Source organism: Pundamilia nyererei, unplaced genomic scaffold (assembly GCF_000239375.1).
Source record: "Pundamilia nyererei isolate P.nyererei 1_Seehausen unplaced genomic scaffold, PunNye1.0 scaffold00038, whole genome shotgun sequence".
NCBI classification, from domain to species: Eukaryota; Metazoa; Chordata; class Actinopteri; order Cichliformes; family Cichlidae; genus Pundamilia; species Pundamilia nyererei.
In genome coordinates this window covers 1614913-1676847 of record NW_005187439.1, presented here as the reverse complement: position 1 = coordinate 1676847, position 61935 = coordinate 1614913, and the positions used below count along the sequence as shown (strand labels likewise).

At 41.1% G+C, this 61935-nt stretch overlaps 3 protein-coding genes across 4 annotated transcripts in view; 2 read left to right on the top strand and 1 right to left on the bottom strand.

Moving 5' to 3' along the window:
- The window catches only part of cfap299 (cilia and flagella associated protein 299), an 80047-nt gene extending 68362 nt beyond the window's left edge, over positions 1–11685 (top strand). The window contains exons 5-6 of the mRNA XM_013910222.1: positions 8627–8756; positions 10980–11685. Of these exons, the coding sequence (XP_013765676.1) occupies positions 8627–8756; positions 10980–11072 (223 nt within the window). The 3' untranslated portion in view covers positions 11073–11685. The remainder of the gene's footprint in view (positions 1–8626; positions 8757–10979) is intronic.
- Positions 11686–15641: 3956 nt separating this feature from the next.
- On the top strand, positions 15642–24415 carry bmp3 (bone morphogenetic protein 3). Its single transcript, XM_005730554.1, has 3 exons — positions 15642–16290; positions 17580–18502; positions 21449–24415. The coding sequence occupies exons 1-3, from the start codon at positions 16014–16016 to the stop codon at positions 21638–21640; spliced, it is 1392 nt and encodes a 463-aa protein (XP_005730611.1). The 5' UTR covers positions 15642–16013; the 3' UTR covers positions 21641–24415.
- Positions 24416–26890: 2475 nt separating this feature from the next.
- On the bottom strand, positions 26891–60149 carry prkg2 (protein kinase cGMP-dependent 2). Of its 2 annotated transcripts, XM_005730555.2 has the most exons (19): positions 60038–60149; positions 58718–59222; positions 51697–51863; positions 48346–48459; positions 45834–45939; positions 44803–44866; positions 40375–40452; positions 37253–37347; positions 36180–36248; positions 35799–35897; positions 34930–35080; positions 34233–34369; positions 32219–32308; positions 31993–32134; positions 30733–30896; positions 30458–30580; positions 30153–30215; positions 29578–29644; positions 26891–28599 (listed from the first exon to the last, which is right to left on the bottom strand). In XM_005730555.2, the coding sequence occupies exons 2-19, from the start codon at positions 59212–59214 to the stop codon at positions 28504–28506; spliced, it is 2322 nt and encodes a 773-aa protein (XP_005730612.1). In that variant the 5' UTR covers positions 59215–59222; positions 60038–60149; the 3' UTR covers positions 26891–28503. The 2 variants fall into 2 exon arrangements, with proteins under 2 accessions (XP_005730612.1, XP_005730613.1); XM_005730556.1 differs by lacking the exons at positions 51697–51863; positions 58718–59222; positions 60038–60149 and adding an exon at positions 49068–49129 and having other exon boundaries at positions 27884–28599.
- Positions 60150–61935: the final 1786 nt, after the last annotated feature.

The window sequence follows — 61935 nt, the reverse complement described above, 5'->3', positions numbered from 1 at the left end:
TTTAGTCTCTAGATGTGCAAAGCTGGTAGAGACATACCCTAAAAGACTGGCAGCTGTAATTGCAGCAAAAGGTGGTTCTACAAAGTATTGACTCAGGGGCGGAATAATTACGCACACCCCACTTTTCAGTTATTTATTTGTAAAAAATGTTTGGAATCATGTATGATTTTCGTTCCACTTCTCACGTGTGCACCACTTTGTGTTGGTCTTTCACGTGGAATTCCAATAAAATTGATTCATGTTTGTGGCTGTAATGTGAGAAAATGTGGAAAAGTTCAAGGGGGCCAAATACTTTTGCAAGCCACTGTATATACAAAACCCTTTTGTAAAAACCATAGACTGTATGTAAAAGATGAACTGGACCACATTTTGTGGACATGAAGTGCCATTACTGCATTTTTTTTCTAATGGTCTTAAGTGGGCAACTCCTCGCATTGCAGAAAAAACTTCAATTATGTAGAAGTCCATCAGAAAATGGCCATACTGCTCACTTGATGCGTGGCCTCAGTGAACATTTCTCTAATGAATTTATGGTCTAAATGATTTTTAATCATCAATTTTGATGTTCATTTTGTAAATTGTGTTCCCATTTAGATAAAAAAGATAATGATGGTAGCATGGTACGCTATCATTTAGCACAGTCAGATCCATGTGTTGGGTTTCAAAAAAACAAAATCCAAAAGGTTTAAGTCAAGGCTTTAAAACAATATATACAAAGCAGTGTTGATGTCATGGACACCAAGTTAACCTTTTCTGTACAGTCAGTGGTAAACGCTTTTTAGTCAAACTGATACACCAGAAGTGTGTTTTTACAGCTCGTCTTCTAATAAAAAAACAAACAAACACCAGAACAACACGATGTTCACCTGAGTACTCAATTCTAACAGCACATTATACAGCTATGTTTTATAATTTAATATAAACATAATAAATTCTTAGATGAAACCAAAAATAATGATCGAGTGTGTAGGCGGACAGTTAGTTATGTGTCTGCTAAAAGAGCTGTCAGCTGGACATGGTCATAGACATGATTTGCTGTTGAACTAGGCCCGTGACACTCCCAATAGGTTTAACAGTAATTTCGGCACATTACACTACTCCTTTCAACATTGAAAAGGCCTTTGTGATTTACACTGGAAACATTAACTTCTGAAACACTTGCTAGACTATTTATTCTGCAGCCGCTAAAGAAAAGAATAGCTGAACGAATACACATGCTGAGTACTTGCACTTTATGATATATATCATCCAGCTCCTCTGAGCCCTGTAATGAGACTGTTGACATTACACTGGAAAATGACTGCCTGGAGATAACAATAGAGCTAAGCAGGGTAACTATGGAAAGTGAAAGGACACACTGCACGTGTCAAACAGCCATTGTAAATGCATAGGCAACCAGGAACCGGTGCTGAGAGCAGCGTCATTGTTTCCACCAAATCCAGGTTCTCACACTTTTACTGGTCCATGTGTCTGGGTGTGGTGCCATCCAGCAGCTGGAGCTTTGTGACCAAATGTGCACCGACCATGCAGTTAGTTGCCCTAGTGAGAGTTCATATAGGACAGCGAGGGAGGTGGGTCCAATAAACGTATGAACAAAATTCTCGGCATTGCTTCAAAAAATTTTTCTTTTACTCTTTCCGTCTTTTTCTTGTTTAGTGTTAAAATATCTCACATCTGTCCCAGTAAGCGGTTCACCATGGAATAAAAGTGGTTGACCAAAAAATGTTAATTGTTGTATGGCATTTTGGTATAAATAGTCACTGAAACACTGTCAGGCCCAATTTACAAAGAGAAGAAGGATGCATGTGCCTGAAAGCAAATCTTGGACAATGTAATTTTCTTCTGAGTCTTAAAGGAAAAACCTCAATTTGTATTTCATAATTGGGTCGTTGCAGCAATCTATTCTGAACATGCTTTATTCAGCTCTGTTGGCAACTTGGAAAAAAATGCCAGACCTCTCATACCTTATAATTTTATGCATCAGTGTATTTCCCCACGCAGTTTGGACTGTTCGGAGGCGTCCAGATTATGTGTTTTCTGGAGAGGGAGATTACTTTGACAGCTGGTAGGGAATGGCTGACAGATAGCTAAAACATCAGATGCTGTTCAGTGTCACATTTTCTGACATCTATTCTGTAATAGTAGTACCAAAATATAGCAATGTGTAGCTCTTTATATTGTTAATTTCTAACAAAATAAATAAAGAAAATCTTTTTTTCCTGCTACATTATCATTAAAAATGGTAAATGGCCTGTATTTGTATAGCGCTTTTACTAGTCCCTAAGGGGGACTGGTTACATATCCAGTCATCCACCCATTCATTCACACACTGGTGATGGCAGCTACATTGTAGCCACAGCCGCCCTGGGGCGCACTGACAGAGGCGAGGCTGCCGGACACTGGCGCCACCGGGCCCTCTGACCACCACCAGTAGGCAACGGGTGAAGTGTCTCGCCCAAGGACACAACGACCAAGCAACCTTCCAATTACAAGGCGAACTCCCAACTCTTGAGCCACAATCGCCCCCCATCATTAGAAGTCTTAACCTATTAAGGTCACTGACCCCGACACTAACACTATCTAACCCTAGGCAATCACAATATGTCATTTTTGTTTTGGTAAAAGTCTCTCCCAAGTCTTGGCAGTCAGGTAACCAATAAAATAATCATTTTACCTGAGACCGAGATGTTAAGCCACAGTAACACAAAATTAGGACTGGGATTTGGGTTATCGCCTATAAAAACTTAGACCTCAGAGTGTTGTCTGTTTTGGTTCTTAGTCATCCAGGTCATGGTAGTTTTAAGCACTTGAGTTGAAGGCAGCTGGGCTTCCTTTTCGGGTTTTTGAAAACATTTCACCTCACTCCAAAAGCTTCTTCAGCACTAAAAGGTGATGGGGCATCTCAGGTATTTAACCTCTAGTGGGGCTGGTATCTTGAAAGTGGTCTGAGCATCACTGATCCATCCTGTCTTCATGTGAGTTGTTAAAGTTAACATGAATCATGACTCCAAAGTAAAAGCCCTAAAAACAAGTCCACTTGTCTTCCTCCAAAGATCTCAGAGGGTTAATTCAAAGTTAAATTAATAAACTATTCTGACCATCTGCACATCTGCATATGCAATTTAACCAATAGCTTCAAGTGTAGGCTGAGAGAAAACATCAACTTCTGTGTAAAACTCTAATTTGTGTCAAGGATCATCACCATTAATGAGTTTTGCACAGTGACTTTATCCCCCAAGAGGGAGTTCTACCCATGAAGGGCCTGAGGACATTCATCATGAACCACCTGTAGTACACCACCTGTCTTCACACACCTGCTCATGTCGCACTGAGAAGGCAGAAATTTTCAGTGTAGATTTTTGCTTTTTATAGGAAGATTTGCAGAACTATTCAATCATACCTCGTGTAGGTCAATGACCAATCATCATAGTGAATCTTTTACCAATGTTTCAAGCATTTTATCTGTTATTTAAACTATGTTTTATTTTTATTGTTTATGTCACATTTCTTTTTAATTTAACAGAATCATCTTAACCATCCGTGTGTATCGTACGCCCTTTGTTTTCTGTCTTGGTCTAAAGGCAGAAGCTTTCCTCGGGAGCGGGAGCAGGGTCTTTATCACAATGCTAAATACTAGACCAAGCCTCCAGGGTCTGACATTGGAGATCAACTGTCTGTTGGAATATGACAAATATCCAATCCAGGAAAATATGTTACCAGGATACGAGCAGTAAAGTCACTTTTGTTGTTGGCTGGAATACCTGGTCCTTTTCATAGCTATTCAGAAACTGACCATTCTGCAGAAATATGTATTTACATTTCCCAAAATTGCATAGTGGGGGTCTGTGGGTTTTGTAAAAACCACATGGTTGGATTTTATATTGCTTGTACTATATGTTTGCTTGTAATTTGTAGCAAGCATGCTTTATATGTTGCAGGGAGAAAATATTTTTATGGCTCAAATGCAAATAGTTTTTTGTGAGCAGTTTTATGTTCCACTAGAGATTAGCTCTTAAACAGGTTCTGGAGAAAACATCCTCACGTCAGCCAAACTGCCAGGATATTTCAAAGATCATAGGGGGGCCTACAGTGTAAATGCAAACATTTTGAGATGTATTTTACCTAATGTGGGTGATTAATACTTTATATCTACTGTTAATCATGCACTGCTCTAGTAATGCATCACAGCCGGAGAAATATAGCGTGCAGAATGCTGGCAGTCCTTCATTATGTTGCTATCCCATGTTAACAGCTTGCTGCTGCAATATCAGCCTGTTCAACTCCCCATCATAATATAACTCCTCTCAGATTTATACTCAGACTTCTCCCTGAGCTCCATCTTTGTAGTTGGACCACAATCTGCTGTTGGGGACCAGCCAAGGCTCAGTAAAGCAAGCTTTGGGTACTCGGTGTGACATGGAGTTGTGTTGCTAATTATGCCAATTGTTAATGATAAAAACCACTAAAAACTAGTGCTGTTTGAAGATTTTGAAAACTTGTTGATGCAGTTGTGTTTTCTGGGATTCTGGGATTATTTGCTTGTTTAGAATTTTTAATTTTTTTTTAAAAATGTGCTGGGTCATTTTTGTAAGCAAGCTAGCTAATAGCCAGATGAAGGCAAGCTAAGGATTGGCTTTGATCCCTGAAGCCAACCAAACATTTCTTCATCTATCTAGTGCCCCATTCACATTCAGTAGAAAAATCTGTCGTTTTTCTGCATGATGTTAACTAATGTTAGTTTACCTGCTAACACCAGAATAAATTTGACAAGCTTGAGTCGAGTATATTCATAACACCATAATTTTTTTTCTTTCAACATTGGGTGTAATGAGTGAGGGATAGATTTCACTGAGAAACTGCACACCCACAGGCTAGCAACTTGTGAATCACACAGAAAAGCAAACTTGGTTTTATTCTCTTTCAAGGGGGCCCCATTACAATTGGGACCATAATTTACTAAATGAAAATTATATTTTGTATAAGATATTGAGACGATCTTTTACGGAGGTCACAGACAAAGACACTGAAAGAATGGAGGTTTACAGTACTTTCAGACCTACACATTTTACATATAACACAGACTAATTGTGAGATACCCCAAAGGCATGCATGGCCGTCTTGCCAAGGCAACTTTTTTCAAACTCATGTGGAGTTTGTGTTGGAATCTGTGGGTACTGGGAGACACTGTGTCCAGTATATGTGCATTTTTTAAACACCAACATGGTATTTTTACAACAGCAAACCCTGTTTTTGGATTCTTGAACTGGTTAATGTTCTTAGCATGCATTCTGGTTTTATCCAGAACATTCACCAATTTTCTTATGCAAAAATATTTGAAGGCCGATAGTTATTGTTAAGGCCTCAGACTTGGAGAATAGTCAGAGACCTGGTTGCTAGGGTCACTTGGTGTATTGCCCAACCACTTAGCAAGTGGTTGCTCGCTGTCATTGAGTGAAATCTGTTGCTAAGAGGGTTCTGATACAAAGCCTGCATGGAAGAAGCTGATTTGTCTCGCTGATTAACCATCTAGGGGTTGTATAACTTGAAAAAGCACCAGTTGCTACGCATTCTTCACAGCTTCACTATTACTTAGCGATAGGTTGGCAAGTGTTTGCAGTCAACAGTGTCTTCCATATCATAGTCACTGCTAACAACCATTCACAACCAGATGGGAATACTCATTTTTCCCTGCTGACCAGTGCTTGACAAATGGTTGCCAGCTGGTCTTATGAATGTGTGACTAAAGCCTAACATCACTGGATGTGGGTCATTGTGTGGTTAACATTTCTGGTCCATTGTTGAAATTTTTTTGTTTGTTAGCAAGTAAATAAGCTGAGCCAACATGGCTAATGTTGCTCATTGTTGGTGCTGTAGTGTCACAGATGAGAGGTAGAGCGAAGTGAGCATACTTTTTTTTACATTATATATATATATGTGTGTACTTACGTGACATGCATTAACACTTAAAAAATGTACCTTTGAGCTTCTCAAAGTAATATCACATTTCAGAGCAATCAAATACCAATTACAGTTTGTGCGATACAAAGAATACATGTTTTAATACACAAATATGTTGTAAATTAAACATGTATTAAATCCAGACCGGGCATTGTAGCTCAGTCTGGCATCATTTAAGGTTAGTTTAGCTTTTTTTTTCTTTCTTTCTCAAAAAAAAAAAGTTTAACTAATTTTGAAATTTGTGCCTTTGTTTTACGTATTTCCATGCCTGGCTCGTCTCGACTGAAAGGCTGAGCTGAAACCAAATCCAACATGGGAACAATGCAGGACTCAACTCTATCATAATGAGATGTTTTCAACTCACAACCTCTCATATTTCATGTTAACAAAGGGTAATGATCTTCCAATTTTATGGCTAAAGGATGTTAACTTGATGTTTTATTCTTTTTTTTTAATCAGAAAGCACTTTGCTTCTAAGACACTGCTTGAGAAGTGTTTCTTTGATCAATCATCTGAGAGGGTTAAATGCTACCTAAATGCATATTATGTAAAAATACTAATAAATCACAGCCTAAATTTTATGCACATGCTTATCAAATTATCCTCACCTGCAAGTCCAAACATTTTGGTTCCTTTTGCTCCATCAAAACGTTGCATAGTCTTGTTCTGCTGTATCAGAAATAGCAGAAAACTTAAAAGCAGATCAGGATCCAGTCGGATGCTGTAAATTAATCAGTCATTTATTTTGGAATTCAGACCTGTCTTTGGTTTCACTTGCTTATTAGTCCCAGCTTTACTCTAATGCCTGGCTTGGCGAACCCACAAACAGCATCCCAGAGATCAAATTGGAAACAGACTTCTCGCTATTATAAAAGTTGCATTACTCTGCAGGTTGCTTTTCTTTCTTTTCTGTAAAACAGAGTTCTTTTATAACCTGTTGTTGAATAATAATATGATAATGGTGGCTGTGAAATGCTCTGAAATCCATCAATCTTTTTTATTCCTCATGGTAAGTCATGACCTCAAAGTGGTCCTTTTTCTTTATTTTAAGGCCTCCTGCTGCGTGAGCCTATAAAGAGAAATGTTCCACAAAAAAAGCAGAGGGTCGAGTAGCACGCACCACTAGGACTACGCAGCAGTCGTTTCCTCCTAATAAAGTCTTAGAAAGTCATGCAAAAAATGTTCTACTCTCATACTTTTCTTTTTTCTTTATAACATATGAAGTCATTATTTGACAATTTAAGATAAAACGTATTACAGTGTTCTTGTCATGCAGAGATCACGCTCTGTGACTTTCCAATGCTGCTTTCAACTTTTGACTGTTTGATTCGATGATTATTTCTAGTAATTCTGCAAATATGCTGCCTAACCAATCTAAAAAAAATGCCCAAATTAAAAAATTATTTACAGAGTTAGAGGAAAGATGTCATGCAGAAGAAATGGTCATGATGATTTTTTTCTGTTTGTTGTTGTTGTTTTTCATTTTAGTTCAGACCTGCATATTAGTTTTATTTTCCAAAAGAAAAGTCACGGCACTCCCCACCAAGTGCTATAAATTACCTCCTACATGCTTTAAAACTGTGTTTTACTCACACAGGCTTAGAGACCAGTTGATGACCGCTTGACAAACGTCTTGGTCAATACGGAAAAATTAGTATTCCCCAACTATTTGTGAGTGGTTTCTGGAGTTTTCTTGCTGTTGCTAGGTGAAATTGGTCACAAAGCAGTATATGATGCTGCATCTGAATGCTTGCTGCATTTGCTTAGGTCATTAACAGATTTTCCCATTTGTGTGTAGCTTGTACTGACCATGCCACAGTGTCTGCAACTACTTGCAAACTACGTACTAAGTGTTTGCAGACATGCTGAAGAGGACAACATGGAGAGCGTTTGTCTTCAAAGTCAAAGTTAGTAGTAGTTAGTGAGAGTTTGAAGACAAGTCATTTTCCTCTATATAGACTACAGGCAACCACGGCATTCTGCTAAAGACCAAAGCAGTCGCCACAAGTTTTTAGGTGCAGTACCCTCTTTGTGACCTTTTTCACCTAGTGACACCCAGCAGATTCAGTCAACTACTCACAAGCAATCAGGAAATGCACCTTTCTTGCCTATCAATTGAGGGTTTCCAGGATGTCTCCAGGCATTTCTATGCACAGGTCTCTAGGCCTATGTGAATGAGATCTTAAGCACTATGCTTGTGCAGCTTCAAAGCAAAAACAGAAGCCCAAAAGGACAGTGAGTAGAATGGAAAACACTGGTTCATAAGTTACATTCCCACACTTTGTCACTTCAAAAAGTGCCAGATGTTCTTCTGCCTTTCCAAAAAAAAATACTTCCTGAGATACCTTTGCTCCCAAAAATGATCATCACTAAAGTGGATTCAGGTGGTTTGGTGGGTAATGCCAGCCCTTTTGGTTTTCTTTAAGACACTTAAACATGATGGTAGCTGTGCCATCATGTTTAAGTTGGAGTCATCTTCCACTGTCCGCACAGGCATCGGCTGCTGCCAAGATTGCAACATTTTCCAGCTGGCCTCAGGGAAAACCAGTGGTATATCAGTGCAGCAGTAACCCCATGTGATTATATAAAATCCTTATATAAAGGATATTCAAGCTTTAAATAAAATGACCCCAATCATCTTACATTTATTGTTGCCTCTTTTTTACAGCTACTACAATTGGAAGACACAAGTGTCCACTTCCAACTCGAGCCCAAACTTTGAGGTGATTTATGACGACCCTAACGGCCTTCTCTTTAAGAACAAGAGGGACAAAAAGATTCTGAATTTGGACCCTTTGGTAGGTTTTTGTGTTGCTGTTGTTATTGTCCTGCTTTGGTTTTAAACCTAGGGAGACAAATGGTGCTGCTAATTAGACCGGGTCACCTGTTCCATCGCAGTAAAAATGTCTCAGGGGAGCAAAAAGGGGCTTTAGGGCAAAGACTCTTTTCTAAATCCTTTTTGCTGCACAACTGACTGCTTCTGAAAACAGATTTTGTTGTCCTTTTGGCTCAGATGACTGTGATGCACCTCCAATATCCTGATCATTTCCTCTCTTGTTACCTTTAACACCTTTTACTTTGTTGCGCCATTTTAACGAACTGCAAATGTTCCAAAGAAAATCGCTTATTTTTTAACTAGTCACAAGTTACTTCAGAGACTGCACTCTAAGAGAAGAGGTTGGGGAGACAGAGAGAGATAAAGAAATCAGTGGGAGGGAAAGATATTTGTGTTCCACCTGCACAAAGAAGGGAGGATCAAGTGGTCGAGACAGGTGCTTCCTCTACACTCAAAAGCTGACAGGGGCCCTGGAAGAATAACGACTCCCTAATGTTTTTTTCTCTCCAGTTTCCTTCTTTGCTGGGGGGTAGGGAAGTAGTTGGTGGGGCTGAACTATTTTGAAATTGCAGACAGAGCTGTGGGGACTGCGTTTTTGAGGCCAAGCGCCAAAATGGCAGCACAGTGTTCTAGCTGTGGTCGAGCACCGCCCCAACCAGGCTGTCTATTAAAAACACAAGCGAAGGCATTGGGAGCCAGACACAGCAAACCACCCGTGTGCCCAGAACCCAGCTCAGCTCAGCCCAGATTGGCTCGACACGGAGCAGCACAGAACCATCCGGCCTTTAACCCGCCATGAGCTCACTAGCTGCTCATGTGGCCTTAGAGCCACCGGAGAACCTTCCAAAATCAAAGCTCACATCAACTCATTTGGGGTGGCTTGTTTGTTTTTCTGCCTTTGTCATTCCATGACCGCTTTTCTATCCCTGCCAGAAAGTGGGTTGGGGTGGAGGGGTTGTCATTTTTCAGTTATGACAATGGCTTGATTGGCTTGGCAAAGTAAAAGTTAGAGAGAAAAAAACCCCTTGGTGCTCAAATTTGAAGAACAGGGTAAGCTGACATGAATTTAAATGTGAGTGTTAATGACACTGTTTGGTTTCTATAACATTTGAAAAAAAAAATGCTTGGCCTTAAGCAGCATTTCCCACTATCTCTCACTGTGTCTGTGACATCAGGTTTATTGGCTTATTTTTATTGATGCTCTTTTAAACTTGCAGAGGAAGACTGTCTCAGTTATTAGGACACCCACAAGTGTGGCTTAGGTAAAAGTGTAAATTGAGTGTAATGGTTCGCTATGGTTCCGTTCCCTCCAGAAGCTTTTGACACACTTAGCCTGAAATAAATGTTCCCAGCTGGTAGTGGCTTCACATCTTAGTGGTGGGGCTGTGTCAGCTTTGACAGCCAAAGTAACACAAAACATCTTGGAAAATGAACAGTTACAGTCACTGTCAAATTATGCAGCACTTGGCCTCCCCTTTAATATACCTGCTATTATAAAGAGGTGTGCTCTAGAGATGTGCGGTTTTGTTTAATTGCTAACATACTCTCTCTGTGGCAGCTGTCACATTTTCAGTATGGAGTAAGAGATATTTTTAATTTAACACTGAAACTAATATTTCCATGCACTGGAAAGCTATCTTTGGTATTTCTAAAACCACCGATAATAGCAACTCTGTATTTATTTGAAGATTTTAGCTTCTTTCAGCTCACAGTTTTGGTTCTAAATGATGCAGGTTTGATGCAGAAAAAAGTAATAAAGATTATGTTTAAAAAGTCTCATGAATTCACCTTTTTTGTTCTAAAAAAACAGAAAACTTTCATAAATACAGATCATAAATTTGTACAGAAAGTCCTTAATAATGTCATAAATCAAGTGACAGGTAGGGGCCTTTTCTTATAGACTTCTATAGAATCTGACTCCTTGTCTAATGCCCCCTGCTGGCCATTAGAGAGAGTGCAGATTTTAGAGTTGTCCACATTGGCTTCACTTTTACAGACGGAAGCTACATCCATCTTTTCTTATACAGCTTCTGAAAACATGTCTTGAGATCTTGAAAATTCACGAGACCAGTCGAAAACATCACAAATGTTTAGTTCTTTGCTTTGCGTTTGAATGCACGATTGTAGGCTGTAGACAGCACTACCCCCAAACAAGCACCACTAACTTCTCTGTGCTGTGTTTCAGTCTGGTCCTGGCGAGGACTCCAACAGGACATTCCTGCAGTCGGACATCTACATCCATGTTGTCATCTACGACCACAACGTCAGGACAGTCTAAGCTTCACAGGCCGTCGCCAACACTTGCATACATATGGCACGTATTGGAGAGCACTGGAAGCCTCTAATTTGACTGAGTTGCTGTAGTTGGACTATCATTTACACTGTTCCCCTCATATCATGCATGCCATCTGGGTGGAGGTGTTGTAGTGGAGAAAAAAAGGCTTTAAACTGAGGAATCCCAGAGGATGAAGTTGATGGACTCGTGTGACAACTTGGAAGTTTCTTTGCAAATACTCTGGGGTTTTATGTCTAACTTTGGCCTTAAATTGTTGCATCCAGGTTTGGATTGACTGTGCTTTTGGCACTTACCCAAGCAAGCAGAGTTAGTTAGGGGCAAGAACCTGCTCAGAGACCCCAGGCTAGTATCATCATTTGGTCTGGCATGTTTTGGGCTGTTTGTCTAAACAAATTAAAGGCGTAAGAGCTTTGAAAGATGATGGGGGTTGCTTTCATGTCCTCCCCCAGGCTGCGGTAGCTCCAATTGGACTGGAAGAGTGGGTAATGGGCTTAAAGCATTCCGTATGTTTCCAGATGCAAGGCACACGTTACGGGACATCAAAGTGCCCTATCATTTACATATTAGTCATTCACTATGACATTTTTAAATTATTTTCTCAGAGGGCTTTTGGTAACTTAAATCCCTTTAATTTCAGGATTATTATTTGTTGTTTTTTGTAACAGTATCTAAATCTAGAAGTTGAGTCTTTATTAGTTCATAAATTTGCTTTCTGTACATTCTGCTGACTCAATGTCTCTGCATGTAGAAAATTTGGGGGGATAGCAGTAATGCTGCTTCTCAGACTTATCTACCTCTGTTTATTGTGTTTAGTCCTTTTTTGGACTAAACATGTTCACTGGGCGAGATTTAGGGTGCACCCTGGACAGGTCATCAGTCCGTCACAGGCCTAACAGAGGGACAGTCAACCACACACTCTCACATCCACACCTACAGCCAATTTGGAGTCACCAATTAACCTAACTAGCAAGTCTGAGGGTAGAAGACTACCCAGAGGACACCCGTGTAGGCACAGTGATATGCAAACTCCACACAGAGAGGCCTCAGCCAGCCAGGAGATTCAAATCAAGAACCTACCAAAGGTAAGTAACAAATAATGAACACATTAAATCTTGGTTAATTAATCCAGACATGCACGCATAAATAAATAAATGGCTAAGGGTTAGGATTGGGGTTTTATGAGTGGCTGTTCTGAACCTGTATCTGAACATTTATCTGCTGCACAGACGTGCAAGTGATATCAATCTTTTCATCTAAATCAAATAAGCTTATTTCCTTAACTGCTGAGCCTTTAAGCTCACACTGTCACCTCCACATTTTATCTCGCCTTTATATTAATTTTCTCATTACTAATCTATCACCTGTTTTTCCCCTGAAAGTCACAAGCTTCAAACAAATTAGTTCATTCTAATACAAACGTCTAATGTTTCTCATCTGGCTTGATACCAGAGAAGCCTTCCACTTGCTGCATCTGTTTGTTTTCACCGAATTGGACCCTGTTGTCCTCATTGAAATAATATGTGTGGTGACAAGGCTATTTGGGCTGTGGTTCTGTAAAAACTGGGGTTAGGGAAATGACGGTCTGGTTTGGGGTTGTTAATCATTACTGTTCTTTTGTTTTTCCTTCCCTTTTTTAAAGACGATAGGAGTTCTGGGCCTGTTTTTGTGGTTATCGTGAGCAAAGCTGGTGAAAAGTCTGATGGAGTTATAAAAGTGACACAGATGGGAATGTAGGATGTGCCTATTTTCAGTCTTTAACATGTTTTCGTGCAGTTTTATGTATTTTTTTTATCATCTATTTGTGGTTGCTGGTGTGTAAACTGATCTTAAACTGTTTTTTTGTTTCTTGCTGTAACTACAACCTAAGTAGCAGAAGTATATTCAGACCTGGTTTCTCTGTTGACTGCCTTGTTGAACAGCATATTTAACCTGAGTGCAGGGCGTGTTGTAATTGAGAAACCTTCCACCTGCCTGTCTCACTACTTGCTTATTTGTTGTTGTTTTTTCAGTTTTCAGTTTGGAGATTTTTTGTAATTGTGTTTGGAAATGAGAAGTCAGGCAGCAAATGAACACTTCACCCTCATCTACAGCTGTTTAGGTTTACAGGCCACGGCTCATTTATGTGGCCAGGTAATGGCGATGGAACTGGCTGCTTTATTCTCTCTCCCACCCTGAAAGTTGCATCAGTCATTCCAAATACCTTCCAATGAAAACAGCAGATGTGCACAAGACGGGAAAAAGGCCATCTAAAACAAACAGGCAAACAAGTGCACTGCATCTGAAATGCATTGGTTGTTCTTTGAATGCCTTACCTCTGTAGAAGACAGCATTTAAAACGATTACTGGAATCCACCCAGATCATGTGTCTGCAAACAGGGATGATTTCACAATAAAGTCCAGGTTAAACAGTAATATTCCCCTTCATTTCCTTTATTGGGCTTTTAAGCTGTTGGGGTTTTAACTGAAGCGTTAAAACCCCTAATGTTAAAACATTAGTTAGAGGTCTGACTTGCCCCTAATATGCACAACTTGAGTCAAAGAGGTGGATTCAGACTGCAGCAGAGGCACGATTCAGTCTTTTCTATGAAACAAGCTCATAGAAAACCTCAGTTTGATGTCTTTTTGTGTAGTTTTCACTCATAGATTATTGTGTTTGACATCTCATTACCTACAACCTTATGATTAATAGATTAATATTGGCATGCAGATATTACAATAACCTTGTGAATCTAGTGATAGCTGCTGACATGCAAAAATAAATTCCAAATTAAATCCTAAGCTAAATTACAGCGCTTTCACTTTCAAACACACAACCACTTTTTACCCCTCAGCCAAAAAGGCTGATGGGTTATTGTTGTCACCCGTTGGATGGGCGAGTGGGCAGCGTAGACACCCAAGTTTTTGAATGCGCTAACTTGAGAAGGATGTCACCTGTCCAAAAATACAAACCCAATAAAAATGTCTAATTAGCAGAGGTGTGGCCTAGCAGACTTCTGCTGATTGGAGCCGCCTGTGTTGTACCTAAAAGCCTTCCTGTACAATTGTTAACGAAGGGTGAAACTATCGAGACCAAAACCAGGTTCAAAAATCCTGTTTTAATGCTATAGATTTGGGAATGTTATACAAATATACGAGATTGACTCACTTTTGGGGCCAGTCTCAAGTGGCCACAACTGGAACTGCAGTTTCTGACACTTCATGTTGGCTTTATTTTCAGAACTGCACGTGTTAACATAAAAAAAAATAGTAGATTTAAACTAAATATTATAGCTGAAGTGTTGTTGGAACATTTGTTTCAATCTATAAAGTCATGGTTTTGCAAAGTTTTTTCTATCTAGAACATCAGCTTTGATGTACCAAGTATACTCTATCATTTGAAGTGTCTTTCAGCACAGGAGTCAATTAATTGGTTTTTCATTGGATAGTTAAATACCACGGGCACCGTTGTTAAAACTCACCAGTTCAACAGTCACGGACATACATGTTGAATTTGACCATTTGTAAGTTCCTTTACTTGAATACGTTTTCTTTTCCTTTGACAACTGTTTTATTATTGAGGGCAGTAATACTCTTAATCACTGTCCACTTTAGGGACTGGTTTTAACTCTGGCTCACAGTTAAATCCAGAGTTCTCCAACATCCAACTTACAAAGTGCTAAATGATCAGGCCCCGTCATATCTTAAAGACCTCATATTATCTCATATCCCAATAGAGCACTTTGCTCTCTGAGTGCAGGCCTGCTTGTGGTTCCTAGAGTTTCCAAAAGTAGAATGGAAGGCAGAGCCTTCACGCTCCTCTCCTGATGCTTCTTGCTTATCTGGTAGCAGCTGAAGACGTTAAAGTCATTCAGCCTGTTGACTGCTATGAAAGACATGGCATGCTAATATTATTGCCATCAGATGTCCAAGGGCGGGGAAATGCCCTAATCATTTCCTCCCGAGTGCCCCTGAAAGAGGACCAGTGGTGGGGGGGACTGCAGGCCGACTGGGTGGGGTGTTCAAACCCCGCCTGATGGGCTGTTTGGGGGGAAGGCGGGGAACAGTATGCATCCGGATCGGACTGTGATGGTACAGGATGTGTGTGCTTAACTCCATTGAACTAAACTAAGTAGGGAAGAAAGCCTTTAATGCCGACAATAAGCCGCTTCATTCAGCAGCGCGGCCCGGACGCGCAGCTCTGCGGAGTAGAAATTGCGCACGGAGGGGCTGTTCTCTGGCAGCAGTTTAGGTGTTGAAATCAGTTCAATAAACCTCTGGAATGTCGTTTAGTAAAATATTTTCACGCTCTCCGTCTCGAGTCAACCGACAAAACACGCCCCCTTCGGCTCTTGATAACGAGATAATTCGAGATAATTTGTCCCCAGGCTGAATGTGCGTAGAAGTATTTTGAACAGGAAACTCTCTCTCTCTCTCCCCCTCTCTCTCTGAGGGTGAGCATGTGTACGTGTGTGTGCGCAGTGTGTGTGTGTGAGAGAAAGGAGAGAGGAATACCCAGCTGGTCCCACAAGCCCTATAATACCAAGCACAACATGCTTTACCTTCAATGAAAGCTGAGACTGAGGGACGGTTGACTGCTGGACCTGAAATCAGCTTAGAGTCGGAGAGGCGCAGTTTTTCTCCTTCTGCTTTCTCACACCTCATCCTGCGCGCCGGAACCTTTTTATCATTATTATTTTTATCTTTTTACTGACTTCATTCACTGACTCAAACACATTTAGACCTGCAACTTATCAAAAGTAGAGACAACTTGGATAACGCATCTTCCTCTCTTGTTGTGACCGGTGTCAAAGGTGATGGTGTCATTTTCTTGCAGAGGACTCAGGTGATGGTATGTGTTTCTGGAGATAGGGGCCACTTTCGGAAACGTGTTAGTTTTTCCACAGCTGTTATTTTTTCGTTTGCTACGTTTCGTTTGCCTCGAACATGGCACTCTACTCTCGATTTGTGATCGTGCTGCTTTACGGATGGAGTTATTTGTGCGTTGGATTGTGCGCGATGCTGAAAACGGACAATATCCCCGAGAGACGAAAGGTGGATTTTACGCATTCGGTGGATAAAAAATACGCGACAAAAGAAGACCGGGATGCGCTTTTACAGGATACGATGACGGAGCACATGCAGATGCTTTACGCGAAGTACAACAGCGCTGGATTTCCCTTCAAGGACGGCAACACTGTTCGTAGTTTCAAAGCGCATTGGGGTATGTATCAAATGTTTTATGTATATTAAGAACACCGACTTCTACCAGCATAGAAGTCAGTGACCGGCATGCCTTTTTGATGTTATATGTTTCCATTTTGCCTCAATCAGCTTGAATCACCTGCATAGTAAAAATGCAAATCGGCACATTTTTTCCATCTTTAGATGAAAAACTTAAAGTAGAAAGAACATCTATAATATTGAGTAAGTCTTATTTTATAGAGAATAATGTAAAATTCGTTATTAAGACCGATGCCGTTCATGTGTGCGGAGCTGAAAAAGAAATACACCTGTTGATCCAGTAATGGAAATGTGAACAACCTGTTACGCATTCCTTTTGCCAGTAAGAGTAAAAGATTCGCATCAGATGGTGGCATGCAATTTAACATAGCTTGGCCGCACAACTGTTCACACCTTCAGATTTTACTGTCAGATAGTCTTGATAAATTTTCTCTCGAGCCAACATCTGGCAGCTGCCCAGACTGCCTGAGCTGTAGCAGAGTTTGAGTTTCCACTGCAGCGAGCGCTAATGTCCTTTCAGTGGGAGCTTTTTTCCTCTCTTCTTCAGGTTCATTTATAGTAACTTTAATCCAATAAACCCTCAAGTGTTTACACTTCGCTGTGTTATTATCACTCGGACCATGGGGCGACCAGTTGCCACTTAGGGTTAAACTTTGTTAGATTACACTGCCTCCTGTCGCCCGGCTGCTGTATGGTATAGCATTAAAGGGCAGGTTCACCCAAATCACAAACATATTTCACGATTGATCCTCAGAAGAATTTGGCCATGCAGGAGTTTTTGGTTTTTGCTTGAAATTTCTGCTTTTATCCCAAAGCAGTGAGTGGGAGTTTCTGCTATGTTGTTGCAAGCAATGACATGTTTAAAATGTTAAAGAAACCTTCTAAAGTACTGGTCTGTTCTTTCTTTACAGTGACAATTTTCTTTTTTATTGAAGCAATCCTCAAAATGAAAGCCTGTTAAAGCTGTTCCATGGAATTGTCCTGTGTCCTGCCGATCTTTAAAAATATTTTGTAATTAATGATTTTTCAATACGTTTTTTTAAAATCCCAAAATAATTCTATTGCATTAGGGTGAACAACTGTTTCATGACCTGAGCAAAAAAAGTGCACAACATAAGCCCGATGATGAAAACGCTGGACTAAAAAGAGGAAATACAAACATATAAATTATTATTACTAGCAGTAAAGTTTAGGAAAAGCCATGGTCAGTTTTGAAATGATGTGAACCGTGTTGCACTCTGTTCATGATATTACTCATTATATGCACAGGTACTATAAACAAGAAACAGCTGCAGATTTTCAACCTCACCTCCCTCACCAAATCAGAAGACATCCTGTCAGCTACTCTTCATTATTACATTGGAGACCTTCAGAACAGCACCCAGGGCTGCTCCAGGTCCAAAAGCTGCGCTCGCCATGGTCCCAGGAGGCACAGCCACATCCACATGGTCATCTGGAGCTTTGCATCTGTGGATAACAAGATGAGGACTCTTGGACATTTTCGGATCAATGTGTCCACCCTCTACAGGGACTTCATATCTTGGCAGTGGAAGGACATAACTCGTGTGGTCAACCAGGCCAAACACCACGACGAGCTGCTTATTGGGATTGAAGTGGCTTCACAAGGTTCCCAGGCGTGGAAGAAGCTCCTGTCAGACCGCTCACCCTACATCCTGGTCTATGCCAATGACTCTGCCATTTCAGAGCCTGAAAGTGTGGTAGCTAATCTCCAGAGGCCCCACTCAGTGAGAGGTGAGGGCTCCATTTCACACGGCTTCCATAAACTGGGACTACAAGAGCAAAACGACACCGAAGGACAGCCGCAGCCCAGACACAGGCGCTCAGTGAATGTTCTCCTACCTTTGCAAAACAATGAACTTCCTGGTCCCGAGTACCCATATGAGACGACCGGCTGGGACGAGACAACTCCCTACGAACCATTTGAAAACAAACAGGCACGCCGGCCGCGTAAAAAGACACGCAAGAATCAGCGGCATAAGATGCCCTTGCTACAGTTTGATGAGCAGACGATTAAAAAGGCGCGAAAGAAGCAGTGGAACGAGCCCAGGAACTGCGCTCGGAGATACCTGAAAGTTGACTTTGCCGACATTGGATGGAGCGAATGGATTATATCGCCCAAGTCGTTTGATGCCTATTATTGCTCAGGGTCCTGCCAGTTCCCCATGCCAAAGGTGAGATTCAAAGCCCGGTAGCACCACACTATAGTGCTTTTAGACAGTACTAAAGGTGCCAAAGCAAAAAATTAGTGGGTTAGAGAAGGTAAAGCTCAGTACGGTGGCAATTATAGTATTTCTACCAATTAGCTATATGAAGAGGGAAAGCTGATCTTTGGTAGACTTCGTCATTATAGATGGGTCACTTGTGAGAGCTGGTTAAAGATGGAATTTTTTCTTTTTAAAGTGATCACAGCCTAAAATGGTAGCACTAATTCAATACTCTCTAGACAATACATCTGGGAACCTGTTTTTGTTTTTTCACAACTGAAGATTATAAATAAACCAAAAACCAATGTTTTTTTTTGTTAAATTTAGTTTTTGTTCGGTTTTTATATTAATAGTGCAGATAAAAGTTTTATGAAAGCAGTTTAGGCAACTTACAGGTGATCTGCAGGAGCAGAACTCTTTATATCCTCTACATGGGCAAAGAACCAAAGGGTGGTCCGAGGCAATAAAGTCTGGCTATTAAAGATGGTGAATAATCCGCTAGCTGATTAAATTGGAGAAAACAAATCAGACAAACTGCTACGTAAGTACAAAAAACAGCGATAGCACATTTATTTCTGTCTGTAATGGAAAATTGTGATAGCTTAGCAAAGCAACATAGTTCTGCAGTATATAGATATTTAAAAAATTTGTAGTTATACATTTTGTGTCAGAGTCACTGACACGTAACCATGGAAGCCGTGTGTCATTCAGTATCGGCCAATGCTAGGCTGCACTGCTAGCCAGACTGCTAATTAACTGAACTTCCTGTCTCTACAGTTCACAGATTTAAAATCTATTTTCATTATGAAAAGAATGGGATTAACAAATGTCTCTTTAACATAGCTACAATAAATATGTGGCTAATGCTTAACCTCATCCGTTATACTGTCTCAGTTTTGAATGTTTGTAAGTGTTGGTCACCTGGGCTATTTTTCTCTCATTTAAACAACTGGCAATTTTCTAATATTTAAGAGCCACTAGAAACCACTCTCACTGCAATCTTATCATATTTTAAATACTGCAGAAATATGCGTGGTATTTTGCCCTAGATTGATGTGCTGTGTGAGGTTAACGTTAGCAATGCTAGCACCAGCAGTCCATCTTTGCAACTTTATCATTTGCAAGTCTCATAGTGAATTTACTAATGGTTCTGAAAGGATGATGTCTATTTAGTTGCTATAATGAAAAGCAAATAATTTGTCTATCCAAGCAGAATTTGTGTTGCTGGTTGGCAAAGGAAAGAACATTTAACCATCTCCGTACTTGCAGAAATCCTTATGGCCTCCGCTCTGGCTGCCTGACAATAGTGAAGCCCATTAGGTGGTCGTCCCCATACTTTTAAGCTAAAGTTAAATCCAGTAGCTTCTGTTTTTCCAGAGTAACTTTTTTGAAAACCATTTCTTTACATGGTGATTATTAATGATTCCTTATGACGCAGTCCTAAATGACAGTCACGCCTCCATAAGGAAATGATAAGAATAGTTGAAAGTTAGAGCCATCAGTTTCTGTACCAGCAGTGTACATTATTGGCTTGGCTTGGCGACCCCTTTAAGAATTGTTTGGCTCTGTAACTAAAGACAGCAGACATAAGTCTTTAACTTTTTTTTTTTTGCAGTATGGTATACATTATGTAAATAGGACGGGCTACATTCAGATAGCAGTCTCTTTACTGCTTTGCATTAACTTAACATGGGTAAAATCAACCTCAGGGGTCCCTGCTATCTTTCTGTTTTATATAACAGGCAACAGTGGCAAGCCTTATGTCATTGGCTTTGATCTTCAACAGCAGGGTTAAAGTAGTTACAGTAGTTGTGCAGATAGTTCTTCATGCTTTTATCTTCAGATTGTATCTTTGTCTTTAAAGATGCACATCAGATGTAAATCTAGATTTAGCCCAAGCAGTCCTACTATATTAAACCTGCAGTAATAGTGAAGCTACAGATGTCATCTAATATGCTTAGTAAGAAAACCGGCGTCCTCATAAACAGCTGGTTGACCTCCTCATCAAAATTCAATAAAAACGTTATTACCTAAAACAAACCAACAAGTATCTTGAATGAAGTATCTACAGAGGATAACGTTAAGCCTTTACACAGAAGATGGAAATAAGTGAGAGACACAAAAAAACATCTGCCTGATGTTAAACATCAACTTCCCTTTTAGCTCGTGGCACCGGTGATAAGATAACCACGCAGGTATTTTAAACATGGCCGGAATGCACGAGCTACATCCACTTAATTCATTAAGTCGGAGTCACAGGTCTTTGTAGTCGGAGGTAATTAGTCCCAGAAGTAGAGCCTAGGGCTTTTAAGGCAGCCGCCTCCCTCTCCTGCAGCTTTTCTGCTCAGCCTGTGCAGAAAACGTTGTCTCGTTTGTCAGGTTGAAGTTTTAGAAGCTTCTAAATAGCCATGATTAAAAGGGTGCACTTTTTTTTCCTGTGGAGTGGTGTGGGAAGACTTCTATCGCTTACTAGTTCCTGTTGAGAATGAAGCAGCTGTGCAGGTGAACTGCTGGGCGTGTAGAACTTAAATTCAGACCCACAGACCCTTCGGCCAATGCTGCATGCTAGTTGCACTGAATAATATTGCTATGCCCTTGACAAATAAGATTATATATGATCTTAAATGGCAAATAGGAAAACTACATGTGCAGAACTTCAGCAACAAGTAAAGTTTGATATTGTTGAATTGGTTATAAATTTGGGGACGTTTTGAATGTCTTTTTTCTGCTTTCAAATATGTTCGGTAGAAGGAAAAAAAAAATGTACGTGTGAATATTTGCTATCACTCTGGGTTTCTGTGACTCTGGAAAACAAGGCCCAGCTTGTTAGAAACATGTCCTGTTGGCTCATCAAAAGTTCATAACTGTTTAACTTTTACTTTAAAATGACATTTATTTGCTCTTTTTTTTAAGGCTCTGAAGCCATCTAACCACGCCACCATCCAGAGCATAGTGCGGGCGGTGGGCGTCGTCCCAGGCATCCCCGAGCCGTGCTGTGTCCCCGAGAAAATGTCTTCCCTCAGCATCCTTTTCTTTGACGAGGACAAGAATGTGGTGCTGAAAGTCTACCCCAACATGACAGTAGATTCCTGCGCCTGTAGATAGTTTCTTTTTCCTCCCAGGCCTCATCGCACACACCTCGTGTCATAAAGAGAAGTAAAAAACAAACAAAAAACCCCACATACAGCCATAAAGACGGTCTCTTCTCCTGTTTCTACAGTCATACACTCACTCAGATACAAATAACAAGTGAATACAACTTCCCTTTTGCACTGGAGGAGAGCACCGCCTGTTGTTCCAGGTGACGATGTGACTGTCAGTGGGAAGAAATGGATCACGTGAGTTATCCTAGTAAAAGTTGTATTTTAAACGTATTTATCATCGCTGCTCAGTTATCAGTTGGGCGACGGCAAGGTGGATGCGATCATAAACCCACTATCAAGGCATACAAACACCAGCTGAGGCATAAAAGAGACAAAAACTGAAGGAAAATATTCACTTTTCAGGAAAAACCAAAAAGATCTTCATTTCAGCTGGTGCCCGTGGGAGGGCGAGGTGGTTGTACTCATCTTTCTCTCCTTCACAGCTTGAAGTTGTCACCTCCAGGTCACCTCTGCTCGCATTTGCATGGTTTTTGTTACTATGTGTAAGTATTTATGTCTGTACTATCACTGTGTTATTCACCATACGAGAATTTATTGTATCATTTTTTGGCTTGGCTGCTATAAAGGATTATATTAGATTCCAAAGCCAGAATTGTGACGTAGACTTTTAGGTTGCTTTACATATTTATGTTTAACTCTGTTGTTGTACAGAACCAACATTCTTTTTTTTTAGAGTTTATTATAGGTGGAAGAGTAAGCTACATTCATATGGTCTCCTCATTAACAGGGACATTCTGAGGCATGTTTTGCTTCTCCAAGAAAATGAAAAAGCTTCATGAGTAAACCTCGTAGGTGAGGCCAGATTAACTTGTTAGCATGAGGCCAGAACTGCAAAAATTAATGCTCAGTGAGAGGCAGCTGAAGGAGAAATATGTTTTTGACGTACTCTTCTGTTAGAAACTGATGGAAAGTGTTGCGTGAGGTCTCGGAGGTGGATAACATTTCTGAAAAAGTAACTTGGCTGCCTTTAAAACCCAGCAGAAGATGGATTTTTGCAGGGGTGCAACTTCTGCTGGGACGTTTTTCTTCTCTGCGAAGCTCCGCTTCAAACTCAGTTACGTTCTGATCCGTTTCATGAAAACACCAGTATTACTGAGGACCAGAAACTTGTGGGGCTGCGCTGTAGGCATTTGGGGGGAAGAGCTTTAGGACGGGCTGACAGCTTTAAGCCATTCATTCGTACAAATTGGTAGATGGCTTAAAATAAATGAACACTCCAACTATCAGGTCAAAATGAACTTTTTTCAGTGTTAAATTGAGCACAATTTGCAGTAAACTGCCTGCTACCAAACTTAGCAAATTAATTTTTTTATGATTCATTTAAATACTCTCCTCCCAAAATTTTATTCTCACAGGAAAAAATACATATGCAAGTTTTTCTTTTTTACCTGTTTTTCCCCAAAAAAACTTCTTGAAGGTATAGGATGTTGAAAGGTACCACTACTCTGACTTTTACTTGGATTTCAGTTTCACCTCTGTGCTGTTTTTCAGCTTCAAGAAAAACAGAAAAGTGGTACTTGGTGCAAGCTACTAGCATCAGCTGGGTACAGTGGTGGCAGTAGAAAAAATGAGATGAAGCAAAAACAAGCTGTGCATTATTATGTCCTTTCTGTTATTCACGTTTTGAGCAATATGACCGTCATTATTATTACTGTGTATTATTCTACAGAGTGGGTTTTACATAAATCATTAGAGGGTGTGTTATTCGAGTCAGATCAGCTACAAACAACAGGCACACCTGGAGGAGCAGTTAACGTGTCGTAACCTTGCCTTGAGTTGTGCGTTATTGTCACAGTTCATAGAACCAAATATTTATTCAGAGCAAATAGACGTAATTATAGCAGCGTTTTTTATCTATACACTTGTACATTGCCTTTGTATATAGCTCACTCTACTACAATGATGCGTCTTTGAGATAGAAGTGCCTTTTTGAATGGGTGGATTTCTGCTTCACAAAAAGTTCGAGTTGATTCATCGTGAAGCTCAAGTCAAAGCAAGCAGCTATTTTCTTATGGTACAAAATAGGCTCCAGAGTGAACATAGCGCGTATTCTTTTGTGGAATTTATTCTCAAATGTATTTCAAACAATTTTGATAATCCAGAGACATTTATTTTGTGTCAATACCCGAGGGCAGATTGTGTAACTTTCTATATTTTGTACTGACACGTTTTACAGTTTGTGCTTCCTCGTTTTGTGCCGACACGATTTTTAGAAATGCATGTTATAGAATGAAGTGGCTTCCTCCGTTGGTGCCAGTACAACTTTGCAGATGTGACGACTGCTGACGCGTCACTTTTTGGATCCTTGCTTTTTCTGCATTTGTGACTCAACTTTCCGAGTATGAATCGGCGCAGTCATCTACAGCGCAGCGCATCGACCTTTACTTCACTGTTTCATCTTCTCGTGTAAATGTTGTGCTGTAGGTTAAACAAAGAAATGCCTGTACAATAAGCTTCATAAAATATATTTGTATATGGAAAAGGCCTTTAACATGCATCTATTTATTTTCTCTATGTTGCATATCTTGTAAAGGTGTGGTCTGGGAAAGGGGGGGCCGAAGCTCAGAAATGTCGATGGTCTTTATATCTGCGATGGACATTTGTCACTACTGACTAAAAGTGTGGTGAACTGTTTAAAGGTCTCCCTCCTCTGAGCTCGGACCCTCCTTCCAAAGCATTCAAAGAAATGAATAAAAGTATGCAAGAACAAAATCTATCAAGACTTTTATTGTATTTATTTTTTGTCAACCTTTGGTTATGAAATGTTGTATCCCATTTTAAAACAAAACAAAAAAATACTTAAAGTTCATGTATTTTCTCCCTCTGTACCTCCTGAAAATAACACAAAATCTGTTTCTGAGGTACAAGGTACAAGTACCAAAATTCAAAGGTATATCTGTATGTACAGGGATGTTTGTCCCTTTATTAGATTATTTACTTTTTGTTCATATACAGTGTATATATATATATTTTCAGGATTGCGTCAGACAAAGGCAGGTATAGATACAGTGTAGCACATTATGTGTGCTGATTAGCAGTCCAGTTAAGTTCAATCACTTTGTCTTCAACCACTTTAAAGTGTTAAAGTCCAGCTATTTAGCTGCCTCCCCACATATCTGTTATTACACTATAACATTTGATTAAGAACTTTCAAACATATTCATAATATTTAAAAGCTTTGCCTGATTTATATTTGGCCAATCGCATAAGGTCATCTTCTCAGTCATCTTCCAGCGTGGCTGCTATTTTTAGATCCCTCCCCGGATGTCCAGTTCTGACAAATTTCACTGTCCGTGCTGCGATTTCTCACCAACCTCAGACTTCTGCTTCCAGCTGACCCAGATTTTGTATCTCGCACTGTCACGGCTGATGAGAGCTGGGTCTGCAGGTAGAGCTTAGCAGGTTTTTAGCTGTCCAGTTTGAGTGCAAAGTACACTCGACAGATTTGCTTTTCTGAAAGGTTGAAGCACACCCACTGAAAGGTTGAGGAATCACCATTTTGACGCGGTGGAATAAATCCAGCACATACCAGAGGTACAAGTACATAATGGGACTTCCTCTGAGAGAATAGCAGCCACGCTGAAAATGGTCCAAAGTTGCACAACAAGGTGAGAATGGATCAAACTTTTATTGATCCGTTCTCATAACTTTATGATCACACCCCGTGGGCTTGCTGGCCTAAACTGTACGAAGGTAAACATGTAGCAACGTGCGAGAGCTTGTAGATGTAACACAAGAGTGTGAAACATTTTTAAAAGTGAAAACAAAACTTAAAATGTTTTCTACATCTATCTTATCTTACAGGCCCGCGAATTTTGCATCATATTTACCTTCATAAAACTGCACTTTCACTCATGATACATTTCCATTTTTTGTGATGAGAATCTTCTGATTACAATGCAAGACGTGAGTCATTTAAATAAACAAACAACTTCCACTCTCACACACAGACCACTAGCTTCATTTGTCAGAGAGAGCTCCGCTGACTGCCATTAACCAAAATGCCTCTGCTTTTACCATCAGATCTGCCTCTGCAGTAATGACAGTAGAATTTGTGAATTCAACGTCTAAATCCACCTCCGGTTTTCCATTGCAGCAACAAGTGGGCCACTGTAGGACGGCCCACATCTTTGAGTGTGATCCAACCACAGGTAAGACCTCTTTTAGGGCTGTTGAAAGGAAAAGGAAATATCTGCTGTGGACTAGAACCTCCAGATCAGCCCAAAGGAAATTGGAGTTAATGCCACTTTACTAATAAAATGAAAAAGTTCAAATGTTAAACCGATCTGTTTGAAGGGATTGTGTAAATGCAGTTAAAAAACTCTGTCCTGAAACAGCACTGCTCCTCCAAACTCACACATACATTCACCAATCAGAGGACACATTTACAATATACATGATATTTACAAATTCACTCACCCGTTTTTTTAAGGTTTATATAAAGGAGCAAGTAGGTTAGATTGTATAAACTGTGTATTTCGGATGCTTGTGCTTTATATTATTGAGTATATACACAGAGACGTGGTACCTCAAATGTTTAAAATGGAAAACACACCAATTTAAACCCCAGGTTCCTCAGAATCACCTCACAGTAAACCCTAAACATATTCTGCTCACTTCGGCCTCTGCTGTTCCTCCTCACATCATCAACGGCTCAAACGTGTCTCCGGCTCAGGAAGCCCACCGCGAGACGCTCACACTTTATGATTCAAGTGGAGAGAAGGTGTTCCTGTCTTTGTTTGTCATCTGTGACAAAAGTGAAGAGGCTGTGAGGATAACACAGTTGGCACAAGGAGCTACAGATGCTTCATGGATGTTTCTGTTGGGGTACATATCCAGCGTGTGTTGGTTTTCAACGCAGTGTCATCTCCTCAAATTCCCTTTAGCTGTTAGAAATAAAGGCCGCATCGATGTTTCTGAAGTAAAAGAGCAATTAGGGAATTGAAAATAAGAATAGTATGATGTATAACAAAGAATGCTGAGCTGAATAAACTCTTGGTCCCTCCAAAGCAATCGGTTATGAAGCTCGATGACACCATCCGAGTGTTTCTGGACCATCCATAAAATGTACTGTGCCTGAGGGCAAACTTAAAAAAGCTTGAGCTGTACCCAATAACTTCAGGAAATCTAAAACTACAAACACGGCAGTGAATCATTTCTGTCATTTCTGCATGTCTGTAGTTACTCTAATGTGATGTTAGCACAATAAATTTAGTTTTTACTGTTTTTTGTGGGTATTACCAACTGGAAAGCTACCCTGAAATGTCCACATTAGCACTGGGAGATGTTTTTAAGAAAACAGTGCACGTTCAGGATTGGTTAAAGTACAGGTTCGCTTTCACCAGCTCTAAAATAACTCACAGGGTTACTGTGCTTTACAGAGGGGCTCAAACTTCCACAAGGGGACAGTTACATGGAGGAGTTTATCCCCAGTCACAGTGCTGGCTGTTATCACTTCCCATGTGTTTATATCGCCCTATTGCATGGGATCAACTCTCCTGTAGTTTTGGTTAGTTTCTTGCCCCTCCCTGAGGCTGGTTCTGCTTCTCTACCTCATGTGATCTTTGAGGTTCTCTCCGTAATACTGTAGGGTCTTTAGCTTATAATGTAATGAGTCTTGAGATGACAACTGTTGTGAACCGGGCCCATATAAATAAAAATAAACATTTTAATTGAATATGGGGTGGAGGTGTTTATCCAGCACACCACCCTGGTGCAGCACATATCAGCAGCAGATTATAGAGAAGCTCATTAATGTTTATAATAGTGTTATTATTTACTCCTAGTGTATCCCAATACCCGGTTCCAGGCTGACGGCTTCATAACGAGCTGTTTAACTCTGCAGTGAGCCGATTAGGCCGTCTGTGTGGCATTTTTGTTACTGAGTGTCTGCGGCTGCACGAGGTGTTGAACTGATAATATGGCTTGTGACTCCCAGTTGCTGATGAGTGTACGTCATATAGAAGGTATAGAAAGAATTTTTATCCTACTGTGATGCTAACCTTACTTATTCTAACTATGAGAACCTGTTATATTCCACAGTAATACCACAAATTGAGCTAGTTGATTCTGTGCAGCCACAGTAGCCCTGAGTGTCCTCTTAGCCCACTAACATTAGCCAGCTGAGGAGTGTTAACTTACCTGACTTAATGTGATTCAACACAAATATTAGAAATCGTTCTTTTTTTTGTTGCATAACGGGGCTACATCTGAAGTTTTGTCTGGGTTAACGATTAATACATTAATCCTGTATGTCAAGCTAGGCAGCTTCATGCTAATTAATGTGACACTGAGCACCATTAACCAGAACCTTCTGTTTTGTTGGCATTAATAAAATCCTTTCTGGTAATGTTCTTAATCTGCTTCTGGCAAATGTCTTGGTGGTGGCCCGACTCCTCTGAGGTAAAAGCTTGTGCATTTCACATCCAGTTTTGTTCGAATGTTGAACACTGACGCGGCTGTTGGAGCAGCTTAAAACTGTTCTGAATCGCTTCGATTTTTCTCGACATCTTTGTCAAAAATAGTGTGAAACAGAGAGTAAAAGAAAAGTCAAGCAGTAAACCTTTACACCTTTGAAGGCTTCCATTCAAATGTGCACATATTGTATGGAGATACAGGAGCAATACGGGTTTACCTTTTGGTAATATCCCATTTTCAATTATCTGTCAATCTGTGACAATCATAAAGCTGCTAAACCATGGCTGAGGTGATGTAAAGTCACCTGTAAGTCCACTTTTGCTGTTAGATTTTAGTTGTTAATGTGTGCAGTGGAAGGAAAATGTTGGAAAGATGGAGGAGAAGTCCTCAGAAGTCCATGTCCCAACCAGACAGCTCATCAGGAGGACTGTCATCATCTGGAGGGTAGCTGTCGAAGTAACTGTGATCTGTTGGTCCTGTAAGCTATGGAGCGAAGGAAGGAAGAGGAGAGAGAGAGATGGTTAGCAAAGCATTGAGTTGGTCTGAAATCAAATAGTAACAACTGATGGGGCAACAAAATTCAACATGGCATTTTTAAGGTTAATACAAATTCCCTTTGGGGTTGTGTCAGAAAGGGCAGCTGGAATAAAACTTAAATCAAATGTGGAACTACTTGCTGTGGTGACCCCTCGTGATAAATCACTACACATGAGCGGGGGACACTGGTTTCCTTTTCCAATGTGGAACAGTATAAAGTGTGCAGGAGGCAGAAAGCATGATGGCCACGTCTTGCTGGGAATTCACATGACAGTTACCTCCTTTATCCTTATTAAGCCCATTTTTCCACAACAGGAGCTATAAGACATTGGGTGTGCGTTCATAATACACACGTAAGGGTAAGAAGGAAGAAATGCCTGCTGTGGGACAGGTATTTCTGTGCTGGAAGAAACCTCCTCGGGCTCTACACTGACTGGCTAAAGTCAGATAAGCAACTACAGTAAGATCTTTGGGAAAATCAAGCAATCAGCACATGCTAGATTAAGAAAAGCAGAACAAATGGAAACTGGATGAAAAATAAAACTCCATCAAAGTTCCTGAGAGATTTTACAGAGACAGGAGGAGGCTGGAAGAAAGAGCTAGAAGTGAACTAAAGATTGGCAGCGGTGCTGGTGTAAATGAAGTGGTGAATCTGACAAATTGCTCTGGGAGCTGCTTTTATCTTTTGTCCCGGCCTTCACACTGAAGTGCAGCTCAGACAACAAAAGGAGAGACGGAGACAGCCGAAGTGACGTCGGGACGCTTGACTTTTAAAAAGTCCCGCGATCATTGTTTCAGCCGGCTAATCTGCCTACAGGTCTCCTGCACACTTTAAACAGCAAACAGATATTTTGTTCTGAAAGTTTAATCACGCTTCAGTCATGACGTGGAACTACAAGTTTTACAAGTTTGATCACAGCTTACTTCTCTTTTCAGTGGCGATGGTAACGTCCTTGCCTTCAGCCCCTCCCAGTTGAAGCCATTAAACCACCTTCAGATACATTAGAGAAAACACACATCTGTAAGTGTATTTATCTTCTCACATTTACATATATGAGTTTGACTCTGTCAGAACAAACGCAAAGTAGGAAACATCCCAATTTAAAGTTGTTAAATGTCACTTGATCTGGATCAAGAACTCTTTCTGTACATTTTACTTGGACTTTGACTTCTATTCCTGGCTCAGTATGGAAAATGAGAACTAGGTCAGCATCACGTTTAAGAACAACATATTAATCCCTGCATTATGAGTATATATTGTTTCCTGTAATGCGGTAGCCTCATGCTGTCTTTGTAAAGGAAAAAGGCAAGTGGCAATTTCAATCATTTGATAAGCCTTGACGATGTTTGCATCCGACTGCTCTTGCACACTGTTCAGTGATTATCTAATTGTAAAGGCTATAAACCACGAGCCTTCATCCATAATGTTCAATCACTGCTAATTTGTGGAACTAATCTTCCCGCTGAGATCCACAACAAATGAGTCCGTTCCTACTTACCTGTGCTTCTTAATATCAGTTATTCCATTTTTGAGATTGCCCAGTCGCTCTGAGGGGTTCCGCCTATAAAACAGATCAAAGTCAGGAAATTAACTCTTCACCAAATTACTGTGCTAGTTCCAAGATGGTTGGGTTATGTTTTCCTGCTCTGTTGTTCAGAGCTTGAAGAAAACTGTTTAATGTAGCTGGGTGTCAGGTATACTCAGCACATCAGCCATCATCAGACTCTGTCCTGAAAATCTGAATCGAGGATTTTGTGTCTACTTAAGCTTTAGGTATGTCGGCCTGCGCATGTGAGTGTGTACCTGCATAGCTTGCGTATGAGGTCCTCCGGTCTCTTTGTTATCTTCTTCGGGAAGTCCATCTTCTCAATGCCTCTCAAGATGAAAGTGTACGTCATCATCTGGTCAATTCCTGAGAACGGAGGACTGTGGAGTGAAGAAAGAATCGGCAGATATTCAGCAAGCTTTTAGCAGTACTTTGTGTAAAAATGACTGCAGGTCAGTGGGCAGAGTGAAGTGGATGAGTGAAAGGATGATCTTGCTGCACATTGGAATCACAGAAGAACGTGTGCTCTAACCTGCCGGTAAGAAGCTCAAACACCAGGATGCCCAAAGACCAAAAGTCCACACTGAAGTTGTGGCCTTTGTTGAGGATGATCTCTGGTGCCACATACTCTGGAGTGCCACAGAAGGTCCAAGTCTTCTGGCCACATCTGATCTTCTTGGCAAAGCCAAAGTCGACCTGGAAAAGGAGAGTTTAGTCTTTAAAGAGATGTTTACTGTCAGCCTGTCAGCATACAAGTATACAGTAATGTTGAAACTTTTAAAAGTCCTCTGGGGAGCCTTTAAGGCTTTTCCACAAAAATACCTGCCTACATTAAAAGCCTTACTCTTTAAGAAACCACTGTGCTGCTTATGTCTGCTTAGATGTCATAAAACATCCTGACGTCGAAGCAGTTTTATCAGACACATGAAAAAGAAACCAATCAAAAATAAATGTTTTATGTGACATGAATTTCTCCCTAATTCATTGTTTTCTTATCCATTCTACTCACTGTATCCATAACTAGCTTGTCATAGCATTTGTTCACTGCCCTGCTGGGTCAGCAGACGTGGTGTTCATGTGTAATGAAGCAATAATGTTGTGACGCTGTCAAAGTTTGACTTGCTTTCAGTAAATGTGCCAGTAACCACTAAAACTGTAGTTACAGTGCTCCCCCCTTCTTTTAGTTGCCCTTTTAATTGCTTATTACCAAACTATTTAAACTATGCACTGGTGCACGTTATTAAGACAGCGGCCAGAAGTCGAACCCAGGACCTTCTTGCTAACCCTTGTGCTACCATGCTCCCATTCTTATATTAGTGAATAATTCACCATATGTCACTAATACATGACGTACTCGGCAGAACACTAAACTTGTGACTCAAGCCACAAAACCTAAAGGCACCTGTGAGTCACAGATCAGGGCACGGTAGAGCTCACAGCACCCGCAGAGCAGAGGAATTAGCTGCATCAATTTGCACAGCATTTAGATGGATGACACAGAACGTGGGTGGAGAAAAAAACAAAGCAAAACGCTCACAGACCTGCCAAATGTCAGGCGCACACACAGGTGTGACCAAAGGAAATGTTTAGTTGTGCCTGACAGACTTTTTTGGTCGCAATTAAGACCAAAACGGTTGCATCCTGGAGTCTGGAAACACACATTTTGATTAAGCCTGATGACTCCAAACTATAAGAAATGCACTGGTCATCAAAGCGGGAGGAACATGCTGACAAGTGTTGTTCTTTCATGGTTCTGAGACAAAATGCGTTTACTTTCTGGAACTAATCTCACCAGTTTGATGTATCCTTCAGAATCCAGAATGAGGTTCTCAGGCTTCAGGTCTCTGTAGAGCACACCTTTCCGGTGGAGGTACTCGAAAGCCTCCGTGACACAGCCCACGCAGAATTTAGCAGCAGATTCATCAAAGCTGCCCCTGAAGACCAAAACCCAAACATCCTATTAAAACCTTTTGCAGCTTTTGGGACAGTGGCTCCAGACAATGGTTGGCATCTCCTACCTGTCCCTGAGCAGACTCCAGACCTCTCCACCCAGACAGGCCTCCAGCAGCATGTACACATATTTGTTATCCTTGAATGTGCGATACAGTCTGGAGAAAACAAAACACAAACAAGTTTAGCTTTAAATACAACAAATGCCATTTTATCATCATTTGAGATCAGCATTAGTCTTTTTATTCCTTTGATTTATTTATGTGGTTGACGCAGTTTCATAAAGAACCCGACAATATTTGAGACTGAAGACAACCAGACGTGCAGCTGGTGAAAGAACCATCAGGGGCAGACAACTGCTAAGACTCTCAGGTCTAAAAGATTTGCACATATTTAACCAAATCACTTTCTGAGTTATAATTCGATACCATCTGGAAAATCTAGTATTTATTCTATTTTGACTCCACTGATATTTTGGTTTTTAAACATGTCATATTTGCTCAATCAGCCATGAAAGTTGAATGAAAATGGCAACAATTTTATATTAAAAAGTATTCTTTATGCTATATTTACAACAGTATTGTTAAATTGAAATATCACATTCAAAATAATCAGTAGTTGTCATTTACAATGTGAATTTTCTTTTGTTTGTTTTAGTGTGTGGTCAACAGTGCTCTTCTCCAAGAAAGTAACAAAAAGAAAAAAGTAATCCCTTTACTAATTACTTATTTTCAAAAGTAATTAGTTACTTTATTACTTAGTTACTTTTTGAAAACATGATACACAACCCGGATAAGTAATGAAGCAATAGACCTTTCAGCCAAATTCTGTTTTTCTGCATAATCCATCATGTAAAATTGAATCAAATGAAAAAGTCTCTTTTGAAAACTTGTTTTATTAGTTTTAACTTTATGCAAAAATACGTTTTCTTCCCACACAGAGTGAACAGCGGACGCTAATGTTTTTGTCACTTTTTACGGAATCAAAGTAATGTCAGTACTTCCAAGCTTTAAACTCTGCATGGTCGCACGCGCTTAACGTCATTGTCACGAGACACTCTCACAAACAAAATCACGATTTAGTAACGCAGTAATGCAGCGTGCTTACGGGAAAGTAACGGTAATCTAATTTTTTTTGCAATACTAATCCCTTACTTTACTCATTACTTGAAAAAAGTATTAAAGTATTACAGTAACGCATCTCTGGTCCTCAAATGTTGGACTTTGCAGGAGTGCTGGACTTTTCTTGATACTGCCTTGATTTCAACGTGGGGAAAATCAGGTGGGTCAACGGCCCGTTTTTCAAAAAATTATATCTTGAAAACTGTTTGATAAATGATGCTAAAACTGCACAAAAATCATTGTATATGTTTAGACTGTAACATAAAATTGACGGTCTAGCAGAAGGCTGCTAGATTACCCATGAAAAGCAACAAAAATACAAAAAAATATAAACGGGAAGCAGGGCACCTAAATTATTAAATTTCGCCTGAGCTGTAATTATCACATAAATGAATAAATTCTTGCTTAATATATGAAGTAATGTTTTCAGATTTTAGTGTAAATAGGAGCCTAGATCGACATCCGTGATTCAACATTAAGCTTTAAAGGCTCTTAAAACTGCAGCATGGGTGTCAACCACTCCACCACAATGCCACCGTACGTAGCCTTAAGTCTTACATCACCCGACGTCGGTCTTGAAAACAGATTAGGAATAAAATAGGTACACAGAGTGTATGAAGAGGAGGTTAGCTGGATGAGCGTTACAGAAGGTGAAGAATGGCTTTAATATCAGAGTCTGTTCCACTGCATACGGTGAAATCGGATCATCGTAATCTCACAAAAGACAAAGAAAAGCTCCTGTTGCAATATTTCATAAGAAATAACCACATTTTCTTAGCAGACATCTCAATATCCCCTGCTATTCTACCCCACTGAGAAGATGTAATCTGCTCAGGTCCCCGACGGTGATCTCATCAAAAACTAATAAGCGCAGCATTGTGTTCCCAGACTAATGGAGCAGAGATTCATCATGTAGGATAAAAAATGGAAATGAGTTCCAAGGCTGGGCAAGAGGACGCACTTGACTACGAAAGGCGAGCGAGCCTCTGCGAGGATCCTCCTCTCCGAGTGGATGTGTTCTTCCTGCCTGTTGTCCACCACGTGCTTCTTTTTGATGACCTTGAGTGCAAAGGTGACATCCTCAGTCTTCACCTTCACCTGCAGATGGACATGACAGGGTGGGTGTGACTCAGCACAGACCTCAAACAGCAGGCATGGTTCCCATGTAAACATTAAGTTTACTCCTACCCATGAATACACCGTCCTAATGAACTTTCAGTAGAGTAAATTGATGCACTATCAAAATAATAATTTCTATATGAAGGTCAGATTAGAGTTTGCCAGAAAACATCTAAAAGAACCTGCACAATTCTGAAAAAAAGATTCTTTGCAACGATGAAACCAAGATTAACATGATGGGAAGAGAAAAGGATGGAGAAGAGCATCAACCATCGAACACGGTGGAGGTTACTAGTGTTTATTGATGGTGTTACTGCTGATACAACCAGCAGGATGAAGAGTGTGCAGGACTACACTCTCTGCAAAGATTCAACCAAATGCTGCAAAACCGGTTGCGCAGCGCTCATGGATAATAACCCCAAAAAGAAATAGGATATTCTTCAGTAGGCATTCTCAATCCAACAGATTGCATTTTTTCAGTTACTGCAGCCAAACTGAATGCTGGAAGATTCTCAAACTCACCAAAGGTCAGCTCTTACCAGTTCTACTCGTCCAAACCCGCCGACCCCAAGGGTAGCAATGACCTCCAGGTGATCAAAGGGCCTGGATGAAGAGAATTCGGAAACCAGTTCCTTCAGCTGGATGACTTCAGGAGACAGAGGCTGACTTTGGTGGCGTGACACAGACCTCCTGGATGGAAGACACAGACAAAAACAGAGTGTCTACCTTAACCTAAACATTTAGCAGGAGAAGCAGTAGATCATAACTACTGTACATCTGTGAGTGGAGTTTTCACGTCTGTAATTTTCAAATCATAATTTATTACAATTTAAGTGAATATCTGAGCATTTCCTCTGCTGACAAGTGAGCCAATGAAAACTTTAACAGAGAAAAAACAACTAACAGACGAGTGCCTCAGATGGCGAACACCAGCTTATGTTTTCATCAGGATTTTGAGCGAGTCTTCTCCTCGCTGTATTATCCGTAAAGCACAAGATGAGTGTGTTTGAAAAGGGATGAATGTGTAAAGCTCACAGAGTCGTTGATAGAAGTGGAAAAGTTCAATATGGATGCAGTAAGAACAGAAGCTTTTCAGTACTCGTTAAATACCCCGGATAGGAAGGATGGTGTGTCACGTTTCTACTTTAACTTGGTAAAAACAGCTGAACTGAAACAAGAGGTAAAAAATCTAAGCATGAAAAAACTATAACGTGAATCTCCTTTGCAACACGAAAACTTAACAAACTGCAGACATTGTATCAACCCAGAAGCTGAGAACAATTACACATTGCAGTGATGTGCAGTTTGTTTTGCAATAAGTAGTCATTTCTCTGTAATGCAACCCATTTCTTTTTCCATGCTCAGAACATTTTTGTTCACTGTCCTGAACATCGGGTACTGCACCTACTTGGCATGTCTCTTCTTGTCGTCGCGATCGAGTGTTGCCACGTACCCTTGGAGGTACTTCTGCAGCTCATTGAAGGTGCCCACCGTCTGATCAAATGTCCTAGAAAAAAGACATCGGCACATTAGCAAACGAACCACTGGAATGTTGGCTGATTCCAAATCTGAACTCAGATCACTGATAGTGATCGAACACGGTGAGATAACGAATGAATTTTTGTGGGAAAACGTCTGGAAAAAGAAAATGTTGACACCGGCTGAAATGTATCAGAGTACAGCTTTGTTCTTCATCACAGACTGGCGTCTTTGTTCAGAGTCATTATCGGGTGAACAAAAGCATGTCTTTTACAACCTGTTAGGCATTATTTTAAATCTCAATACTCACTCTCTGTCGATGACGAGGCACTCCACCCCGTTCTCATCAGCAATGATATTGGCAGACCTGACGTCGTCACTGAAAGAGATGTGAATCACATGCACACAAAAACTAAGACAACTGTACATTTTACAACTGTTTTCATTGTGAATTTGGCATTATGAAGCTATTTCTACCTCTGCCCACATTATGCTTTTGTGTGTTTTTTCTGTGAATACAAAACTTGAAACATTTTTAAATCATTCTGATAAACAATTCACTAAAATTTAGTGAATAAAAAGTTATTCATGGTTACAGATTTATTGGTGGAAAGTTGACAAAAAGCCTTTAAAGTTTAAAGATTTAAAATATCATGTCAGACTTTTAAGGTCAGTAGATTGATCTGAGGGTGCTATAAAGCCACTTAAAACTATGTTTCTTATTGCCATTGTTTGTATTGACAACATATCGGGAATGATGTCTGGGATCTGAAATATCACGTTACTTTGGACCTCTGATCTCATCTACAAGGTCAAATAAGGTCAAACTTTCATAGAATACTTTTTAAAATGGTTTTCAAAACATGTTTTTAATTTCTACTATCTTTGTTTCTTGCTGCAACATTTAGGAAATGATACTGGCATAAGGAGATTCTAAACATCACATAGTTTGCATCCAAATATCATGTCACATTTCTTTTTCTTTCTTTTTTATGTGTTATGGCTTTAAAGACAAAAGAATGAGCTGCCTAATTAGTTCTTACATATAAAAGAAAACAAAAACAAAACCCTTCCCTTAAAAACACCGAGAGAGTGAGCTGGTTCTTGTTTGTTTATGATGCGTCGAAGAGCGCTCCACATGATTTCCAAAGCTGTGGTTGGTTCATTTTTCAGATTTTGTCTATATTCACTAATTAATTGTTTTGCACTATGTTATCCTAGCATTGGTCTCGGTATTGAAGCAGGTGCTGCGTTGTGTTACCTCCCAATCCTTACCTTTAATATTCATCTATATAGCACCAGTCCACAACCATCCCCTGACGCTGTTTGAATATGAATATTTCAGTCTTTTGTTGACATGACCTGACTGTTGCTGTATTTTACCTTATAAGTGCTTTTTCTCCAAAGTAGTCTCCCTTCTGCAGCGTGTTGATGATCTGTGGCAGCTTGTGGGCCTCGGTGGTCTGGGTCACTTTCACCTGCACAAGACAGTTTGCTGGATGTTCATCTCTTCACCTCCTACAGACGCTTTTAATTTTCTCTAATTTTTTTTAAAGCATTATAAAAACATAAAATGCTAAAGAACTGAAACAACCTTCCAAATGTTTGAGTTTAGTTTAAAGTCTTCTCTAATAGTACATAATCTGAAATGTCGTAGATAACAGTTACTGATTAACATTTTGTATAATCAGGCATGATTTTTAAAGCGACGTCGACGTGGACCCGTTTTTAAAATCCTCTCTCCTCCCCTCTAGGTTTGTTAAACGGGCAGAGACTTTTAACAAACCTGTTTTCTTCAAAAAAATTAAATAGTCTGAAACTCAACATTTTTTCTGTAGAAGACATGGATACAGTCTGCAGTACTCTCTTCATAAATCCACACAGTCAGGCCTCCGTGGCCTTTAATGAAGCTTCCAGATGAGAACCTGTCTGTCTGTCAGACGATGATGTATCGCTGTTCTTTTTCTCTTGCTACTTCGGTTCAATCTAGTTTGTCCAGTTTGCAGGACAGATTAGATGTCTTTGCTAGCCTGAGAAGGCCTTGGTGTCCCTCCACTTCTGGCAGAGCTGGATGGGGAGCTGGTAGCTACGTAGCTTTAACACTTTAAAACAGTTCTTCGAAATTGTTTTGGATTTCCCCTCATCTCACCTAGACGACTGTGTGACACATGGCCTGGTTTTTCTCCTATTTTTTTTACACAGAAGTGATGTTTGGTGAAAGCAGGCCCTCAAACTGAACGAATTATAATGAAGATTACATTAACTATTAATTTAATGTTACAGTGCGTACACAAATGTGCTTTTAAGGAGTAGTGTACTTAACATGGAACATGATGGGCCCAGTGTGATGTGGTGGTGTTGAAGTACTTTATGCTTTCCTGACTTGCTGTTTGAATAGAAGTATTATTTGCATAACAGACGTCTCTGATTTTCCTCTTCAAACTGTTGCCTGCTCGAGCTGCAGGCTTCCACCATTCCACGCCTGCAGCCTGAGAGTTGTCAAACCTTTCAGTAATTTGTGAAGCACTGAAAACCAGCGGCCCACCCTGGCCGAGGTCAAGCGTCCCACTGGTGGCATCGTGGTGCCGACAAAATGCCACAATTACATCACAGCCGTTATGGTCAAAGTGTGCTTTAGCTAAGTGTCCCATTTGACCCCACTGACCTTTACTTCCCTGTTTTTCCTGATGGCAGGCACTCTCAGATGTTATTTCTACCCTCGTTTGGGGGGGGGGGGCATTTCCTGTATTAGCCCCCTTCTTTCCAAACAACATGTGTCTCTCTTTGGTTTGGTTTGGTTTGGTTAGCTTAGCGCTGAAGAGCTGCAGTCTCGGATCAGCTCATAATGGCATTTTGAGAGTCCCCGTGGACAGCTCTGGTGTCGGGTTCCCGACTTATCAGACAGACTGGCGGGTGAGTCATAGCCCTACAACTCCCCAGACTCACGTACAGTTTGGTCAACATACTGGTCGACATATTGGACTGTTACTGAGGGAAGACACTTATTCTGTGTGTGTTTAATCTTGTCTTTTGGACATTTTCTCTCTTAATGATTAAATGTTAAACGTGATATGAGGCAGGTATATTACCAAGATGCTCCTCTTTCTTTTGTTGGAGATGTGCTTACTATAAAACACTGCTGTATGCAGCGTCGTTTTCATTTGTGGAAACCAGATTGAAGCAACGTCCTGCAAAGCTTTGAGAGTCGAGCGGTGCTCGAGCAGCTGTTTGGCACTCAGGCTGAGTAACAAGAGCTTTTGCTGCAAATACGGGAGCAGCATCCGGATCCGTGCAATGGAGACATCATGTAGTATTATCTCACCAAAGGACTTGAGGATTTATTCTATTGTTGGAAGACAGGATTATGGCTTGTGTCCCTAATGAGTGCCATTGTTGCAGAAAATGTCTCAGAAATCTCTGCAGTGCAGCTCATGTGTTTTATATTTTTATAACTGACAATAGCAAAAACTATGAATGACAAGTTAGACTGACTGGCAACATAGAAAGCATTTACTATTTTTGATTAATAATTCTTAAAGTAAAAGTAGTAATGCACTGATGCTATTCATAAAAATGATCTAGTTTGGTTTTGGTGATTAGTTTATTCCAAAACTGCAACAACAGCAGCATCCTGCTCAGTTATGAAGCAAATATCCACAGAAATGACTGCTGAGGGCGAGGATGTACGGCTTGTTTCTTTTTGAGAACGATGGGTTATTATTAGCATCAACATATCCCAGTTTACAGCTTATGAATGACAGGTTAGCCAAGCCCCAAAGCCCCCCATTTGTTTATTGACTCTTTGACTGTATTTGTAATCATAATTTGCAAAAGGAGGATCAGGCTGTAATAAATAAGACTTACAACCAGTAACTGAGACCACGAACTCAACAAGAAAATGTTTACTAAGGTCGTGAATCAAGTGAGAAGTTGGATCGTTTTCTCAAATACTTCTAATAATAATGATAATAATGGATTGCATTTATATAGCGCTTTTCAGGGCCCTCAAAGCGCTTTACAATTCCATTATTCATTCACTCTCACATTCACACACTGGTGGAAGCAGCTACAGTTGTAGCCACAGCTGCCCTGGGGCAGACTGACAGAGGCGAGGCTGCCATATCGCGCCATCGGCCCCTCTGGCCATCACCAGTAGGCGGTAGGTGAAGTGTCTTGCCCAAGGACACAACGACCGAGACTGTCCGAGCCGGGGCTCGAACCGGCAACCTTCCGATTACCAGACGAACTACCAACTCTTGAGCCACGATCGCTGTCAATAAGACACCCCCAAAGAATCTCCCCCTGCTGGCCAGTAGAAAGAATGCAGGTTTAAAGCACTTCTGAACTGGCTTCACTTCACAAAGGCTAAATCTTTTCTTAATATATAGTGTATCGGTGTCAGAAGCAAGTTTAGGTTTAGCATAACCCTAAATTAAAAGAGTTGCTCTTTGAATCATGTGGCTTTGTGTTCGTGCAGCTTGTTCAACAAACGACAGACACGTTACCTTTCCTTGTGCGATGATGTAAAAGGTGCTGCCCTCCTCTCCCTCTCGGATGACGTACTCGCCTTTGTCATAGTATTCCTAAAGGGAAGGAAGGGTGTGAGATCGGGGGAGGACAACCGTCAGAACTGAGACGTTGCATTGATTTAATCACTGGAGCAGCCGGTCTGATTCCTGGTAGCCGGGCCCTGCGGGCTGAGAGCAGCTGTCAGTGACGCTCAGTCATTCAGAGCCTCTCAGCCTGCTGTTCAGCAGAGATTTTTAGGGCTCATGGGGAAAATGAAAATTAAGTCAATAGAAAAATATTAATTATGATGTTTTTAATGTCTGTTAATGGGGGCTTGAGTTAGGATGAATTTGTCAGCCAATTTGTGTTTGACACGTGTTTTAAATGAACACTGAATGAACCTCAAATGAATGCTTGAAATGAGGTACGAATATTTTCCGCAGAGAGGGCTGAAATTAACTTTTCAAAATGCCACAGATTTAAAAATTGCACTGAGGTTTATGATTACACAGAGACCACAGAAATGTTTTCCAATTAAACTGGTTTAAAGTGATCATTTAGATATAATATGACGTGTATATAATTATTATATTATATGATGTGAATAGCTCTATATTGGATGGAGCTTTAAGATAATAAACTGACTATACAATGCACACAGTAAAAAAGGTCCAGCTGACACATAAAGTCAATATTCCAATTAATTCCAATTAATTTCAAATACAAATCAGTCACTGACTAATCATTTGTTACATAACTGAATCTACAAAACAGGCCCTCTAAACTCGGTGGCCGACAGGTGGACACACACCTGCGCTCTCTGTGATCTAATACTATGTTTCTACCACTTCGCCAGTTAATTAACAAGATTTGGAATTGGTGATGCAATATTGGCCCATGATGGATCGTGAGATGATCGATGGGTAGTGTCAGATGACTAGTGTAGACTCACAAGTCCCACATGGACATTTGTTTTGCCACTTGGCATCCACAGGGGGAAATCATCTGCACTGGTGGACACACAGAGCCTGCTTAGAGTTCTATTGTGATACATTGTTGCTCTGTAGTGCAGATCGTGTCCCGCATCAGTGTGTTATCATAATACTACAAACATTACTCACAGGTGAAAAGACAATTAGTCAGCCAATCAGAAACATCATATAATAAAAAGCTGTTATGTAGTTCAGTCATCATGACACGCTCCAGCGACTTAAAATCACGCTAGACTTGTTTCAGAGTTTAACTTTAGGAGCGTCATAAAACCGAGCGACACTCTGAAATTCTCGAGTCAAACACTGAGGTGCAGCACGTTCTGCCAGCTCTCTTCCAGAAACAGATTCCTCCGCTTCATCCTGTCAGTCGCTGTTTCTCTGAAACCAACATCTCAAGCATCCCAACCGCAGCATTAAAACCAGACCGCTGAATCAGCGAGCTGGCAGATCGCCTTCCATTTTAAAGCTTTTAGGTGAAGAAAGGGAAGCACGGCGAATGAAGGTGACCAGGATGAAATGTTGCCTGGGACAGAGGCCAAGTTCCTGCAGCTGAGACAACCGTCCGCGGCTATAATCCATTTGACTATAGAGGACCAGAAGTGAACAAACAAATCAGAGCAACCACGCGTAAACATTCCCGGGTGTTTACTGTCAAAACTCTTGACACAAGTGGCATTTTCCTTGAGCGTCCGAGACTGTTTACGCCCCGTTTACGCTTCAGGAGAGCCTAGTTTAACACCAGTCAGTGACAGCGGAGACAACATGCCAGGGCTTTGTTTATAAAGACTGTCTGGATGAAGCTGTAGAGGTGCAGATGAGCGACGGCGTTTGACTTGTGTCTCAGGTTTGTTATACCAGACAACTAAGCTTGTCAAATTTAAACGCACGCCTCTTTATGAAAAGTCCTCTAACCTCCAACAATTAAATGCCCTTCTGTCCTACTTTACACTAACTTCTGGTTTGGTCAGTGGCAGACAGCCACTTGTGCTCAGCTGTGTTTGAGTTAAGTTCGAGTGCAGTCGTTCTGTTTGTTTCCAGTCAGTCAATGAGGAACAGCAGACACTAAAAATGCATGTTTCTCCATGCTTGAAGTTGCAGATGCACTGTGGCGGGGATCACTCTAGTCTTTAGCAGCCCCCACGTGGACAGGCTTCCCAGTGCAGCCCCCTGAGCGCATCGTGCTGATTTCAAAGAACTGTTGAAACAGTGATGATATGCACACTCGTGCATGATTTATAAAGTGTTCACGACAGTGACGGAAGGAGATTTTTTTGGTCTTTCCCACAGACTGACACTGTATTTGTGGGACATGACAGAAGGGGCACCCATGCCTTTTGAAATAAATTATTAAATAACACCATATATACTTAAGTTAAATAATAAATGAGGATTTTGCTGCCTCTCCACTATTCCAGACTGCAGTCAGTGCTATAGATGGCGGCCTACCCCATGCACTCCAAGCAGGGGGTAGGCAAAAGGTAACCAAAATCATTTTGTTTCCATGGTGAACATAATTAAATCATACATGATCTGCAAAATTCAACAACTTGACACTTGTTAAATTTATTCTTGTCGAGATGAAGTGATGCAATCTTCCAAGAGTGGTTAACTGTCTGGACTTGTGATATCACAAGATCACGCAAGATTTCAAACCACAGGAAAATCACTGGAGTTATAAGAGGCAGAAAAGCATACGCACATCACGTGTTTGTGGTTTAACCTGTCAAGGACAAAAACTTAGAAAATTCTGCATCAAGCCTTGTAATCATAGCTTTCCTACTTTTTTACTGTCTGGCGTGACAGCTCGGCAGTGGCGTTTCACCAGTGCTAACAGCAAGAATCCACCAACTGGCCATGGGACCATGGGTTCTCTCTGGGTACGCCACAGTCCAAAGACATGCAGGTAGTGGGGTTAAGTTAACTGGTGATTCTAAATTGCCCAGAGATGTGAATTGAGTGCAAATGTTGTCTGTCTCTGTGTGTTAGCCCTGCGATACACTGGCGACCCTGATAACAATAAGCGAAAGAGACTGGATGGATGGAGTGACGGATATACCAAAGCTGTTATAAATCCATTAAAGTTTCATGTTAACACTCCAAAGAATAACTCTTTAAATGAACTTAAAACAATCATGGATTTCCACAATAATAAATGGCTTTCTATTAGCATTAAGTACTTTTGTTGGACTAATGTCATTTACATGGGTTGAATCAACTTACTTAAATTAACTTGGACTCAACTGCAGTAAATAAATTGATTCATCATTGATTAATTAAGCTGATCCAACTCAGCTACATTAAGTTGAAATAACAGAATTGTGTAATGCTAAAATTAAAGCACTTTAATCACTTGGAAATCCTTGTCATGATTTTTTTCGAGTGCGTTTTCATCTGCTCTGCATCCTTGGTGAGCTGAGTGTCGGGCCACCTGCTGTGGGATCTGGTTAGTTTGTCCCTTCAGCTCACACTGGAGCTTAAATTTTAAGCATCTGAATCTGAGCTTGTTAGCCGAGCTGGGCTTCAGCATTCAGGCTCCGACTCCAGGCTGCAACTTTCAGGGTTGGCTTGTCAATCCACGTGATGACATGACAAGATGTTGCACGCCAGGCGCACAAGTGAATGAAAGGATACATTCTTTTCGTTGCTGTTTTATGTTTTTACTTTCAACAGACCCACTTTTTTTGGTCACTGAATCTTTCCAGTTCAAATTCCAACCAGCTGATCATACTGAAAATCATCAGAGAGACCTAAAAACAACTACTCCCTTCACACACTCACATGCAAAACACACCAAATTCCATTACCCACTGTTTGACAAGACGCTTCAATACTATCTGGCGGATTCTCACTGAACATCTGCACCGCTATTAGGTTACAGCTGCCCCCCTGAGAGGCAACAGAATCAGCTCCATTAGAAATGACTGAATAAGGAGATTCTCGTAGCAGGACGAGCGACGACCGCAAAGATCGTCCTTGAAGTTTCCATTGTGAAAAGAAATGCATTGCTTACGGAGAAAAAACGGACTATGCACGGGTCTCCTGCATGCTTCGGCTTACACAGTTACACACACTTCATGGTCTCACACCAAAAGCCTGTCACTCGCACATCTTTAAGAAATCACTCGTCCCCCATTTGAATAAACAGTTTCTGGGGCCTTAGTCAAATAATTATGGTAACAATATACAGCACCCAGCGATGACAGCAATAATATCGGCTCTGTTCATCAACAAGGTAATTTGTGAGGTCTTGCAACTGGCGGCAGAACGAATATGCTGACATGCAGTAATGGTATATGGCCAAATGGTAATGATATTTTGACAGCAGCTATCTGCAAAGCTGGGGCTCCCACGAGCTGCCAGAAGGTTGTGCAATACTGAGGCAATACAATGAAAAGTCAGGAGAAATAAAGATAATTTGACAGAATAACTTACCACCTCCAGGCAGTCCACTATTTTGCTTAGCTTGTCGTCTGGTAGATTAGCCAAAAGTGAAACACTGACGCAAAAGAAAAAGAAAAAACAGGCATTACATTGTTAAAACAAATCACTACATGTTATTATGCAGAACCTGGTTTCCTGTGTCACAGGACACCACAGTTTCAGACAGTGCAACAAATCGATCATTTGTTTAATGTCTCGTGGTATTGACTTAGATCCTGTGACCCAGTTTTGATGATAAAATACACTTGCGTAGCATTTTATCATGACCTGAAGCAAACCTTCCTCACTGACCCACAAACCGTCTTTGGTGTTGTCTTGACAACACTGGACCCCAAAGGCAAAGAGAGAAAATGTCTGCACAAGGAGGCAAGACGGGTGGCGGTGGCACAAATCACAGGATGTTTCTTATAGTTTTGGCCCTCGGCGAGAGGTGTTTTACCTAATGTGGTCACGTCAGGTACACACCCCACCCTCCCGCTGTTAAAGTCTTTATTTTGGGAGGGGCAACCAATCAGAAGAAAGCCAAGATAAGAAAGCTAAGCTTCCTAAAGAAAGATGAGAAGGAAGCAGAAACAGTTTGTTGTTGTTGTTGATCTAAAGGGCTGCATCGAGCACCAGTATTACATAAAAGGATTATTTTGAACTGTGAATCATGCACAGCTATTCTAGTAGACTCCAAGAATAAAAACACTGAGCTGGGAATGAGCAAAATAGGTCCCAGTTTGGACATAGTTTGGCACTAAAAATATTTGGTTAGGTGTGGAAAACGGTCCTGTTTGGGGTTGAAATAGACAGCTTTGTTCCTGCATGCTGGAAAAAAGTTGTGAAAAAGATGTAAAATGTGACACCACGGGGTGAAGCACCTATTCATGAGGAGTAAAGGGAAGCTGCTCGTGCTATTGCTCTGACCGCACCAACACCACCGGACATCTTGTATTCATATGTCTGTTAAATGTCTCATTTGATCATTTTATTGGTGTCAGGAGTTTTTGTTGGACAGTCTTAGTGGACTTGAAGCTAACCTTCGGAGGAAGTTGCGATACTGTTCGTGTCGTGTCTCGGCCGTCCTCCTCATAATGTTCTGGAAAACTTCCCGATCCAAAACCCACGTCCTCACTTTGTTCACAGCTGTAGAAGCAACACAACATGCATCAGTACCACTACATGACAGCTGACTGACAGCTGGTTTAAAAGCAGCGTGTGCTGATAACAGCCATGCTGGAAAACTCACAGCACCTTGTCATTAGACACATGAAAATGCTTTGTTTTTCCAAATGGACAAAGGAGGTGAGAAAAACACTGTAATCTGTCCTTTATCTTGATGCTGAGTCACTTCAAATCAACAGAAACTCTGAGGCGGGCCTCTGTTGGTAAAAGGAGGAAGTAGCTGTGAAGGTTTGACATGAACCAGTAGCAAAGAAAGAGCTGCTCTTTATCTGCTTCATCTGTTATCACAGAAAACCCGCTGAGAGGCTTGTCAAACTGTCAGGGGTTTTCCAGTGCACCCTGAATATTGAGGTCATTTTGGCCCCCCTCCCCCAAGGACCAGCAGTCAATTTACTTGGTTAAATATACAAACTGAGACAAAGAGCACTCACATACTACATGGTATGCACTTTCCAAATGCCAAGAAGACAAAAACCAATCAGCACGAAAAGCTGCGGCTGTCATGTAAAGCCTCTGTCAACACAACCGCGCTGACGCGTGTTTGCTTCCCATCCAGGTTCTTCTGCTCAGCGTTTTAAGGAGCCTGAAACTCAGACGGAGGTCACTGATTCTTTTGTTATTGACGTCAATTCTGGAAGTTTCACAAATGCAACGCCAAAGCGATATGCGTCGACATATCGATTATTTATTTTTTGTTTTTTCCACTCATATAATGCTTTATTGTCTGCCTGTGCTCTCAGCAGAAGTCCAGGAATAAGGACAGGAACCCCTCATCAAGAAAAGGGACAGTTATTAGAATTTAAACCTCGCCTGTAAGATTCTGAGCTGAGCACAGAGTCATGTCACAGGCGCCACAGCAAAAATCAGGTTAAATTTGATGTGTGAGGCTAAATGTCTGGATCACAGCAGTTGTTTTAACAATTCAAACACACACGTCTTTAATCTTTTAATACATGTGCCTGACGCTTTCTTTAAATGTGACGTCACTGAGATCACACAGCCATACAACGTCCACTCCACACACACAGACACGCTTCCCACAGGGTCTCCCTGTTCAGCAATGACACGTCTGCGGCGTCTGGACAGTAACTATAGATGTTAGAGCGGTGTGGTGTTGCAGCGGTTAGCACTGCTGCCTCTCAGCAAGAAGGTTGTTGGTTCAATTCTACTCTTTAAAGAATTTAACGAGGAGTGTGGAGGATCAAACGTCCCTTTCACTTTCCTGCCAAATGTAAAGGGGCGTATTTTCTCTGATCTTTTTCACTTTTTATCCAAACCTCAGTGTTCTTCTTTATCTTTTTAACATCTGCTCAACAAGTTTTGGGGATATCAGTGGATTATTTCGGTCACCTAGGAATTAAAAATCCCAGAGCCATTTTTTTTCATTTATGCTCAGTGAGCAGCTTTCACCGGAAACAACAAGGTGCCGTCTTGAAACACATTAATCAGATTTCATAATATATTCATGGCTGTCATGCCCAAGGCCTTCTTCAAAGACGAATAACTGCCAGAGACCATTGTTGTATTAAACTTAAACACAGAATAGAATTGACAGTCTTCAATGGGCTTTTGGATTTCCTACTTCTTTCCTGTCCCACTATCAGAGCTCTGCTAGTTCTGCTCCGTACGTGTAACCTGATGATAAACTTTTAAACTGGAACACTGCGACGCTGCATGTAAAGGTACAGTCTGGAAAAAGGAGGAAATGGGACACTGGGCATTAGGCTTGCGTTACATTTGGTGTTTGATTTTGTCTGCTGCGTGGGTCGCGGGTGATTCAAACCCTGGGGCACTCAGTGTGTTTCAACCTTAAAAAAAGCGTCCTAAACACACTGAGCTCTGATGTAGTTTCACTCTCTACTGTACAAATTCAAAACAAGCAAAAAGAATTATGGATGCACAGCCACATTAGATCCAGCTGTGCAGAAAATACTTACTTCTTCTTAGATTTTTCTCCTGTTTGTTGACAAAGAATTTTATGAGAAGTCGTACATTAAAGGAAGAAAATAGAGCATAAAACATAAAACAGCAGCTTAAGTGCTCCTTGACATTAATCCTTGTCTTGTCTGTGGATTTCTGAAAGGATGAATAAAACACAGACATTCCCTGGTTTGATGTTTTTGTGGTGCTGGTGCAAAATCTTCAGGTGTTCAGCTGGCTTGAGATCTGGTGACTCTCAGTGTCACAAGATGTGTGAATCACTTTTCTGGTCACTGAACCATTCAGTAACCCCGAGTGCATCATCAGCTGCACGAAACCATCAGGGCAGAAGGCTTTCACTGGAAGGTAAAGGTGATCATCCAGAACCAGTTTGTATTGATTTTAGTGGGAAAAAGCTGTATGACTCTAAAACAGATTTGCCTTTACCTCGCACTGATGCGGTCCGCGTGCAGTTGTACAGAATGGCTAACTCCCCAAACGCAGTCCACACCATTATCGATGTGATCAGTTTGTTATGCTGAAACACATCCAGCTTCCCATCTGCAAATATGAAACAAGGACAATCAATAGGTTAAATTTTTAAACCCCAAATTTAGGACACAGACGATGAACATATCAAGAGCTAACTGAGTGACTTTTACATCTCACTTCATTCATTAAGGTCACGGTAATATCGTCTAGGTGAAGCTTCATTAGGTTTGTGTGCTTTTCAGGATTTCACCTGGCAGACGTGCCTCTTTAATATGCTGCTTCTCAGATTTATCAGGAAGAGAGAACATTTCCATTAAATTTCTAAATCTGCATATGAGACCAGAAACCCCACAAATGTCCCTTCTTTCTCATCTCCACTATAATAGAAATTGTAGCACAAATCATGATTAAAGAAGAGTTCTTTAGTCATTATAATTAGCAGCTGCTGATGTCTGCGTGAGTATTTAAAACCTCTGATGATGAATAATTATTCATCAGAGCTGTTTTGGTAACTCTTCACAGCACAAAACAAACGCTGTGTCGATTTAGCTCAGGTGCTGAAACGTCAGAGCTCAGCAGATCAACAAACCAGGACTCTGTAATCACTGAATTTTGATGCGGTTTCCTGCCCAGGGTGAGACATCGCTTTAACACCAGACGGCAGAAGAAACACTTACTTTGTCTCTGACGAGCAAAAGTCAGTTACTGGCAGAGGACAGACCATTGCTCTGAGGCCGCGTGGTCTTTTAAAAATACACTTAGTTGCCTGGTTACAACCAAATATAAACTGAATTTATTAATACATGAATACATCTAAATGAATAAGAAAGAAAAGATGAGGGGAGGGTAGGTAACTGTGAATGTATTAAAAATAAAGACGTAGTGGGTTTTAGTGCATTTCACTCAATGTCCTTCCAAAATGAACTTTTTCTCTCTCCTGCCATGAATACATCACACCAGCTACATTAATTCAGTTCACTTCAGTTTTATTTATATAGCAACAAATCACAGCAGCAGTTGCCTCAAGGTGCGCTATATTGAAAGGTAGAGACCCTACAATAATACAGAGAAAACCGCAACGATTACATGACCTCCTCTGAGCAAGCACTTGGCAAACGTGGGAAGGAAGAACTCCCTTCTAACAGGAAGAATCCTCCAAGTGAACCTGGCTCAGGAAGGGGCGGGGCCATCTGCCACGACTGGTTGGGGGTGATCAATCTGTTACATGTCGGTTAGTTAAACTTTTAAACTTTTATACATTTGTATATACCTTCAATCTGTGCCTAACAGTCCAACCAATCAGACCCCTGCTGTTATTTTACTTTGATGTTATTGGCTCATTCTCAGACTGGCTGTAGCCAATGAAAGGAAAGATCTCACATAGACCACAAATGGTCTTCTCAGAATGACACGACACGCACAGCAGTCACTGCTCAGTTCCAATGAAGCCGCAGTCTGAAAGCAAAGCACCAGGTTCGTTTACAATTTTGTAGCCAGACTGGACTGTTTGAAACATTTCTACTAGCAAAACAACAAATGCCCTTCCTGGCTGTCGTATAATCACATAGTAAAAGAATGGGATTGCACTGATTATCAAATTCGTGGCTGATGCTGATGATTTGGAGAAAAATTTACCAGAAGCCGGTGCAGTTATTTATTTATTTATTTTCATTCCTCGCCTCTTTTAAAGGGAAACAGAGAAATTTTCATTCAATAAATGAAGTCTTTTCTTTGAGCAATTAAATTGATGAAAATTAGCCACATTTACTGACTGAAATATTTGCCGTTATGCCATCGACAGCCAACGAGATTTTGGTCTGTAGCGCTGAACTGATAAATCAGTGCATCCCTCCGTACTCTTCACTCAAGAAAGTACGAGAAATACAAACCCTAACCCTATTGTTTCAACACACTCATCGGGTGGTGTTTTATAAAACCCAAGCCTTGTTACACTTTGGACATCTCACCAACCTCGACTACACCGAGGCCAAATTCATGACCTCTGAGTTTTGTAATCACTGCCTGTTCCCAATGAGAAAACACATCTCTCTCCTTTATTAACACCAGTGAGAAAAAATGTAAGCAGAAGACTCCCAAGTGGGATCTGCTGTCTGCACTTGTGTTAAATGTTCCGCAAATCCATTTATTTCTGTGTTATTCTTTGGAGAAGTGAAAAAGCTTTTTACTGGTTTCCCTTCAGTTCCTAAGAGAAACCACATGTAATCAACACTAAGTGACTGCATTTCAGGTTAGAAAAACACTGACAAAGAGCAGCAAAATAACTGGGAAAAAAATTCCCAGAATCAGCCCCAACAAAAGCAAAACAAATGTCTGAAGAAATGGTGGCGCGTTACCCAAGGAGGATGCACAATGTCCCTCATGCAGGTGCCTTTCATTTCCCTGTCTGGAAGGGCATCCAGCACATGTATATGTGGCCACTGTGGCGCCTGCATGTGAATAAGAGCAGCTTAAAGTAGCTTCTAATTGGATGATCAAACTTTCTGCCCTTCATCGTTTGTGCATGTGTGAAATCTGTACATTAAAAGTCAAATTGTAACTTTCAAAAGTAGCCCTCCATATATCCATTTTCATGACATCTGAGGCTTTAACAAAAACAAAGCACAGATGGTGCAGCTGTGCCGCACAACACAGTTAATTGACATCGCTTTTAAAAGCCCTTTGCCTCGACTCCTGTTTCTCTCTCTCCTCCTCCGCTTGCATCACTGGTGGGAGGGGCTAAGCTGTGAGGCGAGGAATCAAGGATTTAATCAAGTGAGAAACAAGAAATGTCCTTTAATCCAAAAGCCTTATCAAAGCCAGGCCTTCTAGCAAGGGCACGTTCAAACCTGAAAATGATGCTCAACGTTTTGCTGTGAACATTTCTCCTCAAAAGGATGCGATAACGGGCAACAGGACAACCTCCAAAGTTATTTGCTACCTCACCACAGCGTCTTGTATATTCACCCTGTTGTGTTTGAAAAGCATGCATACAGAGAGTGGGCTTCTCTTGGTGCAAAACTTGAGTGACCTAACAGGTTAATAACAAACCACCAACAAAAAGAAAACGAGTCAAAAAACTTGAACGCAGCCCAGCTGGTGATGCAAACTGTTGCTTCCTCATAGCACATGGCTTCACATGTTGCTCTGGCTTCTCATTGGGCATTATGTGTCATATGACATCTTACACAAACGTTGGTGCCACAAGAATAAGCATGCAACAGTAAACTGAAGCAAGCGGTGGATGGAAGTTTATTTTTCCTTTCAAACTTAACTCCGGACTAAGAAGATGACAGGAAGCGAAAGTACCTGCCAGGACAAACAGATGGTTCCCAGGCTCTCCCTGCTTGATGACGTACTCTCCCTGCTGGTAAGTGTGCTCATACATGCACTCCACCATGTCTTTGATCTGCTGCAGCTCCAGCCTCTTCAGGTATTGGTTCTTGTTGAGGGCATCTGTCAGCAGCTTCTTTACACTGTCACAGACAGCAACAGGAGAGAAGTTAGAGAACCGAGCTTTACCAAGTGTTGCTGTTTGAAGATTAGAAAGCACAGTCTGTGTTCCCTGTAAGATATGAAAGAGTGAACATGACTGCAGGAGCAGTTACAGGCCCGCTGCTTTGTTTATCACTCGGAAACGTTTGCGTTTGTTTTATTGTTCTTCCTTTAGGAGATGAGAGATTCAGGAGTGAAAGTAGTGGAACCAAACTATAGTCATCTTTCAGCTGCTTTTACTCCTGCACTTTATTTTGAATTAAGTAAACAGTGCACGGGAGAAAAGCAAAGACAGAAAGAAGAAACTTTTACTTATCAGTGGAGAGATGACTTTGAGTCTCTTCACTTCCTTTCTTGGTTTTCACGTTTTCCTTTCTCCCCTTTCCATCTGTGTCTGTTTCATCCCTCAAATTATACTTTAAACACTGAAAACCATAAAAGTCACCTCTTATATATTTAACCAATGTGATCTTTTGTTTTCATGGACAGTTATTTGGAGTCTGATATACATTTAAATGCTGTAAAAAGATTCTACGGTGAGAGTAGTTTTCCTCAGAGGGACCGCTCACCCCAGCATCAAAGGTAGATGTTGGTGTTTTCAGTGCGGTTCAGTGCTTTCTTATGCTGTAGAACCAACCACTCAGTTCTTTGGAAAATAATTCTGATTAACATCAAAAAGAAATGATTAGAATATTAGCAGAAATTCTGTTATTTTCTTTTTGCACTTTTACATTTTCATAACTCTTAACATGGTGACAGGCGCCTAAAACTGTTTCCCAGCCTTATATGAAATTTGTACACAAGTTAAATTCAGTCACAGGTTGGAATTATTTCTTTAAAATTTGCGTTGCCATCATTCTTTATTATGAGCTTAATCTCATCAAATTTTTCTAATTTTATAGTTTGATCTTTGTTTTTAAAATATGCCGTCCACATTTCTGACGGGTCACATGGTGCAAACCCACTCTTCATCAGACAGTTATGCAAAAAGTCCCCATATAAACAAACAAACCAGGGGGGAAAACAACATAAATGAAAAATAAAAAAGGTATAAGAATAAATAATAAATATTTATTTATTTTCGTTTTTTAGGCACATGATATTAATGAAAAACTCATATACATATTAGAGTGGCTGTTTTTCTATGAATTGGTGCCATGCTGTGTCTGTTTTGACTGGACATCCTCTCCGTGCGTGTTATTATCTGAAGAGCAGATGTGCTTAAAACATTACAGCTTTCTTGATGCAATAAACTGAAATTAGACTCCTGCAGAGTGTGAGCTTTTGATTTGACTTATTTTCTCCTCAACATCTGCTCCATTTCTTTCTTTCTTTCTTTTTTGCATATGCTGCAAACATCACCCGTGAGAACGTGCTCATGTCTAGATTGGAAATCCCTGGATTGACTTGAGTTGAAAATCATCTTTGTGTGGCTCTTAGCCTGATTGATGATGTGAGGGTAAGTGCAGTCAGATAAGGAAAAGGCTCGTGTAGTCATGCAAAAACCTTGTTGTGATCACTTTAACATAGGAATTATTTTCTTTCCGTCCTCATGCTTGTGCCAGCTGATTCCTGTTATTGATCTACAGCCAACAACAGGAATCAGCTGGCACAAGCATGAACTTCCTGTCTGCGGTGATGGGTGCTTACGTCTGCACAGCGACATGTGTAGAAAGAAAATAGTTATTGATGAAACCGACCCAAAGATTGCAAACTAGCTCTGCCAGACCACTCGAGTCACCACTTACTCATCACTCTCCAGTTCATATGTGTATCATGTTTGTAGAGAAGGTAAGATGCCAAACTCTGACTGCATCGTTCTGCGATAATAAATCATCTCAAGTGACATCTGACTAAACAAAGTTTGTGGATTTTTATTGTTATAATGTAACCAGGTCTTAATTTCTGCAAAGAGATGTCTCTGCAGCCTCTCCACACCCAAGTAACTTGGACAGATAACCAGCCATGGATGGGGTCACTTTAAGCGAGCTGCTTTACTTGCTCTGCTGAAGTTTCCTTCTCCCACCACTGATTACACTTTCACGGTGAGTTACTGATCCGTCAGGCAGGACTCCCACATCTACATTACTCACCACATTTTAAATATTTTGTCTCCTGTGAAATGATGAGTATTCGCAGCCCCGGGGCTCCCTCCTGAAAACAGATCGAGTAAAATTGGGGAAAACATAAAATCATCACGAGCTGTCAAAGTTCACCGATGTGCATTTGAACAGCTGCAGCGAGGGGATGTATACGGCGAAGACATCATCTCCTTTGGGGAGCTGTGAAAAGGTTAGGAGGCACGGTTGAATGCTAACTATAGATCACGAGAGCGAGTCGGACCTCGGAGAGGCGCACGGTGCGAGAGCTGGGTGGTCTGCTTATCCACCTTATCGTGTGTGATGAATTATCACTCTGGGCTTCATAAAAAGAAAGCAGCTGACATGCAGCCCTTTATTTTTCAGCCAACATCCCTTCCTCCCACCTAGCTGTGTCATTACCCTCCAACATGTTACCGTCATTCACACAAGTGTTGCGTATCAAAGCCTGCCTACATGAGGGTACCAGACGGCCTCATTTACATTCGTTTTGGTTATATAATCCATGCTGGGCTTATTAGCGACACATGTTTTAAACATGAGGATCGCATTGAGAGGGAGGGAGACTGCATGCTATTGTTTATTCACTGCAGAGCTCTGCGTTCGGCTTGTACGATCTGAGGAACACTCACGATGACAAAAATCAATTTTACTTTCATGCTGGAAATCTAACAACACTTCACGTGTTCATTAAAAGACCTTTTAAGTTGTTTTGCTTGTGCCTGAGCTACTTATGTGTGCAGTAAATGATGGCACATGAGTGGGGGTGAGTTGGGTCCCACGTTTTAGTTGTTGGTCTCAGTTGGGTTTGATCACAAAGGATCTCTGTACACTCTTCCAGACCGCCTAAACAAATGTAAAACACGACTCAATCGCTCGGAAATTGCTGCATTTGCTCTTATTTAAACCGCTTAAGAACAAAAGCGGCAGAATGCCAAATCAGAGGAGCCGAGGAAACACGGGTGGCATCTGTTACGTGGTCAGTAAAATTAAAGAGAAACAATCATATTGATGATGCATGAAGTATCTGGATCATTTGAAAACATTCATTGACTGCTATTGATCCAAATGAGATCAGCGCCACTGAAGATGACCATCATTAAGTTTGACCTGAAGCACAGACTTGGTGTCTAAGAATAAACGGCACTACAAAGATGATAAAGCTATTTTTAAGGGAAAGGTATTATTTGAAGATCAGGGTTGATAAAGCTGCTTCATCTGAAACATCTGCCTCTGTTTCTAATTTCCACAGAAATCTCAACAGACAGCATACTGATGGAAACAAAGTTTCATAGTTGTGGGAAATTGTCTCACATGGGCTTTTTGGAGCCTTTGATATTAGATTTTTGTGCTACATGTCTCAGGCTATTCACTCTCTTATCAAGTGTAAAATTGAATAAAATGGGCAGGAAGTCTTAAAGAGTTTGATAGAAATGCCCTCTGAGGTCCACATCAGTCATCTGCAGTGAGCTTAGCTAACAGTCTGAAAATAGAACATAGGTTATGGAAAGCTCAACTAGAGCACACTTATCACGTTTATCGTGCTTGTTTACAGTCCACTGCAGTCTGTACGCTCAGCCAATGAGCAGCTCTCATACATAAAAGTGTTATCGACCTTCAAGTGCATTTCTAAACCTAATGATTATAAAGGCACCGCTTCCTTCCTGAGGAAGGTGGTGTCCAAATGTTTATCTGGCTTCTTTATATTGCGTGTGTGTATCTGTGTATCCATATATATAAACTAGCTCATTCATTTTTCATATGAACATATAAATAATGGACAACCAAAGCAATGTTAAAGGCAACTTTAAAAAATGCTTTTATCAAAGTTCAAAATGACCTTTAAACAGATTTATAAGAGAAAAGCTAAAAACTGTTGGGTGGCAGCCAGTCAGGATTAAAGCTGGCTGCACTGAAGAAGAGCTGCGCAGCTGTGCAGCAGGTTTGATTTAGAAGGGTTTTAGATTGGTGGCTTCATTTATAAAACATAATCATGATGAATTTTTGTGTGACTAAAGCAGAAAGTCATGTTTGTATAACTCCTAACTTTGAAGTGGGTGAAAATCTTTTCCACAGTGTGCGTCTGCTCTCCCTCCCACAGCAGTGATGATCGAGCTTCAGTTCATCTCGGTGTGGGTAACTTTTTTTTTTTTTTCCATGACTGCTGGTCACTGGTTTGGATTTGCCAACCCGCCATTCAGTCCCCTCAACGTGTGCTGCATGGTCATGCCTAATGACTGTCTGCTGATATTCAGGTTTCAGACAAGTTTTTCTAACACAAAAAGGTTTGGGGATTTGGGACACACTGAGATTGCTGTCTCACTGCTCTCTGACAACCACTCGCAGCAGAGATGATCAGGCTCAGTTCAGCTTATTGTTGCCAAGTTAGCGTCTGAACCTAGACACTCGGAAACCTTTCACGCCCCTTCAGCATCTTTTTAAATTTTTAAAAAAGTTCCTAGTGAAAAATAAATTGGGCTCTTTCACTGTTGGGATGAGCCACACCTCCCTCTGTGCTGTTCAGTGAGCAGCGGCATCCACAGTTTGTTCACTGTGATAGAGGCAGCGTCCTCTCTGACTGATCACAGCACTATCGATAAACTTATGCAGTCTGATTTTTACCAGACAACAAAATACGAGTCTCCATTGAAGCTTTGACTAATCTGTGTGGATTACCAAAGAATCTCAAAAGCTCAAAACTGGTATTCAGGAGAGCAGTACATCACGGCCCACGGTTCCTCCTGACTAAGCCTTCTTGTTTTCTGGCATTTTATGAGTGGATTCTACAAGACGGGCACCATCAGTTTAGGTTGATTTGAGATTTATAGATGGCAGATGTGATCCGCAGCTTCTTTTATGATTTGAATGCAAGTTCGGACATAAATCGAAGAAAGTTTTCGAAATTGGGCTCCTGCTGTGTGTAGCAAAATCACACAGAGGCTTTAAATCCAACATGCTGTACTTTGGCAGTTTAACCAAAGACTGCAGATAAAAAAATGGAGATACCTACTGTTACATCGTTAGTTTGTGAAGACCCTCAGCAACTGAGTGAGGAATACTGACACTGCAGGTTCACACAGGACTTCTTATCAACGCGTGACCTGCTTTAACAGCCTTTGTTCTACTAGTAAAACTTAAGTAAAGTAAAACCTAAAACTGGCAATTGAGACAATAAATGTAATGTTTTCTGTCTCCTATACATGGGGCCTTTTTTGGCAGTGAAGTTGCCCCCTACTGGTCGTTGGAGGTTATATCTCCAACAACAGTTGTAGTATGAAGATCAGCGATTGCACGACCAGCGCGTTTCAGCTTGCGGCCTTCATCGGGGTCATCGGGGTGATAAAGCTATAATGATTTTCTTTTTACTCTAAATGTTGTAGTTTTAACCTCTTCAGACTTTTTGTTCTTCTGCTCTGCCCCTACTGGCCATTACAAGGAATGCAAGTTTAGGTCACGTCAACAGTAGCTTTTCATTTCAGACCTGGAAGCTACAACAATACTAAAGGCCCTGCTTGTGCTGATTTCTCTGCCTGCTTCCAGCCACTAGAGGGCAGACAGGTCAACTATGACTGATTGGCCAAATTAATCTTCTTGTTTTGGGTGTCAACATTCAGTTGAGACATTTTTACAAATCATCATCTTACTCTTTGAGAGAAAGAGAAAAGGAAGATTTGCCTCACTGACTTACTTTTTTTTATTATGTCAAGCTAACATGCCCTTTAAATGTCCTCCTGCTTTTAGAGACTTGATCCCGTGAAACATTCTTAGTTCAGCTGACTGTACTAACTTGATATACCTCTTGTTGGGCTGGGACTTACTGTAATACAAAGTGAGAGCAAAGGTCAATAAAATAAGAAGACAAATTCAATTTGAAATGACAGGAAGGACGGAGCCCTGAGTTTACATCATTTTCATTTATGCCTGTTTGCACCTGCTGGTGTGAGATAGTCACTCAGTATTATTTCAGGTTGTGAACATGCTTCCTTGTTATTTATCTTGGACGGTAAGCATGGACTACATAGCAAAATATAAATGCACTTTTATATGTTCAACATCTCCAAAACCAGCGTTAATGTGCTGCTGTAACGGCCTCAGCTCTTCTGGTTTCAGGATTTCTATCAGGTTTTATGCCCGTGACCACTAATGAGGCTAAATACTGGTGCTGGGTGCTAAATGCCTGTGGCTCATCCCAAAGGTGCTGGATTGGGTTGTGGTGAGGGTTCCTCCACACCAAACTGCTGAAAGCGTTTCCTTACGGGCCTGTCTCTGTTTCATCGTGTTGAAACAGAAGGAAAGGCATAAACAGTCTGGAGGAAGAATGATTTCTAAAAGTGTACTGTGCAGTGCGATACACAGCGGGACATTTTTTAATTCGACGCTCTGACTTTGACTCTATGGTGTGGGTCACTTCTTTTTGAGCCCGTGAAAAACAGAAAACCTCATGAAGACAGTTTTTTTTTTTTTCTCAGCAGCAGCTGTGAAATCTTGGACTGAATCATGTTGTTTTTATAACAGACTTTTGTTGGACGTCATTAGCACTAAAATCTTTGCTTCTTTGCCCACCTTTCACTTGCCACCCACACCTCTTTACGTTGCTTGCATTTTTAAAATCTCACCCACTACACCAGGATGGACTGAGCCTGAATGTGTCATGAACCTTTAGCTGGCTTCTCTCGCTGGCATATTTTTTCCTCTCCCTTTTTTATGTTTTTAACCTTCCTGAAAACACGTCTCACCTTGCATCCTTTGGTACCCGAGCCTTCTCAAAGGAGAACTTTGGCAGACCGCTGGAGTCGTAGGTTCTTGATGTGGGTTCGGCAGATACCCCGGCTTTGGCGCCTTTCCTTCTGTTCAGGGTTTCCTTGATGCGAATGCTGAGGTTGGGGCTGCCCCTGCTGCTGGCTTTGACTGAAGGAGGCCTCGAAGCAAGACCCGCCGATGCTCCGCTCTTCATCACGTCCTGCAGTTTGTTGAGCTGGATGCACTTACTCTGCAGCTCCTCGCTCATCTCGGCCAGCACTCGTGTGTGTTTGGCCAGCTGCTCCTGGAGACCTTTGATCTGCTGCTCTTTGACACAAAGCTCCTCATCCTTCCTCTTGCCCTCTCGCTCCAGCTCCTCCACCCGGGCCCTCAGGAAATCCAGGGTCGAGTTTTTGAACCCACCGCCGTGATCTTTGTGCGCACAGCCGTCAGTGTGTTTGTAGCGCTTTGATTTCATTGAACCGTTCCCCATATTGGCACCTAGAGACAAAAGAGAGTCAAAGTTTGCTGTTATGATTTAAAAGCATCCTCCAACTGCACGATGAAATTTGGCACTAAAAGGGTCCGTCTGAGGACGCTAGAGGTGAGATTTCAAACAAAAGAGCTGACGCTGTGAGAGCAGAGAACACGAGAAAGACGGGAAGGGAGGAGAGAGAGATGGCAAATCAGTATTTAATGGTCAATGAGTGTGTCCTGTCCATTTATTATTCAGAAGGCAGGAAGTATTACATTACATGAAGAGTCACTCTGGTTGTGCTCAGACAGAAGCACGGTGAGAGGAAATGCTGTCCGGGGAGCTCATGACTGCAGAAATCAACAGAACGACTCCAAAGAGTGAAGAGCTGACATGGGGCAGAAATGTTGGAGAACAATCCTGTTTTTGTTGTCGCCCCCTCACACATACAGTAGACTTCATTCATGACATTCCTGCTGGGACGGTGTCACATCAGTCTGCAGCACTCCTGCACTTTATTCTGAAAATCAAACATACTGCTGTCTTTGTAATCCTGTTTCGAAAACCTGCGAGTGGAACCACCCCCGTTTATTCCCTTACTTTGGTGCTTCAACTCTTTCACACACTGACTACCAAGCAGCAGTGTGACAGCGCAGACTCAGAGCAGAGGCAGCACCGTGCTGTCTTTCACCGATTTGACACATTAAAGGTTGATTCTCGCCAGTTTAACTAATTAAACCTTTCAAGGGGAGCGCGCACCTGCAACTTGCAATGCCTAGTCATTCTCCTGCTGGGAGTGAAGCCTGATGTGCGCAGTCTCAGACAAACTGTCCGCACTCACCTGCTTAGTTTTCAGAGCCTTCAGAAGAGCCCGGAGGTTTTTCGGAGTTAAATGAAGGAACAACGTGTCCGTGGATCCGCGCATCAGCAGAGAGGCGCTCCACCTGCTCGCATCCTCTCCTCCCTCCGTCTCTCTCTCTCGCTCGCTCTCTCTCTCTCTCTCTGGCTTTCATCACAGTCTGTGCGGCGCGTTCTCGCACGCGCGTGCGGCGACCGGGTGTGATTGCCAGGTCAGGTGTGAATGACGTCAACCGTTTCTACACTGAATATATTGATTACTTGATGTGCGTCGCTGACCCCGATCAATTAAAAAAAATTATATAATTATATATAATATTTTCATTTATCAGAAAGCTTTAATTAAAGCGATTAAATAAATTGATTCATTAAATTGTAAATTCCTTAAAATTACAGAAGGCCAATCAAAAAGAGTTTGGTGAAGAAGTGAAAACACTACATGCACTATGTGTAGCCCTGGGAGTCATCCAACCTTCATTTCAACACATTACATATGTGTACTTCGTTGTCACCATGAGCCATGAAATGTTCCAAATTTATTTTGAAAAGATAACAGTAGATTGAACAAATGCCAAAAGATGCACCCTGATGGAAGCATCTGGAATTCAACAAGTAAAGGATGCCGAGGGTCCAAAAGGATGCTCAGTGCTCCTGAGAAGTGACTCATTTCATACAGACGCTGAACGTCTCTGAGAGAGGCGCCATTGTCATTTCCTCCAGTTTGCTCCCGGTTTTAAGATTAAGATTACAAACAAACAGAAAATGAAAGCATTGACTCAGTGAAGGAAATGGAACAGTTACATTACTGTCATGTCGACATTAAAACGCTGTACTTTTTCTAAAACATACATCCACATGTTTAGATGCCTGGTTTCAGGTAGAAGAAGCAGACGTGCAGCCTGGTCAGCTCGGACTCTGCGCAGAGAACAGAAATCTGCACGCAGTGAAACGTGTGGCTTGTTGTAGTGGAAAGAAACATGTCTGAGTTGTCATCAGCTTCCTCATTTAAGTATGAATCATGTTTTTGTGTTTTGTGTCACAGAGCGTGCTTCTACAATCACTCGAATCAATACGCTCAATACTTTTCTTGCTTCGCTATGATGGTTATGCTGCCTGATATTCGCTTCTTTAACTGATGTTACCAGATTAGATATTGGTTAGATAAATCATCTTATTGTGTTATGATTAAGTTCTGCTTTAGTCACGGGGGCCACCAAGGAGGGGGCATGGGGGGCACTGACCAAGCCCCAAAATTTGCTGCCCCCCTAGCAATACTGTCCTATGTTGGTAATAATTTTAATATACCTGTATGTGCTGTGCCACGCCAATATTTTAGTGGCCCCCATATGCCACCCCCATGTAAAATTCTGGAGGCGCCCCTGGCTTTAGCACTTCACATATTTGTAAGCAATGTCTGCACCGGCTCACTTTAAAGATGCATTAAGTATTTTTGTCCACTTGTGGGCAGTGGTGCAAGAGGCAAAAACAGCACCTGATACAGTGATATACACCAGCTATATTATGATTTAGTCATGTTTCTGACCACCTGTGGTGGAGGTCTGATATATGGTCCACAGCAGCTACAAGGAAGGAAAATATTTGTCTCTCGGCTGCTCCACTTTCTCACAAGCTTTAGGGGAAAATATTGAAGAGAACAGATTATGGAATTGTTACTGTTTTCAATGCTGTTATTACAATTCTCAATAGCACAGCCTTAAAGAAATACAACAGAAATCATTTGAATGGGTTAATCAGGTGATGAGTGTAAGTACAGGCTCATGTTCTTGTCTTGGTCTCTGTGCGGCCGTGTTGTCTGTCTAGCTTAAAGTCTAGACTTGAAGCTGCAGTCCTTCACACCAGCAAATGATTAATTGGTTTTCC

Bases quoted from the DNA above. Each gene is read 5' to 3' on its own strand.
- bmp3 (XM_005730554.1), top strand. From the start codon at position 16,014: ATGGCACTCTACTCTCGATTTGTGATCGTGCTGCTTTACGGATGGAGT. The intron at 16,291-17,579 runs GTATGTATCAAA...TTATATGCACAG, and splicing joins TAGTTTCAAAGCGCATTGGG to GTACTATAAACAAGAAACAG. The intron at 18,503-21,448 runs GTGAGATTCAAA...CTTTTTTTTAAG, and splicing joins GCCAGTTCCCCATGCCAAAG to GCTCTGAAGCCATCTAACCA.
- prkg2 (XM_005730555.2), bottom strand. From the start codon at position 59,214: ATGGGGAACGGTTCAATGAAATCAAAGCGCTACAAACACACTGACGGC. The intron at 45,940-48,345 runs GTAAAGGCAAAT...TTGCTTCTACAG, and splicing joins GCGGACCGCATCAGTGCGAG to CTGTGAACAAAGTGAGGACG. The intron at 30,897-31,992 runs GTGAGATTAGTT...CTCCTTTTCCAG, and splicing joins CTGAAGGATACATCAAACTG to GTCGACTTTGGCTTTGCCAA.